The following is a 72,089-nucleotide window of genomic DNA, read 5'->3' as shown; positions in this document are numbered from 1 at the left end:
CATTTCACTTATTTTCAGTCCTCACGCAAAATCAGTGTGTGCGACTTTATGTTCGTTTTGAGGTGCACGGTCACAATTGTGGTTTTCCTGTTATCTCCTTTCCACTCATCCATTATTCCCGTTAATGACAGAATATCACGTTTTTGTCAATAAGTTAACTACCTTTACACGAGAAAAGAAATAAATAATGATTATAAGATTTCAATGTTGGCATTGTTTTTTAATTCTTCTTAAGTGCCGTTCATTCAATATTTTACGTGCAACCTAACAGGAGACTTGTGAAGCAACGTCACACTTGGTTCTATAACTCCCCATTAATGTTCACTTCTTTTATTAACATGGAGTTAATTTTCGCTTTCATCTCGCATCAGTCACGCCAGGGAGAGAAAGTAGTTGGCCATTTTATCATATCGCGTGATATGTGACAATCCGGGGGCTGTTTTTGTTTTTATGAATCTATCACGCGAAGGGAAGAAAGCTTGTGAGAGATTCTGTCAGTCTGATTTGTCTGAGGTGCGTATGCTTCACTTGGGCGCTGCATTTACCGACGCCATCTTGTTTGTCACTAATATTGGTTCAACACATTTTTCTCTGAGAGATCTTTTAGTCATTCCGCGGGATTTGATGTACTTCAACTAGAGATGAAGACCAAAGTCATGACTGTCAGTCTAAACAAGTGGATATTTGTGATGATCATGTTGTCTTTCCCTCCTTCACGTTTATCGGAACTCATAGGTAAGTAGTCTTTAGTGCCATTCCACATTCAAACCAACTCTTCCCATTGGTGTCTTCTAAGAATTCTAACAATTCCTACTGGAAGAAAATTAAATCAGCTAAGTACCTTTCAGCCCAGAAGGCAGGAGGAGAATTTTCGAATAACAATGTCTCTGTACAGACTTCGAAGTCCAACCGTAGTTCAGAGAATTCATCATAGATTCAATTGAGTGAACTTCAAAGAATACCAGAGTTTTCTGATAATCTGAATCTAAAATTGACGGATAAGTTCGTAGTTCAAATTAAAAGTCAATAGTTATAACCACTGGATTAAAATAGGAATCTTTCATTCGTGTTTCATGAGTTCACTGGAAAAAGATTTAAGATGGAGGAATCCCAGCGGATACAACCATAATTATGAACTCACTGAAATCTACTTAATCTGAAATACATCAGACAAGAGTTTACACAATTATTTAAAGCAAAAGGCACATACACATAGGCCTATTCATTCAATACAGAAAGCTGAAGACATATTTTTTTTTTTGGTCTCTTAATACCGATGCCTGTGTTGAAGCTACATACAATGTGTACAACAAATTGTATTCTCTATCAACCACAATCTACTAATATACGGTACGTCTGTCGCTTTGGTTCGTTTAACTGTCATGATGAATCATATTTTTGTGTTGTTTTATTTTTTTATAGTTTTATTCATGTCGTGTTTCTGCTTTTCTGATTTTAGGTCTTACTATCAACTGTTCGATGGATGTAACCTTCGAGATGCGAGTAGACGAAGAGAAAAGTTTGGCTACTAACATATGGGAAATACGAGCAAGCGGTGGCCAGAGGATTGTTTTACTGCTGCAGTCTTTAAACACACATTTCGTGAAATTATCCGTAAAGGATGAAGTCTTAAGAACCGAAAGTGAGATTCTGCTCATAGATAATGCCAAATATCCGCCCATCTTCTCACTTGGACATAAACTGAGACTTCAACTATACAGACCCAATCTCAAGATACAGATATATCCAGTGAGAGTCAAAGTCACCGCGTCATGTTTAAAAGGTAATTTGATTTTGAATCTTAAAGTAAACGACACTATAACATATTGATTTTCATAATGTGAATGAACATGCATGCCGTTTTATGACTTACTACCAGAAACAATTAATATCTTAACGGAGACCACCTATTTTTGTAAGCGTATACGCTGTGTAGTCATTTGATCGATAGCCTATTGTTGCAGGCATAGTCACATGTCATTGCAGAAACAATTACGAATTTTGTCATACTGATTAGGTTTGCGATTGCTCTGGTTTATGTTTATGTTAGAAGTAATTTGCCTCCGGGTATAGTAACAAGTCACATATAAAGTGTCCAGACTTACACAAGTAGGCGAATTACGAAGATTATTATGGGGGCCGTTAGATGCATTCATGAGCAAATGTCGCTAATATCGTATTAAGGGCCCCAAGAAATCCAAATGCATGTTGATTTGTGTTGATTTATGATACCCTTAACATCACTTTTGCGGTGAAACGAATATCTAGAAACATTACATTTTTTTTTCACGATATTTTCTTCTATTTTTCTTCAGATCACTTGGGAAAGCCCACAAATAATCCTTCCAAACTAATATTCCTCAGATGACCTCATCTGTCAATCATTGCTTAAGTACTGAAATGTTTAATAAAAGACATTGAAATGCACCTTCCCCTCGAGTCAGCATAACATGCATGTTCCCTTGCCATGTCTTTTGTTAGTCACATTGATATATATATATATATATATATATATACTGAATCAATACAAATTACATGTCATATGCGAGAACAGATGAATTTTCAGTAATGTTTTGAAGGAGTCTACTGTAGGAGCTTCACGGACGTGGATGAGTAAGTTGTTTCATAGTGTAGGTGCAATAACACTGAAGAAGGTTGCCATAATGGGTACGGATGCGTGGTGCCGATGTGAGTTGAAGGTGTGCAGTGGAGTGAGAACGAAGGCGTCTGGTTGTTGAGGAAGAATATATAGTCCGGAGGGAAACCAGATGATGAAGGGAAGGAAAGCTACTGGGGTTCATCCCACAAGCTCGACATCGAAAAACGTTGCTCTGTGTGACGTCATTCAACACAACACAACCAGCAGTTTGGAATGTTTCAACTCCATCTTGCCACGCGGTTGAACGTAAATGCTCGATCTCATCAGACCTTTTCTTCATTGACACTATTCGTGACAAGAAGGTGTCTTTCCATAAACATTTTGTTGTTGTTCAGCTCACTTTATGAATAAATAAATGTATTACCTGGCTACCTGGCCATTAAGAAAATGTTAAAATAGTCATACTAAGCCGACAATGAATTATTGACTAACGACTTTATATTTTCTTCAGAGCTCATTGCAATGATGACCACCGCCCTAGCTTACCAAAAGACATTGTTACCAAGTGAAATAAACTAAGCTCTGTTCTATTAGGAGAAAGTATTGGGAAGGGAGGCAGTTTGAATACATTATTATTAAAAAAAAAATTAAGAACTACAAAAGTTACGAAATGCCAACTCTAGAAAGCAAGGGAGACAACAATTAGCTAGGCGTTCCAATATGCATAGCAAAAGTATTTGTATATTGAATAATCCAACTCTATGATTGAAATCAAGTTAACATACTATGCCTATGAAAACACACAGAGAGAAATACATGAAAGAGAGAGAGAGAGAAAGAAAGAAACATTCAATTGTCCCTCTACGACTGACCTTCTTAACTCATGATAATGCCATCTCAATTTGTTCTGTCCTTTCCAGGAATTAAGGAGCAGACATGTAGTCACCCTGGTAACGCACCACACGGAAAATGGGACTCAAACGTCACGCTGCTTGGATCCATGGTAACGCTGGATTTTGAAGAAGGTTACACCCTAACTGGTAGTGCAACGTTGTTTTGTATGGCGTTATCTAACGATGGTCGATCGACACAGTCACCAGTTTGGAACGCATCAATCCCGTCATGCCAAACAGTCGAAAGTAAATTATCAATCTAACATCAAAATTCCTTATGTATCACCAAATGAACTATTCAGATTTTCTTATGCAGTATCATACAGAAGTCCAGTCGTATGCCAGCGTTAATCTTACCTAATTCGTCTGTAAGAGATTGATTTTCTATTTCTACGTGAGAGCTAAGGATGCAATAATCTTGTCCCAAAGAGAGCCTGACATTGTCTGCTCAAACTACAGGGGGACTTCGAAATGTCACGAGGAAGGAGTTAAATTCGAGACTGATAGCTGTTTAGTACTCTCCATAAATTACTACACTACACGTCCACAGTGTTTCCAGATGAATGACCAGGGCGCTATCACATAAAGCTCTCGTCTTACCATAAAAAAAGAAAAGTTTCTCTTATCGTCATCTTTTCACCCTCGATTGTAGCCTACCATTATTCTAAAATCCGTTGCATAAAAGCGATGATAAGAACAAAATGATTAAAATGACTTGAGTCTTTATATCAGTGGATATCTTACTAATCGAAGGGCACAACGACAATAGTTTCATCCATCATTTATCCATTGGGTTGCGGACTACAATGAAAGAGGACATTTTTCGATCAATATTTTTGGGAACACTTAAATGCAAATTTGTTTATTACTCAATTATGAGGATTATCGATAATCATGAAGTATTAATCGCTTTTGTGGTACACATTTCAATGTAACAGGAAGAATAATATTGGATATAATGCTTAAGATTTCTGCATGTTCTATTTATTTTAGGGGACTCGATAACGTGTGGTAAGAGGGATGGTTCGAATGGATCGATTTCCATTTGCCGCCTATCTTGCTACACTCGAAAACCACAACAAACACAGGCCTTCTAATAGAACTGTCCGTCTAGTAAGTAAATAATTATGGGCAACGAAGTGTGCGCGCATCTGTAACTTTAGACATTGAGATTAGCGCTAGTTATCGAGCTAGCCTTCCCATTGCATGGCATCCCTATGCTACCGGGTCTGTCCTAACATTCAAAATGATGCCATAATTATGTATTCTGCCATATTCGAGCTCATTATGTTTTAAAGTAGAACTTAGTCATGCTCCTCTCCTATCCGGAAAAACATTGTATACATGTATTTTGCGGCAAAATAAATAAATAAAACACCAGCAAAATATGAATCCTCTGCATTTGGCTATCACATTGATTATTTATGTCTCATACTTCCAATGATTATTCCCACCGTCCAGGTAACGTGCCGAAATGTGGTCACCCTGGTAACGTATTTCATGGAACGTGGGATATAAACACCACCATGCTGGGATCCATTGTAACACTTGATTGTGATGACGGTTACGTCCTCAACGGTAGTGGAACGTTGCTTTGTGTCATGTCGTCCGACGATGGTCAATCGACACACCCACTAGTTTGGAACGAATCAAGTCCATCTTGCCAAGCAGTTGAAGGTACATACTCAATCTTCTGCCTCCCTCTCTGAAGCTAATTGACACATGAATAGGAGTTTCTGTATAAATTATGCATTCATAATTGTTTCTTTTTTGCATTTTTCGTGTTTTAAGAGTATGAATATTTGCCCTTTCTTCTAAAGAAGGGTTGGAAAGACTCATCAGGCCAGTAATCACAGGGAAACAAACTCCGATTACATATTCATCATTTCATTCGTTTGATTGTACTCGATGTAATTAACCTAGAACAAATTACACTCAAAGATGCTTAAATTTCACGGACGTCCCGCTTCAATTTGGGTTTCTTCTCTCTATGTAAACAGTATTCGAATAATTAATCATGTTTTATAGTTTCAATATATAAAAATATTTACATCATTTCGTGCTGTTAACTACAGCTGTGACACCGAACAATTCATAATATAAGCTTTCATACCGAATATAACATGAAACATTTGATTGCAATCGGACCCCTGGAACGATGAGTGCATATGTCAGAATAAAACTGGGCACCTTTCTACACTTATGACTCTGCTATTTACTTGCAATCAATAAATAAGTTACATTCTACACCAGGATACACATAATACACAACGTCTAATGAATGTTGGTCATTACAGAAAATTGACTGTGTGACTGTGTTTTCGATGAGAAATGTCTATTTTTTTTTTTTTTTTTTTGCATTTGTGTGTTTTGTGCGCTAGGAAAACGACTACTCACATTCAAAACTCTAAATATGCCATCTTTATTGCAGGATCGGATGGATCCATGGAGGGAGAACTGTCAATGCGAAAAGCAACTATTACGTGCTCCATTGTCGTGGGACTTCTTCTTCTCTCAATGATTGGTACTGGTATTCTTCGAAAGTTCATCAAGAAACGCAGCACCAATATTCAAGTAAGAAATGCCTCCACTGACACTGTCACCAATATTATCGTTAAGTACAAACAAATTATCTTCCCGTCACTTATTGACAGTTGTTCTCATCCCTATTTTAAAAACAGAGAGCAATTACGACTTTGAAATTGGGAGCATTGCAGTTCTCTCTTTTTTCTGCATATTGTGGAAGTAAAGGCATTGGTTTGTAACCTAGACAGACGTTGCATATATAAAACCTTTCCTCTTTTAAAGCCATAATTCAAGCAATAATTGCGTCATATACACTTAGCAAAAAAAAAGAAAGAAAGTAAACACTTTTTCGAAGTCAATTTTTTCATAGAAGATTTTGATTAAAATCAATGTATTATATACCACGTTAAAGGTAATTTAATTGGTTATTAAGCTAATAGATCAATTAAAAAGAAAACTTTACGCATGAGTGAGTACATTCGCTTTCGTCCTCCAAGTCGCAAAATTAAAAATTGCAAAAATTGACATGTTTTCTTTCATTTCCAAATGCCCTTCAGAATAACATTGATAACAAAAGACCAGTTTTACACAATGAGAGACATGAATGAAATAGGAAAAATCAGTTTTTGTTCTCTTTATCTCTTTATAACCTCTAAGAAAAACAGTGGGAAAGTGGGAAATTAAAGGGGAAAATAAGAATTTTCTGTCAAGTCAAACTTCAAATGACATAGGGAATAATAAGCATAAAGATGATTAAATGAGCAGAATTTCTTTATTTATTTCTTTTAATCTAGTTACTTAAGAGTCTATGTGACAATTTCAAGAACCAAACATTATTTACAGTTTCTTAATTTGAAAAAAAAACCCCTCAAATTTCTATCATTTTTGTTAATTTTTACTTCTTCTCTTATTTCATTTGAATTTAGATTTTACATAAGATGCTTTATTTCCTTCATTATTATGATTATTTTTAGCCTTCATTGATCTTTTGGGCTTTAAAGATATCATAGAGATCAAAGGTTTATTTTTGCAACTTAATTTATGTTCATTTTTGTGTGAAATTTGTTGTTTGTTCTTATTGTTCCATGGAAGAGCACATACGCATGAATGACAACTTGTTCACTTTTGCAATTTTGCTTTTGTGCCTTGGAAGAGAAAAAACAATGGTGTTCACTCTTGCGTAAAGTTTCCCTTCTTGTTGACCTACCAGGTTGATAGCCAATCAAATTACCTTCAATATGATATATAACACAGTAGCTTTCAGCCAAATATTCGATGAGAAATCTAAACTTGAAAAAGCGTTTACTTTCTTTTTTTGCTGAGTGTATTTAGTTGCAAAGATTGATGTCAAATGTAATGACACCCTATTGTAACAAAATGGGGTCGTTGAGGTCATCGTCCGCGAGCAAAGATTCTACACGAATTAGTTTTATTTACTTGCATCTCCTGTTGTTTAAAGATCTTACAGTCGAACAATTGTGAATGCTTGTCTGATGTGTTTAAAAGTAACATTTGTTTATGTGTTCTTTTCATTTGGTATCTGCTCCCCTTTATCATGTTATCCATGTGGTCTAAATAAATATCCTTCTTCCATATTTCCCTGTGTCTGATTTTATCCTCGGACTGGCTCAACAAGCTTGTTTCTTCATACATAGGCCCGATCTTACTTCTCTTACTTTGGAAATAGTCCAGTACTACTGTATACAGACCTTTGTATTCAATAAGATATTTGTACTTTCAGGTGGAATTTTACTATTTTTTTCTATCAATTTTTAATCATATAATTGTAATCATTAGTGATTTTTTTATAAGAAAATAGATAGAAAATAGATTAAAAGTGTAAGATTGCATTTAAGATTGAAATTTGATACGAACTAGCAGCCAACCAGAAGCTCGGGGAAATAAGATATAATGAGGAAGTCAGGACCAAACCACTTTCGCCGTTAAAGCCGAAATCTCGTTATATCTGTCAACACAAACGCACTGCACAAATGATACAAAGTGTTACGTGTGAGTTTATGTACAACCTGCCAGCGCGGAAGCTTTGAAGTGAAACGCAAGCAAACTGCAAGACTGTTACTGTAAGGAATTGTTGATATGCAATAAGAGATATGCTGATGATGACGATTCACATCATTTGTATGACGCCATATACCTTAAAAAAAAACCAAAGGCACACACTCTTTCAAGTTAGTAATTAAAAGTCTGGTAAAAATGTTAGTCTTGAGTGAAGCTGTAAAGTGTTCCAAACCTTCCATCATTTCTCTTTGAAATGATGGAAGGGAGTTGTAGCAATGGAACGATAGTCGTAGCATTAGAGGACTTTGCCTGAGAGATAGAGAAAGGCGAGAAAAAAGGAGAGCTAAAGGGAGAGCGAAATGCATGTTTTCTGAGATTTCAGATGTTATCGTAGTCCGCGTGTTAGACAAGCAGCATCAAAAGAGAACAGAACAATTCTCTGGAAACTTACCATGCTGTACACCAACACTTAATTGTCAATACACACTTTTTCGGGTACCCTTGTCAACTGAACTGAAGTGACAGAGTCTCAAGGAATGGAGTCTTCCAGTAACAGGGTCTCAAGTGATTTACAGTCTGTAAATCACTTGAAAATGGGCCAATTGCCCAAAGATTTGTGTACTGAAAATAAACTTTCTGTGTAGATTATGTAGGTTTCCTGAGGAGCTCTTGTATTCTCCTCATATAAATAAAATCAGGATAAAGTGTTTTAATGCCATTTTAGGTTTTTATCACATAAATGTATTATTTTCTAACCGATTGTCCTTTTTTTATATACCTTTTTGCCATTTTCTCTAATGCTAAGAGTCACACACGGCCGGGTCACAAGACGGATTTGATTTTGGTGAAAATGAGCCGGATTATTCCCTGAATGGAGGGTAATATGCTACAGTCACACACGGCCGGATTTCGAACCATGTCCATTAGGAATTAAAACTGCATCGTGCCGGTTCGAGCCGTACACACCCGTATTGACCTGTATCGAACCGTATAAAAATCCGCTTTAAAATCCTTGTAAACTGAATCTTTTTGACTCCTATCGACCCGCGTCAAACCGCTTTGACCCGTACCGACCCGGATGTAAACCTTGTCATCATCCGTTGCATGAAGGCAATGCGGCATACGGCAAGGGTCCATACGGTTTTACGCTGCGGGTTGCAGCGGGTCGATGCGAGACAGTGCCGTTCGAACAGGATCAATTCGGATATCAATACGGAATTGTTTTTTTTTTCCCCGCGGTATCGTAGCCCCCGGAATCCATAAGGAATTGACACGGATCTTGATGCGGGTCAATGCGGGTCTCTATGGTTTGAACCGGGTCGAAACGGATTTAATTCCTTACAAACCCGGTACGAAATCAGGCCGTGTGTGACTCTAGCATAAAGAAATGCAAAACGTTCTCAAGTAGATAATACGGCTCGTGCCTCACATAGGAAGTGTACTGTAAAGGATTACTAAAAAATCAAATGTGAGATTCTGTACGTTTCAACAGTTTTTGTGAAAGCCGATCTAATTTAAAAGGTATAGCTCAAAGTACGAGACTTACATGGAAGGAAAATAGGGACAGCACCAAATTTCCTCGAAACACACATAAGTCTTCGTTCTAGCGAGAGTCTCCTGTATGCAATTTTCTCATTTTCTAATTTATTTTCAGTATTACCCTACAGTGGAGAAAGTAAGCAGCCTGGAAGATGCCTCACTTCCTGCAGAGATGGATATCACGTTTGCCCGGTCTACAAATATCGGTACAGATGAAAGTGAAGTTGATGCAGACGATTACCTGCATCCCAATACCAACTTGCCCAGATTCAATGAATGTCAACCTGAGGCAAGTCGTGAAGAGACAGTTGCTGATGGCATTTGTAAGGGAAGGTCTTTAACGTCCGACCAGTCGGCGAGCATCGAAAAAACGCATCACTCCGAATACAAGAATAGAGAAATGTCCGAGATGGACGAAAATGAAACGCAGGATAATCATACATATGCGAACATGAGTACAAATGTGAAACTTGACCATCTTTTCAATGACCTTAATGATCTATTATATTCTGCATCCATCTACTCTGGTAAAGCAAGAGAAATGCCCGAGTTTGATTCAAATGGCTATCTTGTTCGTGAAGCGAATCCCGACGAAACTACTCCTGACCAATCAACAGCAAAGCAAGAAACGTGTGATCATTCCGAGTATGCGAAACAAGACAATCTTGCACGTCATGTAAATGATCTATTATATTCTACATTATTTTACCCTGACAAACCAAGAGAAATGCCCGAGTTGGATGCTAATGGCTATCTTGTTTTCGAAGTAAATTCCGACGAAACTACTCCTGACAAATCAACAGCCAACAAAGAAACGCAGGATCATTCCGAGTATGTGAATATTCGTGGAAATGAAAAACGCAACAAAACTGCTCCCGACCAATCAGCAGCCAACCAAGAAACGCAGGATCATTCCGAGTATGCGAATATTCGAGGAAATGAAAAACACCACCAGCTTCCAACTTATCTAAATGATCCACCATATTCTACATCCATTTACCCTAACAAACCAAGAGAAATGCCCGAGTTGGATGAAAATAGCTACCTTGTTCTCGAAGCGAATCCCGACGAAACTACTCCCGACCAATCAACAGCAAAACAAGAAACGTGTGATAATTTCGAGTATGCTAATATTCGAGGAACTGCAAAACGCGACAATCTTGCACCTCATGCAAATGATCCGTTATATTCTACATCCATTTACCTTGAAAAACCAAGAGAAATGCCCGAGTTGGATGAAAATGGCTACCTTGTTCTCGAGGCAAATACCGACGAAACTACTCCCGACAAATCAACAGCCAACCAAGAAAAGCAGGATCATTCCGAATATGCGAATATTCGAGGAAATGCAAAACGCGACAATCTTGCACCTCATGTAATTGATCCGTCATATTCTACATCCATTTTCCCTGACAAACAAAGAGAAATGCCCGAGTTGGATGCAAATGGCTATCTTGTTCTCGAAGTAAATTCCGACGAAACTACTCCCGACCAATCAGCAGCCAACCAAGAAACGCAGGATCATTCCGAGTATGTGAATATTCGAGGAAATGAAAAACGCAACAAAATTGCTCCCGACCAATCAACAGCCAACCAAGAAACGCAGGATTATTCCGAGTATGTGAATACTCAAGGAAATGCAAAACGCGATAATCTTGCACCTCATGTAAATGATCCGTTATATTCTACATCCACTTGCCCTGACAAACAAAGAGAAATGCCCGAGTTGGATGCAAATGGCTATCTTATTCTCGAAGTAAATTCCGACGAAACTACTCCCGACCAATCAACTGCCAACCAAGAAAGCAGGATCATTCCGAGTATGCGAATATTCGAGGAAATGAAAAACGCGACCAGCTTGTAACTCATCTAAATGATCCACCATGTTCTACATCCCTTTATCCTGACAAACCAAGAGAAATGCCCGAGTTGGATGAAAATGGCTACCTTGTTCTCGAAGCAAATCCCAACAAAACTGCTCCCGACCAATCAGCAGCCACCCAAGAACCGCTGGATTATTCCGAGTATGCGAATATTCGAGGAAACGAAAAAAGCGGCCAGCTTGCAACTCATCTAAATGATCCGTTATATTCTACATCCATTTACCCTGACAAACAAAGAGAAATGCCCGAGTTGGATGCAAATGGCTATCTTGTTCTCGAGGCAAATCCCGACGAAACTACTCCTGACAAATCAACAGCCAACCGAGAAAAGCAGGATCATTCCGAGTATGCGAATATTCGAGGAACTGCAAAACGCGACAATCTTGCACCTCATCTAAATGATCCGATATATTGCACATCCATTAACCCTGACAAACCAAGAGAAATGCCCGAGTTGGATGAAAATGAAAAATACCTTGATCTCGAAGGAAATCCCAACAAAACTACTACCGACCAATCAACAGCCAACCAAGAAACACTGGATCATCTAAAGTATGAGAATATCCGAAGAAATGAAAAAATGTTAGATGGAGATGGACTACCTTGTTCTCGAAGCAAATCGAAGAACAACGAATCACACTGAGTATGCAAATGATCGAAGAAAAAAAATGTAAGACGCGACCCATTTGTGACTCCTTTGAGTGATCCAGTATTTCCTACATCAACCTACCCTAGCAAACTAATAGAAATGAGCGAGTTGGGATAAAACAGCTGTCTTGTTCCCGAAGAACGCAGATATCAGTAGAAATGACTTTGCGACTTGTCTGAATGATCCATTATAATCTGCATTCATCTATCAAGCTAACGAGGGGAAACACTAACGGTAGAAGCACGTGTCTATGTTGTTTTCGAAACAAGTACAGATGAACTCCCGACCAATTTGCGACGGACCACGTGACACAGGATCATCCCGAGTAAAGGAATATTGGCAGATATGAACAGCACGACCCTCTTATGATGGACCTGGAAATCAGTGATATCATCATCAGAAATAACTTTGGTAGCAAAAAACTTTTCGAAAGTTTGTCAAAAGTATAATTTCTTTATGAGTATATAGGAAAGCTTCATTTTGTCCTAAGGCCTATGGACTTCTGTGAGAATGATTTTTATTCCTCCGCCACGAAGTGGTGCCGGAGGCCCTCCTTCCGTCCGTCCGTAATGAATTTTGTGGACGGCGTAACTAAAAAACCTTTTTAGGTATCCTAATGAAACTTGGCATGTATGTGTATTAGGGGGTGAAGTTGTGCCTATCAACTTTTGGGTGCACATGCTCTAGGTCAAAGGTCAAAAAGTCAAGGTCAAATACATAAAATTTCACTATTTCCACCATATCTATGCAATGCTTGAAGACAGTTTCTTGAAACTTAGTGTATACATGTATTACCCAATTGAGATTGTCTGGTGAAAGTTTGGGGTCACGAAGCCAAAGGTCAAAGGTCAAAAGGTCAAGTAAAAATATTAAAATTTCACTTTTTTTCTCCGTACCTTTGAAATTGTTTAAGGTATCTTCATGGAACATAGTAAATATACATGTACTGACTGGCAGTGATTATCCAGAGAATTCAGGGTTCATGGGGTCAAAGGTCAGGGGTCAAAGGTCGAGGGCAACACTTCAAAATTTTACTATTTCCCTAATACAGTGTATTTATGCAATGCCAACAGGATTATTTTTCTTTTACACTTGGTGTATGCATGTATAACCTAATAGAGATTCTCTGGAAAGTTTCTTTTTTTTTTCTTTTTTCTTTTTTTGCCTCAAAGGTCAAAAGGTCAAAGATCAAGTGAAAGTGCTGAACTAACTTTTTCCTCCATATGTCGGAAGTGGCTCAAGTTATCTTGAAACCTACATATTTATGCATGTTCTGCCTGACAGTGATTATCTTATGATTTTTAGGGTCAAAGGCCAAATGAAAATGGTAACAATTTACTATTTAATGCAGAAATTGCACGTTTTCTCCATACCTTGAATATCACTCGATGCATAAACATATGAATGGGTCAGAGTCAAGTTAAAGTCCTTAAATCCCCAAATACATGCTCTCCTAGTTATCCAATTAAAGCTAGGTCAAGGAAGGTGAACATTCAACACATTTGTGACAAACTTGTTATTTTAATATTTTGCCAATTTTGTGAAAATGTAATCGCACATTGTCCACATGTACTATAGACCTATTAGGAGAATCATGCATTATGGCGGAGGCATACCAGTCGCCATAGCAACATTTCTAATTTCTGAAGATTATCGCAGACCGACATGAATGCACCCATGAAAAGGTAAATGTTTCGCACTGAATATTCTTTAATTAGGACATGTAAATGCATGTATAAGAAGATTGAATTTGAAAGTTCTAAGATGCACCACTCCTACAATGTATTGGCCAATGTTGCATTACACAGAATTTCGAAAGCAGAGAGACGCTTTATTTTGAATTGCAATACTTAATGACAAGTAATGACATGAGCTCTGTGCTAATGAATAACTTGCTAATATCATTGTGAGTAATAATATTTGGAGTTTCAGGCCATTATCTCCCAAACTATGACTCCCTTACCTATATCTTTCTATGATTTGTTACTACTCTTTCATCTACTACCAACTCTTTTATTTTTGCTGTTTCTCTTTCTTGTTTTACCGCCATTTTACTTTCATTTCTTAACTGGTGTACGTCATACTCTCTCTCTCTCTCTCTCTCTCTCTCTCTATTATACATAGATTATATTCTTTCCTCCCATGATACTATTCTAAATAATATCTGATTGTTTTGAGTATCAACGAATGTTTTAATGGTAATCAAGATTTTATTTTATTCTGTTATTATCTTATGCAATTGAAGGTTATTAATGATGGTTTAAAATTGTGGCAGTCAGAACAAGTTCAGGTTGGATAGAGTCTTGTATGTCGATACACATGTCGATCTGTATATTTGCAACTACGCAATATTCACAGTATCAGAAAATCCTTATCAAACAAAGTTGCAGCCTCTGTTATTCATTCGTATGTTTTGTCTCGTATTGATTATGGAAATGCATTATTGTTCAAGGCTTCATCTTACCAACTGGCCAAACTACAGCGTGCTCAGAACTCTGCTGCTCGGGTCCTCAGTGGAACATCTCGCTTCTCCAGCATTACCCCAGTTCTAAAAAATCTTCACTGGCTACCAGTATCCAAGAGGATAGAGTTTAAAATTCTTCTTCATACATGGAAAGCAGTACATTCTTCAGCTCCAAAATATTTGCAAAACCTTGTTTCAGAATACGTCCCTGGCAGAAATCTCCGTTCATGTAATAGTAAACAATTAACAGTTAAAAGAACAATCTCGACTCTCGGAGAAAACGCCTGTGTTTCTGCAGCTCCATCTCTCTGGAACGCTCTTCCACTAAGGATCCGATCAGCAGAGACCATTGAAACATTTAAAAAGCTTTTGAAATCACATATGTTTGTATCTTGTTTCGATTGAATTTTCAACGAATTGTTCATTGGCGTGTATATCTCTATAACCTATCTCTTTCTTCTTTTTCAACCTTCTTATGTACAATTATGACTATGATGTATGCTATTCTTTTCATAATTACGTCCCTCTGCGCCTCAGAATAGGATACTAGATCGAAGGCGCATTACAAATGCTGTACTTATTATTATTATTATTATTATTGTAGAGTTTAATAATACCGTTTCATGCTTTTTTTCTGAAGAAACATTTACACTACGTGACGCTTATTTTTTTTTTTCTGAATCTTTTTATTTTCTTATAAAAAGACCCAATATCACCATCTACTATCACCATCCTATCATGCTTTCCCTATATGAAAATGGGCCTCTAAAAATACCTGAAGACACACACAAAAAAAAATGGAGTGATGTTGAAACATTTAGAAAGACACAAAGAAACATTATTTTAATGATTCAGAACGAGATTGTAATACAATCGGTAACTTCGCATTATACAATAAAAGGAGAGTCAGATTCATAACACTGCAAATCACCAGGCACGTCTGTGCTATTGATACAAGTGAGATTGATTGGGTTTTGACTGTGTGTGTGTTTGTTTGTGTGTGTGTGTGTGTGCTTGTGCTTGTGTTTGTGTATTACATAAAAAAGATAGAAAATGAAACGATATACGACCTTGAGTGGTGGGATTTTATGATCATTAAAAAATGGTTGTGAACTCGGTGTGTGAATAAGTTATTTATGACAACTATAAAGTGCGATTAGGTTAATGATACTGAATAAGTTACTGCTGAAACATAGCGGTCATTATTACTAAACACCTCATGATATTATCTTACTCGTAAAAATATAAAAGGCAACTACACTGTAAGTCATAGAGTGTTTAATAGAGGAGAACTATGAGTGGCCTATTTGGCATATTAAAATCTCCTCACCATGTTAAATTTGTTTTCATTAAAAAAAATATATATAACTCTCTTTAATAGAAGATGAAGCAAAGCGCGATGTCACATGCAAGATGAATTACACACACATACAAACACACACAAACACACATTTCAAAGTAAAAGTTCATCATCAAATAGAGCAAAATTGACCCTTTCCAATAATACCTCACTTGTAACATAACAAGTGACATTTTTGAAGTCATGATAAAAAATATCCTGTATTTTCTTATTATTGTCTTTGTTTTAGCAGCTTTAATCACAAATATATCTCAATATCTCAACTTACCGAGAATGGAGTTAGCTCGTTTTGCAATAAAACTCATATATATATATATATATATATATACATATATACATATACAAAGAAGAAATAAACTGGTAATGCATTTCATTTTTTGCTGATAAAGAATGAGTTCATTCAACTCGAATTTTCAGCGGCCTCCGCCTTCTTCATTAGTATTGACAAGACTCCTGAAGAAGGCGGAGGCGGCTGAGAATTCGAGTCGAATAAACTCATTCTTTATTGGTAAAAAAAAAAAATGCATTACCATTATTTCTTCATTCTTTGTGGAGCCAATGCGTGAATTCTCAATATGTTGATATATATATACATATACACTCAGCAAAAAAAAGTAAGTTCCCCCCTAGCATTTGTGGATATATCTCAAAAAGTATTCAACCGATTTTCATAATTCAAACGGAAATGGATAAAGAATTTTATTAGTCATAACATGAGTGGCAAATCATTGCCACCAGATGTCATTATTGGTGTGAAAAAATGCATTTTATGTCAAAATGCATGGAAACAAAAGTTGCACTTTAGTGATTTGCAATGACTTTTACACAAATGATCAAACAATCACTCATGATTCTGAACATTTAAGCATGGGTTATTGCATATTTCTCTATCTCTTTCTTTTCATGAGCATATAGTGAAGTATTTGATAATTGATATGTCCACCACCCGCAATGACCAGCCGCCATCTCCTCCTCAAACTGTTAAGTAAAGTTTGTACTTGGCGCTGCTCAATGTTGGTCCATGCTCTCTGCAAGATGCGCTGAAATTCTTGCAGTGAAGTGTCATCTTTCAACTTCTTGCTCGCTTTCCACTTAATGACATCCCAAAGATTCTCTACTGGATTACAGTCAGGGGATCTTGCAGGCCACTCCATACGTTCGATGCCATTTCCCTCAGCAAACTGATCTACAACTTGAGGGCATGATGCAAAATGCCCACAGGCACATTAATGTGATCAACCTGAATTGGAATTACAAATCACATGGCTTCTACCAATATTTTCACATTGAGAAGGCCTATTGTTCAAAAAGTATGCATAACATCTGTTTAATAGGGAAGCACATTGTACCTGAAGAAATTCCTGAGAATTACACAATTTAAAAAAGATCATTTGATAACTTACATAGCAAATGTATACAATATGCTCTCTATGGCCTAAAGTGCAACATTTTTTCCCATGCATTTTGACATAAAATGCGATTTTTTACACCAATAATGATATCTGGTGGTAATGATATGCCATTCATGTCATGAGTAATGAAATTCCCTATCCATTCCCGTTCGAATTATGAACATCCGTAAATACTTTATGAGATATATCCAAAAATGTTAGGGGGGAACTTACTTTTTTTGCTGAGTGTATATATAATATATATATATACATATTGTGACGAACTCGCCTTCTCGTCGTGAAGTAAGAGAGTGTATTTGACTGTTTGTACAAATGTCTCCGCGAGCCGTGTCAGGATGGCCGAGTAGGCGGGGTTCGTTTTGTTGCAGTTTACAACGATCCCTTTAAATTATTAAAACTACTAGTCTTTATGCTACCATGTATTATGTTGTGTCAGGAGCAGCTCACCGACACAAGTGGCACACATACCAAATTCAGCATCACTTAAAGTATGTCACTCCCAAGCGTCACTTGTAGAGGATGTTAAATTGGTACACTTATTTTGTTACCAACTTTTGCTACCAACTCTTGCTACCAAGTTCTCCTACCAACTCTTGCTGCCAAGTTCTGCTACCAACTTTTGTTACCAACTCAGTCACGCTAACGTGGAACACCTTTCACAACCATATGGTGGGCACAGGTATCGTTGATGGCACGGGGTAAAGTGCTATATCGCACTGTTACCAACTTCCTCAGGCGACGACTGGAACTTGGATTGGGCACAGGGCATATGCGACAAGTCACATTACCACTATACCCGAAATCCAACGACGACGACTGGAACTTGGATTGGGCACGGACTATGCGACAAGTCACATTACCATTATACCCGAAATCCAATGATTTGCTAGTTGGTCTTCTCAGGAACGGCGCTCCAACTCAGGAATGTGTACCACCACCCTCCAAGCTGTTGAATTGCGGTAGAATCCTCAAGAAGACACAGTGAAGGCAGCAATTTAGGAGGAACCCATGTACAATTTATTATATATAGAAGAGAACATTAACAATACATTTGAAGTTAACATACACGGGCTACTTGTTGTGGACTATGTCGCACAACGGCCACTTTATATGCCTCTCCTCCTATCGCGGAATGAGGAGGCAATTCCGCACGGCCGACCGTAATATCTGGAAAATACCCGCATTAGTCCTTCAAATTATTTACAATGTTGGCGTGGTTACAAAATTCGTACAATGATTATACGTTTTAACAGTATCTCTTGTACATGGTTACTATAATTCGGCATGTATCATCGATCTAAACCGGAGTTGGTATTAAATAACCCAAACTTGCCCATGACAAACAAGTAACCACACATTTGATAATAAATGTTAAAACTCATAATAATGCATTACCAAATTAAAATGTTTGTCCAACATTCCAATAATCGCCCATTTCTATACTACAGGTACAATCGATTATGACAAATTATAATCGAACGGTTAAATCGAATTTCGTTACAATATATTATATACTAGGCCTAGTATATATTGTGACGAACTCGCCTTCTCGTCGTGAAGTAAGAGAGTGTATTTGACTGTTTGTACAAATGTCTCCGCGAGCCGTGTCAGATGGCCGAGTAGGCGGGATTCATTTTGTTGCAGTTTACAACGATCCCTTTAAATTATTAAAACTACTAGTCTTTATGCTACCATGTATTATGTTGTGTCAGAAGCAGCTCACCAACACAAGCGGCACACACAGGTCCTACATGAAAGAAAGAGAGGATGCTTCCAAAGAGCTTGCGCCAAGATCTTCTGCCACAGAATTGATAGGGCAAACGAGAGACACAGTGATGTGGAGGATGGCGATTGTAAGCAAAAGGGGGTTTCACTGGAGACTGATTCCCCACGTGGTATGCCACTCCCAAGCGTCACTTGTAGAGGATGTTGAATTGGTACACTTATTTTTGTTACCAACTTTTATTACCAACTCTTGCTACCAAGTTCTGCTACCAACTTTTGCTACCAACTCAGTCACGCTAACGTGGAACACCTTTCACAACCATATGGTGGCACAGGTATCATCGATGGCACGGGGTAAAGTGCTTTATAAAATGGGTTCAAGAATGTAGCCAATAGGAAGCGCTGAAATGAGACACACCTCCTTCCTTTACTTCAGTACAACTGCACTGCCTGTAATCCTATGGTAGATTGCCGATCGTCTGTGCGCGCGGCGGCTCCTTTGATGAATTGCATGCATACGCGCACGCGTACGCGCTGTCAATCCTGTAAACAACTTCTAGTTCGTCGGGCTGCCGGCCGGCCGGCCTGTCTTCCCTTGTGCATAACATATGTGGCGTACGTACGTATACTGTACTATACGTACACTTTGTACAGTACAGTAGACCAAGCGTTATGGGACCGGACGCGTACATGGAGTCACTTTGAAGAGCAAATCCAACGATTTAGCAGGTTAATTCTCACGCCGTTTTCAGAGTATGTTGTCTAGTAGGCCTATATGAGGAGTCTATATCAAGTCTTTAAGGTAAAGGGTGCATATTCTATGTAAAATAAGTAAGTTTTCATGCGGGTGTCCGGAAACCCAACCCCCCATTATACTTATACTGTATGTGCGGGACTTCCGCGAGTGCGACGTGCGTAAAAGTTTGGGACGAACATCTTCGGACGTCTTGACCCACAAAGGTACGTGAAAAACGCTGAAAAATAATGTTAGTTTTCGAATTTTCGACCCATTTTATAAAACAAATGATGCACAGGATTATTTCGTGGCGTTAGTGTAGGACTACGCCTACACTAACGCACTCTATCCTGTGCATCATTTGTATAGTATCGCACTGTTACCAACTTCCTCAGGCGACGACTTGAACTTGGATTGGGCACAGGGCATATGCGACAAGTCACATTACCACTATTCCCGAAATCCAACGGCGACGGCTGGAACTTGGATTGGGCACGGACTATGCGACAAGTCACATTACCATTATACCCGAAATCCAATGACTTGCTAGTTGGTCCTCTCAGGAAGGGCGCTCCAACTCAGGAGCATGTACCACCACTCTCCAAGCTGTTGAATTGCGGTAGAACCCTCAAGAAAACACAGTGAGGTCAGCAATTCAGGAACACATGTACAATTTATTTCATACAGAGTTCTGTGAATTGGAGTTTGAATGTTGGCAACTGGCAAGCTGCTCTTTCTAGGAGACTGTGAAAGTGAAGCCTGACCGTAAAAACCTCATGTACTTGTGATATTAATTTGGAGCATTTGACGGACTGAGCGCATTTTTATTTGTATAGTCCCATATACTCATTCTTGCGTTGGATACTTGAGTGACTTGTAACGGTAAGCCAATATTTTTTTTCTTTTTTCTTTTTTTTTTTTGGGGGGGGGGGGTTGTGCTCTCGTTTGTCAATTTAACCATGGCAACTGTTTCAAACCAGTTTGTAACTCTCCCCATCGAAGGTGATCATGAGATTTGTTTCAAGGACAGTGTGAATAACTCTATTTCTGCAGCTGTAGAGCGTGTTGTTGGTGATACGGATAGTAAGAAGACCGGCAAGATGAATCAGCCCAAGAGCTCTGTGCCATTGGTCAATGCGACTATGGAAGAGCTTGTATCTACTATGATCAAGGCGCTGCAGCCTGTCATCGTGCAGGCTGTTTCCGCTGCAGTGTCTGCAGCTTTGGATAGTGTAACCTCCGCTGTCACCGCAGCAATGGAGAAGCGTTTTCAGACGGTGGAGAGGGTCAAGTCTGAGGTGGTGAAAACCAAGTTCGCTCTAGACAAGCTGGAGCAATATGGAAGGAGAGAATCCATTCGGATCCATGGTCTGCCCATGGAAGTTGGCGACACAACCAATGCTGCAGTTGTTAAGCTGGCAGGTGCTGTTGGAGTCCCAATTACCCAGGCCGATATGAGTGTCAGTCATGTGCTGCCGAGCAGGAAGAAGGATGATGGTGCTGGGAGGACTGTCATAGCCAAGTTCGTACGCCACGACGTCAAGACCGCGATCATCAAGAACAAGAAGAAGTTGAAGCTGGTCGAAAATTACAAATCCACCTTTGTGAATGAGGATCTCACTCCACTTCGTAGTGCAATGCTGAGAGCTCTGCGAAACGATGACACCACCAAGTCGTGTTGGAGCTCGGAGGGGAAGATCCTCTGTAAGCTTGTAGTTGAGGGGGAGGAGGTGACCAAGACCTTGGAGTCACCAGACGACTTGTGGAAGGTCGGCTGGGATGAGGCCAGGGTCCTGATATCAGGCCTTTTCCCTAAATTTTAGGACAGGCACGGCCCCAGCACAACCGATAATACACTTGTTCTTAATCTCCTGTGTTTAAATGTGTGTGGCTTGAGAACCAAATCTCGTCTTGGCATCCTTGATAAATTTGTGAGCGACTATGATGTAATTGGTCTCTGTGAAACTAAATGTAATATCAGTGATATTTGTGTCATTCCTGATTTTCATCCTCTTGTCATGTCTTCGAAAATACCCAAGCACAAGTTCGGTGCAGCTCATGGCATCTGTGTTTATATAAGAGATGGCATTAATGCTAGTCTTGATGTGATTGAAAATACAAATTCTGAGTTTGTGTTTTGGCTCAAGGCAAGTTCGATTTCTAGACCGTTTATTATAGGTATGGTATATCTACCGTGTGAAGGTTCTCCATATCATCATAGTGATGTTTTCTGTCATATTTCTGAGGATTTGGCTAACTTTAGAAGTGATCATAATGATATTCCGATATTGTTGTTTGGAGATTTTAATTCTAGAACGGGATTATTGAGCGATTTTATTGAGCCCGATGATCTTGTTACTATTGAAGGCGGTTTTGAATTGTCATTTGAATCTGTTGTTGACAGTAAAGCTAATATTAACAAGGCTGGGATAGGGTCAGAGCGTTATAGTAAAGACCATAGCGTTAATGATAATGGTCTTAATCTAATAGAGTTATGTAAGAACTTTGACATTAAAATAGTTAATGGTAGGTTTGGTAGTGACTTGGGGATAGGGGAATTTACATGCCAAAATGCGAAAGGCTCTAGTGTGGTTGATTATGTACTTGTTTCTTCCCTATTAATGCCGACGATTACCGATTTCCATGTATACCCCTTAGATAAGTGCTTGTCTGATGGTCATGGAGCTATTTCTGTTCAACTCACTTTTGATGCTGTTCATCCAAGTGATGCACGCCATGACAGGCTTCCTCCTATGGAAATTTTTTGTTCTATTGATGATGATGGTATATATGAACCTTTGAAAATGTCATGGAAAAAAAAAGTTGACACTGCTTATCTTAATGCTTTCGATACTGATGCAATTAATGATGTGAATAATAAGACTGCTTCTTTGGATGCTGAAGCAATTTCTCAGTGTGATATGGATGATATGTCTAATGATTTAAATAGATTGTTAATTGATCCTGCTAAGTCAATTGGGATTTGTAAGAAAGCACGTTCGGTTATTAATGTTTGGAGACGCAATACTCATTTAAGTACAACTGATAAGCCTTGGTTTGATAAAGCTTGTGAAACTCGTAGAAAGGAATATTTTAAAGAAAAGCACAGGCTGCAAAAGTTGAACTCTGTGGATGCAAAGTTAGAACGTAGGAAGTTAGCAAAAACTTACAAACGTTTTATTAGGGCAAAATCAAGGGCGTATAATAAAGAGTTTCATAAATCACTGCGAAATTTGAAAAATTCCAATCCCAAGAAATATTGGAAACTGTTAGATGATGCTTGTAAATCGCCAGAGAAAGGTAGTAACATTCCTTTAAATGCATTTATGACGCATTTTAAGAATTTGAGTACGAAACTAGAAGACTTGAATTCAGATGAAATTGATTTTGATCCTTCTGTTGTAGATCATTCCATAAATGAGGCTATCAATAAAGACTTTACCTATGAAGAGGTCATTCTTGTTATTCGAAAATTAAGGAATAATAAGGCTAGTGGGATTGATAATGTTATTAATGAACAACTGAAAAATTGTCCTGGTTCTTTCGTGAGTTTGTTGGTTAGAGTTTTTAATATTGTCCTTTATTCAGCAGTTGTACCCTCTGTTTGGTGTCTAGGTATGATTAAGCCCCTATATAAAAAGAAAGGTTCTGCTGATGATCCGGACAATTATAGAGGAATCACCCTTTTGAGCTTTGTTGGTAAATTGTTTACAGCGTGAATTAATGTTCGGCTTTCACTTTACCTAGAGTGTGCAGGTATTTTAGGAAGCGAACAGGCTGGTTTTAGAGAAGGACATAGTACACTTGATCATATCTTTACTTTGCATGGTCTAATTGAGTTGTATTTAAACCGTAGAAAAAGAATTTACTGTGCTTTTGTTGACTATAAGAAGGCCTTTGACCTTGTAGATAGGTCTAGTTTATGGTCAAAATTGATATCATCAGGGATCAATGGGAAAATCATCAATGTTGTTTATAATATGTATAAGAATGCAAAATCCTGTGTAAAACTCGGTAATAACTTGTCTGAGTTTTTTGTTTGTAACATCGGTGTACGCCAAGGAGAAAATTTATCTCCCCTTTTGTTTGCACTTTATCTTAATGATTTTGAATATTTTGTTAGTAGACATTATAAAGGGCTAGATATGTGCTCCTCTGCAATAAGGGAACATTTAAGTGATGAGGATGTTGAGGTCTTTTTGCGTCTGTATGTATTATTATACGCTCATGACTCTGTAATATTTGTTAAGTCTGCTGAGGAGCTCCAGTGTGCTTTATCAGCTGTTCACCAATACTGTGATTTATGGAAACTCACTGGGTGATTTCAAGTTCGGTGGTAGTGCTAGTGCTAGTGCTAGCCCCCGAATAACAGCGTTAAATCGAGCTCCAACACCGACGGTCAGATTAACGAGGCGATACCGATCAAAAGTATCGATCACCAGCACTAGGTGTTGGAATCACAGCACCGCGAGCTCCGCGGGAATTGCGCGACGAAAAAAGTGATTGCGCGTGATTACAGTCAAATATTAAAAGATGTAGCGAAAATTGCTTAGTTTTAGGGACATACTGGGGAAGAAATATTTAAATGCCACAAATTTCATCCACTCCCCAAAATACAACTATCTTAATTTTGCTCCCAGGCTCAGATTTATGAAGCCATGTCGAGTGTTCGTGTACGTTACGTGGACGACCACTGCATTAGCATAGACTTTGCACGTAAAACGTGAATCTATTATGGACGTGAATATGAGTCTCGCACGGTAACGCTAACACCAGCACCGAACTTGAAATGACGAAAATGTTAATCCCTAGGGGCTAGTGTTAGTCAATGGCGAAAAAGCACGTAAATCGCTAACACAATCGGCGGAGCTCGGTTCAGCAGACGACATTCAACACCGAGCCCAGCACCAGCAACCGGAAATACGTCATAATTTTGAGGTCAACTCCCAACACCGACGTGATTTCAAGTTCGGTTTTATCGCCGGTGCTAGTGCTGAGATAGCACTAGCACTAGCACTAGCACCAAACTTGAAATCACCCACTGTAAACACAAGTAAAACCAAAGTGGTTATTTTTTCCAGAGGTCGTGTTCGTAAGTTTCCTCAGTTTATGTTTGGGCAAAGTTCTCTTGACGTTGTATATGATTACACTTACCTTGGGGTTATTTTTTATTATAATGGCTCTTTCAATAAAGCAATGAAAAAGCAGATTAATCAAGCACGTAGAGCTATGTTCCATTTGAAAAGCAAAGCCAGGAAACTATCCTTGCCAGTTGATGTGCAATGTGAGCTGTTTGATGTCCTTGTTGCTCCAATTTTACTGTATGGAAGTGAGGTTTGGGGTCATGAAAATTTAGAATGTATCGAAATGTTTTATAAGAAATTTCTTAAGAGTCTTTTAGGTTTGATGCGTGGAACAGCTAACTGTATGGCGTTTGGTGAGCTCGGGAGGGTAAGCCTGACTTACAACATTGAGAAGCGCATGGTGAACTTTTGGCTTAGATTAAATGGAAATGTAAATTGGAGATCAAAACTGTCTTGTATTATTTATAACCTTTTACGTCAATTGCACGATTAAGAAATTTTTAGGTCTAAGTGGATAGTAAAGGTGAAAGATATTCTCGACAAATGCGGTATGTCTAATATTTGGTCTGATCGAGCCATTATCCTCAATCTAAAATGGGTTGAATCAGCCGTCAGTCTTCGTTTAAATGATATTGGTCAGCAGAACTGGTGTGCGGAAGTAAATAGAAACCGCCTTTGCACTAACTATAGGATATTTAAAGAAAGCTACATTTTTGAGAAATATTATTTTGATTAAACTTGATTATTTGGAACGGTTAGCATTATGTAGATTTAGATGTGGAAATCACAGATTACCTGTTAGTGAAGGACGTTATCTCCCTAATCAACAAGTTAAATCCTGCACCTTGTGTAAAATGAATGATCCAGGTGACGAGTTTCATTTTTTGTTTAAATGTCCATTCTTTGAAACGGATCGCAAAGTTTTAATTAAGACCTATTATGCTCGCCGACCGAATGTTTTGAAAATGAAGCAGCTGTTTAATTCCAAGAACATAAGAGTTTTAAAGAAATTGTCACGTTTCTGTCAGAATGGCCAGATTTTGATGTCTCGTCATTACTTTCCTTTTACAATGTACATGTATATATTGTAAGATACTACTGCCACTGTTTGCCATTAAGTGCCGATTGTCTTACTTATTCGATCGTTTTTGTTTTTTTGTTAAGTTTGCTTTATGAAGTTCATTATATGTACATGGTATATATATGCTTTCTGTATTACATCTTTATTTATGGCTTTGGTTAGCCATAAAACATTTACTTGTTTGTTATTATTCCATGCCCACTGGCGGGGTCGTTCAAGAATGAAATGCATTGTCATTGTCATACACGGGCTATTTGTTGCGGACTATGTCACACAACGGTTACCTTATATGCCTCTCCTCGCATCGCGGAAAGAGGAGGCAATCCCGCGCGGCCGTGAGCATTCTGGAAGATACCCGCAGAAGTCGTTCAAATTATTTACAATGTTGGCGTGGTTACAAAATTCGTACAATGATTATACGTTTTAACAGTATTTCTTGTACATGGTTACTATAATTCGGCATGTATCATCGATCTAAACCGGAGTTGGTATTCAAATAATCCATACTTGCCCATGACAAACAAGTAACCACATATTAGATAATAAATGTTTAAACTCATAATGATGCTCTACCACCTTGAAACGTTTGTCCAACGTTTCGATATTGTGCCCCTTTCTATGTTATAGACACTATCGATCATAACAAATACTAATCGAACAGTTAAATCGAATCGGTTCCACCGAATTTCGTTACAATATATATATGGGTGAAAACGTTGAACGATGTACAATTGGCCATTTTCGGGTTTTGCGATTTTCAAACCCCTGTAAAATTGTCACCTGGGGGAGTTTTTCATAGTTTTAGGTATCATTTGGCAGGGGAAGGTTGTGCCTTTTAGAAAATATATACTTTGTACTGCTGTTACAGCATTTCCAGAAAATATAATGCCTTAAAGCTGAAAAATTTGCCAAAAATTCATATTTTACGAAAAAATCCCAAAATCACACATCGCAATTTTTGTTCTAACCCAGTTCTAGAGCTTTGTCTTTCCTTGTGAGTAAGCCCACACACTTAAACTATTAAATCAAACACTTCTGCCATGAACGTGCGTATTATTTATTTTATCAGGAAATGTCAAATTCAGTAATGTCTGGAAAAGAACGTCTCTTACTGAATTGTCTTTTCATTAACGCAAAAAAATTCAGGATTAATATGAAAACATGCAAGGTCACATTTAGTTAGCGTCTTATCCATACTACCATTCCATCAAAATTTGTGAGTGAGCTGTATGAAGTAATCGAGTGGTGGCTCATGAAAGAAAATTATACTGAATAACCATCAGAGATGTTCAATTGGTTAATGGTGTCATTAATATAAGTGGATTATGCTTGAGATAAAAACTGGTGATCAGTATGTCAGTGTGATCCAGGCGACTATAATGACTGGCAACTTCAGTAGCATACTGTCCACAAAAATAAGTTCTGGCTGAAAACCTAAATAGGCGAATGTCTCTGATCAAAACGAATGTCCCTGACTGAAAATCTCTAAAGGGACATTCCCTCATCTGACACTTACGCACTGCATGATACTTTATTTGCGTGCTTATTCTACGCACTGACGTGCCATCCTGGAATAGAGTCAGCACAGTTCAATGACGGAAATGCCCACAAATCCTGAAAATGTGAGTAATAACAAAATCTTTCCTGGTGTTTGTGCCGATTTATAAGAGCTATTATTCCACAGATATGCCAATCAGTATCAATTGTGAAATTATGTATATTAATCTTTAGATTAGAGGTAAATTAAAAAAGGATAGACAGTAAATATGTAAGAATCTGCACAGATATCAAAGATCGCATGTCTCTGAGCAAAATGGAAAACGTCTCTGACAATTACTGTTTCATGAAATAAAGGCATCCACTATACAAATTATGAGAACATTAAAGTAAAATTAGCTCTGGATGGTTACGGTTAGTATAACAGGAACAAGTAGAACAAAGTTTACACAGGCGTGTCATAATATTAAGAAAATTGAAGCTTTCTGAAAGATGTTGAAAATATGAAGAAAAATTTCAAATTTAAGTTTTTCTGTTGATTGGGCAAGTGTAAACACTTTGCCAGGACAGAAACTATGTTTTATGACTAGTAATAGGTCAATAGACTATGATTATAATGTAGTAGTTAATTGGGTTCACATATGTTTTGTGAGAGAAACAGAAATGTAAGAAAAACAGGTTTAGGTCAGGGACGTTCTCTGAACAAATAGGATCCGTACTCAAACCAATATCAATGACCCATCGTGGCGAACTGGTGCCTATTTTTGTAGCACATACGTCCCTCAATCCAAATATAATGCCAATATCTTATAAAAATCAAACCCATTGAATACTGATAAGGAAAGATGTTTACGTCAGAGACGTTACACGAGACGTTTTACATATTTTCAACAAGTACAATTAGGAGTAGATCTTTCATTATTCCACAGTAGATGGCTCTCGTGTACATACATTGTTCTAGATAATTTGCGCAATCTAAAAGCAATGTTGATTTTATAATTTTGATCAGAGACGTTCATTTGTGCGAACATTGTTCTTTCAGCGCATGGCAACTTAATTTAGATATCCTTTTAACTCTTTTTTTTTTTCTTACAGCAAGATGGGTAGACCGGATGGACTTTAAACGCTCCAAATGTTAGAATTTCTTCCTGTTCAGGATCATTAGGTTCAGTCATGTTCATGGAGCCTATAAGTTCCAGACCACGCCTATGGTACTGGCAAGACTTGGCGGACATCTTCGAGGTGCCATCTGTTTACAAAATAATGATTATCCCAACCCTGGTTCCAGGTAGCAAGCGACACAGTCACTACCATGCACTGATTGAGGACATTGAATACCAAGTGGAGGAAAAATTCAGTTCAATGTTATAATGCGCACTCTGTTTTTAATGCACATACTACATTTGCTTTTGAGCCTGCAAAATTTCAGGTTTACACACTAAAAAATAAAGGTTCAAATTTGCACCCAATTTGAAACAATAACAGCACACCTGCGGTGCACACTTGCATCCTTAATTGTGCTTAGTTGCACCCTTAATAATAAACTGCCTTTTTGAAGTTTTGCTAATTTCTGAAACAAGTTCTCGTACAGTGGAAGAAAATATGCAAATGAGTGAGCTAACCATGTCATAACCCTCAATTTTCCATTGATCGTTTCCAAAAAAAAAAGATAATGAAAATTCAATGTTTCTGTCTTTGAATTCTGAAACATGATGCTATTCCTGGTTGATTACCTTCAGAATAGTGATCAGTATAGATATACCCGGATTTAAGCCTAGGGCCTAATTATGTTTGAATGACAAACTTGAAATTTCAAAATGTTTATATACATACGTTATGGCAATTTGTGAGGGGATGACATGCTCACTTTGCCATTTGCAGATTCATAATAACTGCTAAAACCTGTTTCCTGAAAAATTAGCAAACTTCATAATGTCATAACTTAATTTTTGTTGAGCCCGTAAAATTGTATTCTTTCTTGTCAGCGACTAACTTATATTTGGGCTGAATTTCCCCTTTGATGAAGCTTTTTCCTTTAGAAGTAAGGCAAGATATTCTAGTGATATTTTTTAGGCTTGTAAGCCAAATACACTAGAAAAGGAAATGTCTATTATAAATGTCCCATACTTAGTTTCCTCTACAACACTACCTATTTTGTTTGAAGGAAGAAAGCTTAATAATCCCATACCGATGTGACAGGTAAAATGTGATATCTTAATGTTATCATTGTCAACCTCTTGAAAGAGGTTTTCACTTAACTTTTGGTCAACAAATAGTTGCTATACCACACCGTTGGTGTTGTGGCAATTGCATTACATTGTTTACAATTTATATCTGTCATAGTATACAAAAAAGCGCATTTCATGCTTCTAGGATGAGTAAAAGTTAAGTACAGCTTTCTGAGACGACATAACAGTGGCCTAGGTACGGTCCCTAATAAAAATCAGAATTGGCCTGACATACACATACAATCATATTTTATGCACAGTGGTCAAATCAAATTAGTATTTTTTTAAAATAAATTCATGTTCACCTTTGTTATAGATTTGGAATACATTTCAAAGCAAACGTAATATTGATAGCGTGTGCGCACACCTGCGTATAAACCAGAAGGTGAAATACGAAGTGGTGGTCATCATAAACAAAAAACATTTCTTGACACATAGACCTAGGTACCTGTAAATGATTCCTCAATGAATGCTGAATGTTATGTTTAATAGGAGCATCTTTTAAAATAGGGAGTTTGATGTTCAATTCTAGTGATAACTTACAGCCGTAACGTCCCTGATGAAAAAGAAAATGTCTCTGATATAAACGAGTGATTAGATAAAGTGGTCGAAATTGCAAATATTTTATGTAATTTTGTTGTCTGTCATTCAAAAGTGTTATAAGATCTGAATAATATAACAAGAACAGGTTTGTGCTTGATTTTTGGTGTAGAAATCGAAATTCCTCTTACAATTTAGAGGTTTGTAGTTACAATCGGTTAGTATGAAAAGTTATTTAAGTTGAAATTACCATTCTGAACTGTTTTCAAAAGATTAACATGTGTTTAATAAAAGAATAATGTTGTTTGTTCACAAAACTCTTAATCATGGATCAAAGGACATCGTTTTTATTGCCTTTGTCTGAGGAACGTCTATGAGTGAAACCTGAACGTCTCTGATCAAAACATGGCTTCCTTTCATCATCATATAAAGGGCTTTTATGGTGATTTGATCAAACGAAAAGCGCTAAAATCATTATTATTATCAACTGAACATTAACATTTAAACAAATGAGACCCCTCCTATATGTTTTGTTCAAATGAGATGAAAGTGAAGATAAGAATATGAAAATCTCTGCTTAAACGACAAAAAACTCCACTTTTTCTGTAACTTCCGTGTGTATTAGCTTTTGTAAACTTCACAGGAGGCAAACAATATTTTAGGAACAAGTTAACACAGTCTTCGAACAGATAAACCAGATGAAAATATCTTAATTGGAGTGTCTTTCCAATTTTCATTGAATTTTCACTATAACAATAATTATTTTAGTCAGAGACGTTCGCCAATATGTCACAGTTCTATTTAACCTTGAATAAAAACAACACCCTTGGAGATAACCCAGTATAATCGGGTGTGCAAGAAAGCTGACATCAATGACATATCACAGGGATATATTTAAATCAGTGAGTCACATGTTTTAATTTTGACCCCTGGTTTACCCAACTGTACATCGTTCAACGTTTTCACCCATATATATATATATATATATATATATATATATATATATCAGGTTTTAACGTACATTGAAAATGGGGAAAGTTAAAACTAATTTTATTCCCGGGACAAGACTACTACATGGATTAGCATGTCTGGGCCGACCGCCGAGGCGAGGGCTGGGCTTACCCGCGGAAGTATGTGGTACTTATCCCTTCGTGAGAGGGATATCGTGATGCCACATACTGTTGTGATTCTTATCCCGCTCATGACGCTAGCGGCCATGGTTTGCACAGGCGGAGGGATATCGTGTAATCACTGATAGTTGAAGTAGTGGTACTTATCCCTTCGTGCGGAGGGATATCGTGATGCCACAGTTTGTATGTGATTCTTATCCCGTGCATGATGCTAGCAGCCATGGTTCGCACGGCGAAGGGGTATCGTGTAATCACTGGTTGTGTTTGTCTCGTTCGTGCAGCCATAGTCGCACTGGCGGAGAGACAAAATAAGAGAGGCTGGCGCAGCCTGCTAATTTTTCAAGCCTAGAGGGTCATAAAAGTTTTTCTTCCAAAATATTACAGTTCCTAGCAGACCGCATTCCCTGTTCTAATCTTATACACTGTATGTATAAAGAATGGTTGGTTTATTACCTTGCTATCAATACACCAGTTTTTAATCGACAATTTATGGAATTTGGTTTTGGGCAACCTGCTGTGAAATACAAATGTTTTCCTTTATTAAAGACCACGGAAAACGCAATTAAGAGTCTCTTGCCCTTTTGTTGTCTTGGAGTGGGAATAAATAGATAAATAAATATATATATATATATATATATATATATATATATATATATATTCACAACAGTAGGTCAACATAAAAACTCCGTTAGAGACGTAAATTTGACGAATTTTCGCCCATAGGGCTCTGTCAAGTCAATACATTGACAAAATGTATTGACTTGACAGAGCCCTGTGGGCGAAAATTTGTCAAATTTAAGTCTCTAACGGAGTTTTTATATTGACCTACTGTTGTGAATCTATACTTTCTTAGGACTCCGAGCAGAAACTAATTATTGCTGTTATACATACATATATATATATATATATATATGTATAATTATCATTATTATATATATATATATATATATATATATATATATATATATATATGTTCATATATAATATGGGCCGTGACGCGAGAAAAGGGCCCTTAGCGCCGTTGCGCGGAAACACCTGAAAACGGCGCGGAAGTTTGACAAACAATACGCTCAAAATAGATCAACTATAGATAACGACGCGCAAATGCATCGACACATTAACAAGTGACAGGATTTGGACTAAACATGTTGTTTTGAATGTCATGATTGGGGCATTTAGGAGTGGAATTTCAGAAAAAGGTTTGCATATTTAAATACTTCAGAGTTCCTTGTAAAATGTGGAGGTGAAAAATCATTTTCGGTATCTAGTGCCCTAAGGGCCCTTTTCTTGCGTCACGGCCCATATATATATATATATATATATAATACATGTATATGATTATATACAATAAATATGTGTGTATATATATATATATATATATGTGTGTGTGTGTATACATATATATATATATATATATATATATATATATATATAGGCGTACCTGTGTTTTGGTGCCTTGTCTGCTACCGGCGGTTTCACGCTGTCGCGTGATCCTCAATCCTCAACAAACTACAATGTACATATTCCCGACGGATATATACCAAACGGATATATATATATATATATATATATATAATACATATATATACATGGTGATTTTTTTCCATCAAAATGATCACAGAACTATTTTCAATTCAAGTGCATTTAATCTTAAAGTTATAATCTTACTAACAATTCAACAGACCTAATAGGACATTCTCCTGGTAAAAGTTCTTAAACCACTTGACTACAATCACACCAATTTCCACCGAGTTGCCCAATTTCACACACAAAGTGACGAGAGATTTCTGTCAGATCAACTATCAAGACGAATATCAATAAATCTAGCTTTACCCGGAGCATTGAGTGTCAATTCCACTGTCTGCACTTTTACCGTTTGGAAAGGATTTTTTTTCCAGGACAAAAGGGGCAGTTTTCTCCATTGAGAATTGTCTTAATTGTTTTTTAATGCCTACCTATGTCACATATCGTTTCTCACGATTCTTAATTGCATTATAATGGGTTTCGTGTACGTGGTTTTCATGAGACGTATTGTCAATGCAGCGCTTAAGAGGTAGAAAGTTTAGTTTCCTGAACCCTTGACTAAACGGCGACCATTGAGCTCAAAATCTTTTTCTTTTCTTTTCTCTTTTTTTTATTTCCTGCTTGTGTTTTCACCTGGAATATTAGCTATTCGTCTCAGTAGATCCCTGGAGTTTCAATTTCTGCAATCAAAGAGCCCCATTATGAAAAGTATCAACTCTGCAGATAACAGATAATGTACATTGTAAGTATGGTTGTGTAATGAATTATTACAAGACTGTATATCTCTTTTACCACGACAGAAAGATCCCACTGAATCTCACAGTTGCTAAAACTTGTCACTGTACAATAGTGATATTTTTCTATTCTTTTGAATTAACCTGCGATTTTCTCTCATTAAAAAAAAAAATCACAAAGCCAGCAATGGGCAAATGAGAAGTGAAAAAACAAACCTTCAAATTTTACATATTACAGTGAGGACTCTGACAATCACATCAATTGAAACTAATTGTGATTTTGCTGTCATCTTCTTTCCACTCATCCATTATTCCTTGCTTAAATATGATATCGTATCACGTTTTTATCAATATGGTGACTACCTTGACAAGTGAAAAGAAGTCGATAATGTAAGAGTGCCGTCCATTCAAGATTTTACGTGCAACCTAATGGGAGACTTGTAAAGCAACGTCATTCTTGGTTCTATAACTTCCCCATTAATGTTCACTTTCTATTGTGTATATATACCACTTGAGCACGGAGTTAATTTTCGCTTTCATCTCGCATCGGACACGCCAGGGAGAGAGAGATAGTTGGCCATTGTCTCATATCGCGTGATACGTGACAATCCAGGGGCTGTTATGTTTTATTATTATTATTATTAATCTATCACGCGAAGGGAAGGAAGCTTGTGAGAGATTCTGTCACTCTGATTTGTCTGAGGTGCGTAAGCTTCACTTGGGCGCTGCATTTACTGACGCCATTTTGTTTGTCACTAATATTGGTGCAACACATGTTTCTCTGAGAGATCTTTTAGCCATTCCGCGGTATTTTATATACTTCAACTAGAGATGAAGACCAAAGTCATGACTGTCACTCTAAACAAGTGGATATTGGTGATAATCATGTTGTCTTTTCCTCCTTTACGCTTATCGGAACTCATAGGTAAGTAGTCTTAAGTGTCATTCCTTGTTCAAACAAAATCTTCCCCCTATTTTCTTCTAAGATGTCTAACAATTCCTACTAGAAGAAAAAAAAAATTGTACCTGTTAGCCCGGAAGGCAGGGGGAGAATTTTCGAATAACTGTGTCTCTGTACAGACTTCGAAGTCCAACCGTAGTTCAGAGAATTCATCATTGATTCAATTGAATGAACTTCAAAAAATACCAGAGTTTTCTGATAATCTGATTATAAAATGACGGATAAGTTCGTCGTTCAAATTAAAAGTCAATAGTTCTAACTATTGGAATATTGAAAATAGCCATCTTTATTTCATTCGTGTTTCATGAGTTCACTTGGAAAAAAGATTTAAGATGGAGGAATCCCAACGGATACTATCATAATTATGGACCCATTGAAATCTACTTAGTCTAAAATATATTAGGCAAGAGTTTACACAATTATTGTCACTTTAATACCAAGGACTGTGTTGAAGTTACATACAATGTGTACAAAAAATTGTATTCTGTATCAACCACTTTCTGTACAGTACGTCTATCGTCTACTGATGGGTTACTTTAAAAGTCATGATGAATCATGTTATTGTTTTGTTTTATTTTAAATTTACTTGTGTTGTGTTTCTGCTTTTCTGATTTTAGGTCTTACCATCAACTGTTCGATGTATGTAACCACCGAGTTGAGAGTAGACGAACAGAACAGTTCCGCTGCTAACACGTGGGAAATACGAGCATACGAGGGCCAGAGGATTGTTCTATTGCTGCAATCGTTAAACAATCATTTTGTGAAATTATCCGCAGAGGATGAAATAGCAAGCACCAAAAGTGTGATTCTGCTTACAAATAATGAAAAATCTCCGCCCATCTTCTCATTTGGACACAAGCTGAGACTTCAACTATATAAAAACAATCTCAAGGTACATATATCCAGTGCGAGTCAACGTCACCGCCTCATGTTTAAAAGGTATTTTGATTTTAGTTCTTAAAGTAATTGACACTATGACATATTGGTTTTCATAATGTGAATGGATATGCATGCCGTTTACGACTTACTGCCATAAACAATTACTATCTTTTCAATTCAATTCAATTCAATTCAATTCAAATCAATCTTAACCGAGGCCACGTATAGTCATTTGATCGATAGCCTAACCTGTTGCAGGTATATTGACATGTCATTGCAGAAATAATGATGAATTATGTCATACTGATTAGGTTTGTGATTGCTCTGGTTTTATGTTTATGTCAGAAGTAATTTGACTTCAGTATAATACTAACAAGTCAAATACATGTGCAAAGTGTGCAGACTTCAGGTGAATTACGCGGATTATTATGGTGACCGTTAGATGCATTCATGAGCAAATGTCGCTAATATCTTCTTACTTAAGGGAAGGATAGCTATTTATAGTTCATCCCACAAGCTCGACGTCGAAAAAAAAGGTCCGTGAGTCAGACATTCTATAGTGCCAACGAGGTCAACATTAGGCAAACAGGTCTATGATATAACGAGACCGACATTGCGTACATAAAGGCCAGTGCTGGAATGTGGTCGTGTCGAGCTCATGGGCCTCATTTGTCGAGATGGTGGACCGTATAGCTCGTGGGCCTATTTTCATTGATGTCGAGCTCACGGGCCTTGTGCACTTAGCGTCTAACTCGTGAGTTGTTATGACTCGTAAGCTGTATGACTCTTAGGCTATTATGACTAGTGGGTTGCATAACTCGTGGGAGTCCAAATTTATGACATGTACCTTATACATGCATGGACAGTACATTGTATAGGACTTGGCATAATGTATGACTGAATGTTGTGATTGAATATTCACAAAGCAATGGTGAGGTTTCAGAAGTAATTGTGTGAGGATTTTTGGCTTTTATTGTTAAAAAAGGTTGATTTAAAGCGTTTTTGTTTTCAGTGCTTACAGCATTTACAGTGTGTAAATCATGAGTGTTTCCAAGTCATTATTTAAACAACAGTTTGGAGCTCTATGTGAATTCTATTTCTGCTAAGATCAGTCACGAAGGGAATACCCCATGGTTATAGCAATTCAATTAAGTGTAGATAAGTAGCTCTAAAACTTCTTTGGACATCAGAAAAGGAGAAAAATTATAAGGAGAAAACGAAATGATTAAAGACCAATTTCATGAGTAACAAATCTATGCGAATATATATGTTTTATTACCATGCACTTATTAACATTTAGTGTTTTGTTAGGGATTTATGTAGTCAGGCTGTAAAATCGAGCAGTGAATTTAATTGCTGTATGATTTGAACATATTTCCATTTTGTTTTGTTTTTTATTTCAAATGTAACACAAAGAAGTAATCGATGAAACAAATAGTCACGAATTCAAATTAAATGTGTAACGATTTCAGCACAAGATACGAAATAAAAACACCACTATAAAAAGCCATGAATAGGATAATGCAAAGGGGCCGTAGAATGGAAGATACATAAAAAAGTAGCATGCATTACACATGTGAATACGCAACCATTAGCAGACTTTCTGAATACGCGGAATAGAACGTGATTTTTTTTTTTTAGTTAAAACATGATGCTTCAGAGAAATTCCAAAGTTAAGGCCGAATGGCTGTTGAAAAAGCTGTTTGCAAACAGTACCCTTCTTACGGATAAGAGAAATGAGTTCCATCGTTTAAAAGGAGTGTACTTATGTATCTTTCTTTTCTTCATGAACATATCTAGAACATAGAAATTATATTGGATGCTATTGCCTTACACTGAATTTGTCCATGAGTCTATGTTAGACTCAGCTTCCTATGTTAAAATCAAATTCTATTCTATATTATGTTTATTTCAAAACAAGGTGAACCGGCCATGAAACTGATTGGGGGACAATCTCCTCTCGGCGGTTTTGTAGTTTTGAGATCAGCTACGGACAACTTTGTTTGCAGAGACGGCTTCACTGACCGCATGGCACATTCCATCTGTGGAGAGCTCGGATTCCCAGCATTTCATACCTTTTCTGCCTCAGTTGTACCTTCTCATCTTAATGCAACAAACTGGATCAAGGTCGAAGATTGTTCGCCATGTAAGTGACCCATTTTACAGTACCTGTAGTTTTAACTGAGTGCAATGCAAAATATGAATATTGTTTCGTTTTAAAAAAAGAGAGAATACCCTTTAATACCTTATCCTAAACTTATAATCACCGCTTCTTTGTAAATTTAGAGAAAACATTTGGCGTTTGTTTCTGTTTCTTTTGTACTATTATGCTTCAATCGACAACAGCAAATAATGCCTTGAACATAATTATTTGGTTATCACCAATTCAATTTCACTATTCATAGATTCGGAAAGGATATCCTGTTTCTGTACCCATAAAAAACTATCAAAATAAAAGTAGAAGATAATATTCATGTTCATTTTAAAACAGAAAAAACAAACAAACAAGCCATAATTTTGCGACTTCCCGTTATCAATAGTAATTCAACAATAACATGACAAAAACAGATATATTGTATAGTGCGTTCTTACTGGCAGAAATTGCCGTATATAATCATATAGTTCCCTATCCCGCCCATAGCTCTAAAAATCTGTCGTGCACGCATCAAACTATATAACATGGATTAGTGACTACAGTCATGCACGTGTCATACAATCTAAATGAAGTTAAAAAATATGCAATTGGTGAGCTAATGATGAATGTTGCCTGTTTTACATCCACGTACGGAAAATCTTTATTTGCATCATGTATGTTCATTGTTCCACTCTGATAACTAGCGATATCGGACACGCATACACACAACATCTGGCAAAATGTATCGTCCTTTCTAAAATTGTATACGAAAAAAGAAATATAGCTGATTGCACGCTGGAGAGACTTTTATTTTCCCTTGCCATGTACGCTGGAATATGCGAGGCCTGAAAGTGATTGAAGGGAAAAGCAACACATATAGGTCATCACCTTGTTTCTCTCACCAGGCAGTAGGCCTATACATTACGAAAGAAAATGTCACAGATAATGTTTTTATTCAGTAAATCGATGCAAGGCATTGATGGGAGGCTTTTTTGCGTTTCTTGAGGTAGAAGTATAAAATGGAATGAAAAAAATGATGAAAAACACGAGGTCATATAAAAGTAAAAAGACATCTATTGAAATCAATATATAATGGAACCTGATTTCTTTATTCCTTATGTAAATACGTAATATTATGTAATGTAATGTAATGAGGTAAATTTAAAGTTGAATAAGGAAAAAATCCCAAAATAGTGAGATGACTTTATTATAGTCATCTCACTATTTGGGATTTTTTTTCCTTATTCAACTTTGAATTCACCTCAACATTCCAGCGTAAATAATAAATGAGGAGGCTTTTTTACGCTTATTGTTGAAATCAAACTAAAATCTAAGTTTATGATGTATAGGAAGTCTATTTATGTCCACTAAAATGACAGGCTATCTAAGTCTACAAACTCTCCAATAGACTAGTGATATAATTTTTTTTTTAATGTTCTCGCAGTTTCGATGACAAAACTTCTCTTGTTACTTTGTAAACAGATACAAATTGTATGGTGGGCATTTAATGTTTATAAATAAAAATGACTTCGTATTGATTCCTGAGTCCTCTCAATTTTCTTTCCTGTTTCAAGACTAATTTTCGATACTAAACTTTGTGAGTACATTATCAGTTGATCATCATGATATTACACGAATGTGGCATAACATTTTGCCGAGATACATTTCATAGTTTTGCCATAAATCAGAATTAAGGAAATAAGAATAGCAATGCAAAACTATAAAGAATGATATGTTTGAACAACTGTAACTAGATTTAAAAAAAAACACCTCTCATAGTCTACATAACACATTTCAAATGCCTCTTGTAATCAGTTTTTCGAAAGTGACAATGTACTGACATGGTCTGATTTACGTCCATTCAAATCGCGGCATTATAGTAAGATATCTATAAACTGCTTTGTAAATGGGCTGTCTCGTTTAAAAATATTTTCAGCAGCACGTCACATCTATTCAGGAGCCATAGTATCTTTGGAAAGAAAATGGTCCCTGTTCCAGCACAGTCTATTAATCTCGCTAATTTGGATTTTCTTTTAATTGTTCAATACTGATTTTGAAAATTGATAGATGTCACATCAATATCATAAAAAGTCAAATTTTTCTGTTTTTGACACCGGAATATCAACTGTACAATAATTGCATTCTAGGATGTTTAGACTTCCTAATACGGTGCTTCTGCTGATGCTATCGTAATGCACTTCACATATCATGAAAGTCGGGAAGAGTATTGCCCATTGTTACCCTGGGAAAAGCAGTTTGAGCTTAATCAATTCAATATCTAGTATAATGTTCATTCTTGATGATTGATAAAATTCATCGAGATGCATTTGAATTTTCGTATCACAGATTCGCGAAGTATGATGAGCTGTTCTTGGACAAATGCCGAATGTAATTCTGGTACAACAGTAAAGCTAAAGTGCCAAGGTAAGGAAACAAGTGGTCGTACCCATGCTGCCTTTTGGGAAGATGAATTAAGAGACCATTAACTTTCTCGTAGAACTAGGAACATTTTCACATGAAAATCAGTTGATGTTTGTGGACACAATGCAAATCATACACCAGTCTTCATAAGATCGGTGTCAGTAATGAAATCAAAAAGATTGTTTAAGAGATTACACTGGTACGTATGTGTGCTGGTTAGCATGTTTAGGCTCTCGAATGAATGCAGTGAAAAGGCCAGTTTGAATAAACAATCTGATGGAGGAAATAATAGCGTCATATAGTCATAGTCATTCATCAGCATGGCGAAAGCATGATTCATATTCAGGGGGTGTATCATGGAGTATTTATCTATTTCTTATCGCAGAACCAGGTTTTCTTGGATGCTACGTGAAATCACCCGCCTTGCAAAACTACAGTCTTCTTTGGGGTTTGCCAAATCGAACCGTGGAGACCGAAAAAGAATGCGTCTCCACATGCCGACAACAAGGAGAGGTCGCTGATGTTATCGCAGTTATCCATCGAGGCGTATGTGTGTGCGTTCCATCAGAGATATTTGCTGTTATATCCTCTTCTGAATCTTATCGTCACGAATGGTCATGTTCAAGCATCACTGAACCTAAGAACAGTAATGATTTGAATAGTGCATTTAATGGTGAGTGTTGCGGAAAAATGCAAGGATAATAACTACGTATGTACGTTTCTGAATGAATCACTTAAGCTACATTGTTTGCGGTTAACTTGTGGGGAAGCTATAAAGCAACCTGAGAACATATACTTCAAAGTCAATTAATAATTCTTCTAGTCAATCATAACAATCAAATCAATTCCACCAAAATGTTAACAGTTTGTCTTGCATTTCATCAGAAAATTTGGCTTACACGTGTAGTTTTCACAACCCGTCGCTGAAACCAAAGACGATTTCATGCCTAACTCCGTGATTCATCAACTTTTAAAATCTCTTCAAACTCTGAAGCCGTGGTCACAACTCGCCGTACTTGCAAGTGCGTGCTGTCTACTTACAAAAACGTGGGCAAAATTTGGGGATCCGTACGTAGTAAGTACCGCCTCCGCACGAATTTTCGAGCACGCAGACACGCCGTAGCACTTTTAGGACCCGAGGAACTTTCGCTGCGTTCGGGCTACGGATTCACCCTAAGTGCGGGCAACGTACGTGCACTCTACAGCGAACGTGCGTACAACGCACTGACTCCGTGCGTTTTTTTAAATTTTCCCACCGTCACTTGTTCGGCTGACGGCACACGTAGCACGTACGTGTTGAGCACGTAATAAGTGCGCAGCCCGTGCTTATTCGACACTTCCCTGAGTTCAACTGTTCAATAGAGCACGCAGACTGTACCGAACTTGCCGAATAAGCACCTGCTCCGCACTTAAAACGTAAGTTGTGCGCAGTGATCTCTGCAAGGTACACGAACCGAGCCGACAGACGAGTATCATCATTTTCGTCTCCAAGATGTCATGATGATGGCAATCATATATTCATACTGTTCTATTTCACCTACCGGGCAGAAATTCCCTGTAAGGATTATAGGATCGAAAAAATCGCATACACAGTAAAATGATTGTTATATCACTTGAAAGGGCTTTCAAAACTCTTTCGAATTGTGTCACAAATCGAAATTATTATGTTATAGGACCCTTCTGCCTGGTAGGCGATTAGTAATATATTTATATATATGTATATACACACACTTGTATACACTTGTACCATATTTTGTGGCACATAAGACAAAGTAAAAAACTTCTTGAAGAAGCAAAACATATAGAAATCTTGAGCTCTGAATGGTCAATGCATGAAGTGACAGGATTTTTGGAGTTTAAAAAAAATGTTACATTTAAGATCTGCACAAGCGTGTTTAAAGGCATTGATCATCATTGTATATGCAGAACAGTGATAAAGTCAGTACCATTCTCTGAAATTGAGAATGTGTATATTTTGAAATTAAGCAAGGAAGAATTTTCTATGACAGTATTACCTTTTTAGGGCCTTAATTGCAAACGTGACACCTTTAGTCTCAGATGAAACTGCAAACTCATAGGCCTACATTCATTGTTTTATTGATATGCTGATAAATCTAGCTAAAAAATGCCTCCATGTCTGAAATGCCACCACCTCTGAAACTGGGTATAAAGATGGCAGACTTAATAACAGCAAATTATACGCATCTTACCTCAAGTGCCAATGTGTTAGGATGTTTTAATCCAAATAATGTTATACAATGTCATTGTATACCTGATATTGACATTAGCATATAAGCCTACATCAGGTATACAATGTCATTTTATACGTGATGTAACCTAGGTCCTATACATAGAGCTGTACAGCTCTATGGTCCTATACCTGATAGCCTATTAACCCTTTCTCTGTCAATGAGTCAAATATGCACACATTTCACATATTTCACTTAGTTTATTTATTTCAATCTCATTTCTTTCAACAGAATATATAAAAACCTATAGACATGAAATGAATATGACACACAGAAGGTTAAACTACCATATACATCCATGGAGAAGAAGTATGATTATACATTTGAAGAACCTTGGAAGGTGGTCCTATAATTAGGCTTACCCCTAGTAGCATCTGACGGGAAGAAAAAAAATCATCGCACTTGCACGCACTTACAACATGCGACAGAGTAGGGATACCTTACGTGAGCAGCACGTGTAATTACAGCCTCCGCAAGAGAACGTAGCAATCTCACGCAGATTGTAAGTTGTAAGCACGTACAACTCACTTACCACGTGCACAACGTACGATGCACGTAACCCCTCATTGCCAGGCGTGGCGCGCGGGCCACGTACTTACATCCTGCGCAACCGTGCGAGTGTCGTGCGTTGACGTACTTCCTCCCTACGCTAGTCACTTCCTCCCCACGTTTTTAGAAAAAACGTGAACGCCGTGGCCTCCGCCAAGAACGTACGGGCGAAAAGCACGCACGGCGAGTTGTGACCAGGGCTTACAGGATAATTTTTTTGACTCAGGGAAAAAAATGTATAGAAGACACCTTTCCGGTCAAGAATACGCAAACATTTGTTGGATGCAGTATTTATTCAACTCCGGCTATCAGAAGTTCAGTGCCTCTTCAAATTTTACCGTTAAACGTATGAAACATTAACATTTCTTTAATTTCTAATTACGTACGGTTGACATGAATCCTCTACCATTTTTTTTTATTTGGTCTATATTCGATAATCAAGATGTACATGGTGTGGAATCTAATTGCTAATGCCATCATCTTTTAACACTATATCTTAAGGTCATTAACGACTTTGTTTCATAGATCTGGTATTCAGCTCATTACTCACGTCACCAGGCAATCTTAACCAATGATTTTAATATATCACTGCGAGGAACACGTATGATTGTGAAGATATGCCTGTGACTGAAACAAAATAATGTGATAACTTTTCTTGAAATTCAGATGTCATCATCGCAGTCATCATCGATGAAAACTAGAGTCTGCGGACATCGATGTCCATTGTGTGTCTGCACGTACGTATGTGTGTGTGTGCATGTGTGTGTGTGTTTCTGCTTGTGGGTATGTGTGACGTGTGACGTGTGGCTGTGTAACGTCTTATGAGCGCAAGTAAAATTGACTCTTTTTTTTACTTCCAATCTTTTTAGTTTCCTATGGTTTTTGCGACAAACTTGACATTGTCCCAAATGGAAAATGGGATTCCAACGTCACGTGGTTTGGTTCCATGGTAACTCTCACCTGTGAGGAAGGTTACGTTATGAAAGGTGGCGCCACACTCCAGTGCGTGGCGCTGCCTGGCCGGTCGACGTACTTCCCAGTTTGGAACTCGTCGGTGCCATCTTGCTGTAAGATCTCAGTTTCAGAGTACTCTTCCCCTAAACGCTTACGTTCTCCTGGATCTAAATCCTTTATTGATTTTTAAAAAGGTCGCAATTTCACTTTAGTCTCATGGAGAAGTTTTCGCAACCATGTTTTTGTCTATATTGGAAGCCTATTCTATAAAATATGCATACATAATTTGTATATAAATGACATTTTAGGACACCACAAAGACTGTGATACCCGGATCATCAAAAGGCATCGTGATAATATACATTGTCATCTGTTATTAGCACCGTCCAGCTTGAGGCATATATTTAATATAAAGATGTTGAGGATATTTGAAATCGCTCTCATAGACAATACCACACATTATTGTAGAGATTCTATTTAGACCAGGAAGCACATGGGATTTGGTTTATTCATTCTCCGTATTGCAACATTTACATTTTTTTCAACATAATCAAACATAATGATATACAAATATGAAACTCATTATAGCTAGTTTCAACAATTTCAACAATTTTGATTACAAATGCATTTAAGACAACATTACAATACATGTGTTACGAATTACCATACAGAACGGTCGCCAATAATAAGCTATAAGCTTGACCCTTTGGCAACCGATAATACAATACGTTAATGCAATAAAAGAAAGGGGTCCAACATGATGCTCGCGGGTTAGGGGGATGATAGGAGAGACAGAAAGAGCAGGAAAAAGAGGGTGATAGAAACCTTCCGATACCAGGCTTGCCAGATCAAACTCACAGTAAATACGTACAGGTGTACATATGATTATAGATTACAGTGATGTATTCACATTTCACGCACACATAGACATGATACTGTGTTGCTATTGTCAAATAAATGGGACAAAACAAAATCTGTGGATATTCAAGGCTTTTAAGGAAATCTTTATAGATTTTCTTCCAACCTTCAGTCCTTCAATGAGTGTATTGATATTCTTATTTCTTTGAATCCATACATACATTATGCTCGAGGAACTTAATTCCCTTTATATCAAACAACTGTCATGCGTAACTCGAGGAGAAAAGCTGACGTAAGAGTGAAAAAGACTCCATGCAATAGAGTAGTTCTTGCCGCAGAACAATTTTAGAACCGAAAGTTATGTCATCTAAACCATAAAATCACTACGTGACTTTTCGCACACTTCGGTTGTCTCGGAACAATCGATGACATCTGATACTATAATAAAGAAATAAAAGACGGACAGACACGCAGCGATATGGTGATGCTCAGAAAACACTTATGTTACTGTCCATAAAAAGCATGGGATAATAGAGCAGTTTACCTCATAGCAACCTAACTTCTAGCGGTCAGAATTTTCACACTAGTTTACTAATCTCCTTTTATCTCTTTAAATCGACGAAGATGTCTCTCGCATTTATTGGTGCCATCCTATCTGATCAATCGAAGAGGTATTGCTTTTAATGATTTTTGTGTGGACAAAAGAAAAAGAATATCGCTGCCTCATACTCTTTGTGAATGGTCTTATTTAGTTAATTCAGTTAAATTTCTTATGTAACGCAGTTGCTTTCTCTCATCTACATCACTTCCCATTTCACAGCCTCTTCGATGTTTTGTGATCAGCCTGGTAACGTATCTAACGGAGAATGGAACTCGACCGTGACGTCACTGGGATCTTCAGTAACTCTCAGTTGCGTTGATAGTTACGTCATCAAGGGCAGTGCCACATTGCAATGTGTGAGATCTCCTGACGCCAATCTACCTGCATGGAATGCACCAGTTCCAACTTGCGTTGCTGGCCCGACCAAATCTCAGGGTATTTGCCGCTTCTTTTAATTACATATTGTATGATGCACACATTGCGATGTTCTGTGAAACTTTTCATTTCATTTCATTTCATTTTATTTCATTCTTCTCCTTTTTTCCAACAGAACACAACACAGTATAAATTAGGAATCATATCACAATCGTATACATAGAACTTGCAAATGATATCAAATGATAAAGTTACATATATATGCATGTATACGCAAAATAATACAAGGTTATGTTTCAGTTGAAAAAAAAAGAACTGAGAGGTCCACTAAAAAAACAAGCTTTTAGATTGCGAACCACTCAAGAAAAATCTAACGAAATACTTATTTGCGTATGCTTAGCACAAGTATAATTTAAGACAAGACGGAACAAAATAGGAGACACACAGCAACATAACATTCACAGTCTAATAAAAATATAGTTTTAAAAGAGGGCTTATTTGAAGTAGGCCTACCAACTCGAACTTTGCACAAGTCAGTCACTGCAGGTTGTTCACCGGTCTATATTGTCGTTAGGGTGACAAGACGTAGTAAAATCACTTTCTTTTATCTTTTGTCAGGTAATTACTGGTAGTTAAGAGATGTCCTATCGCGATTTAGATTAGCTGTCTTACCAGCGAAAATGGAGTCACCGCTTCACGCAAAAGGAAGTAAATCCTTTTATTACTCTGCATTGGTTGCCATTTTTTTTTCTCTCCTAAACATGCGACATTTTGGGGATACAGGGTATTCCCCCTCCCTCCCCCCTCCCCAAAAAAAGCATTACAAGTATTTATTTGTTATTACTATTATTTCTATTATTATCTTGTAGGCCATCCTATCTCGATTTGATATTAATATCCTTTGTAATCATTCCGTCTTTTCTAGTTAACGAGCCGAAATGTAGTTACCCTGGTAATGTAACGCACGGTGTATGGAATTTCAGTACCATGAAGCTTGGATCGACGGTAACACTGACTTGTGATAAAGAATACGCCCCCAATAGTAGTGCGACGTTGCTCTGTGTGACGACATCAGATATAACACGACCACCAGTTTGGAACGCTTCAGCTCCATCTTGCCTACCGGTTAAACGTAAATGCTCAATCTCATTAGCACTTTTCGTGATAAGAAGGTGTCTTTCCATAGATATTTTGTTGTTGTTGTTGTTGTTGTTACTGTCGTTTTTTATAGCAAATATAACGATATTACCTTGCCACTAAGAAAATATTGAAATTATCATATCAGCCGGCAATGAAATGACCGACGGCTTTACATTTTACCCAAAGGTCATGGCAATGATGATGAACGCCATTGCCTATGAAAGGACATTGTTGCCAAGTGAATTGAATCGAGCACTGTATCATAACGAAGAAAAGATTAGGAGGGGACTAAATTCAAGACATTTATAGAAATCATGGACTAAAAAGCGCCAACTATACAATGCAAGGGAGAGAATACTTCTCTTGTTGTTCCTATCTACGTAGCAAAGGTATATCTATATTGAACTCATGTTTACAAAGTGGCCTAGTGTGTTTATGCAGCCAGATGTGGACAGAAAGATAGAAATATCGACAAACATTGCTTACAAATACATTCACGTTTGTTAAAAAAAAAACAGATAGTGGCAACATGTGCTCGTAAATGTTTTACTACAACCACGATGATATTGTAATGCCATTCTTGGTATTGATACAAATTTCAAATTACGATCATCCTTCATTCTATCCACGATGTGACTCCCTATAAAGTAAGGATAGTTGTAGGAATATTGTATAGAGCGCATGAAAATTTCGAGCTTGATATGATAAGTAATGTAAGTTTCGTCCTGAGAACACAAAATCAGTACAAATTTGTAATCAAGGAAAATACTATGAATACAACTACAAAAACTGTATGTCTTGACACATACAAAATCAAAATCTGTGGACAATTAACCAGACTGATATAAGACAGAGCTTGTTGTCTCTTCTTTAAAGTGAGTAATAACTAATTGCTAGACCAACAATAGTAGGCAAAATCCCTTTAAAAAGACCCCCCCCCCAAAAAAAAGGAAAGGAAATGCGCAAACAAATTGTTGTTATCCTTACTACAGTAAGTATTCAAGTTAATCCACGTGGACACGTACAGTGTAGGCCCTACTCTTGTGTCTCAAACGGCTGACCGTCCTGTCTAATGATAACACCATCTACTTCCGTTCTGTCTCTTCCAGGTAACAAGATGACATGTGGTCAACCCGGTAACGTTTCGCACGGAAAATGGGATTCAAACATCACTCGGCTTGGCTCCATAGTTACCCTGAACTGTGATGAAGGTTACACCATTAATGGTAGTGCAACGTTGTTTTGTATGACGTCATCTAACGATGGTCAAATGCCACAGCCACCAGTTTGGAACGCATCAACCCCATCGTGCCAAGCGGTCAATGGTAAATCCTCAATTTAACATCTTTGATCATATTGTAACATCAAAGGAACTCGTCGGATTTCCATTGTGCACTGAATTGTACAGAATTTACGCCGGCGTTTATTTGTCTCAAGGACAGTATTTGTACTTCAACGTAGCACTGAAAAGCAATAATCTATCCCAACGACAGCATGAAAGTTTCTTCTCTCAAATTACTGGGGAGTTTTAAAAAAAAAATCACTGGGAAGTAGTCAGAACTTCCTCTAAACAGGCAGCCTCAATACCAACAGCTATAAGTACTCTCCGTTTAATAATACAGTATAATGCTACAATATACGTCCGCGGTATTCCCTTCATGAATAACCTGGAATGACGATAGTGTTGAATTCCAAATGGAGCCACTGCTGCACTTAGGGTAATAGAAGTCCACAACTAGGTCACAGAAGCTCATCCGTTGGGTTTACTACAAATATCTGGAGCTAAATTCCAGGGAAATATACGATTTTTTTCTGTGGTATATATTGGTGTGTTCATTACATGGGCGTATTACTTAGTACTTAGTAAGTATTCCCGAGATCCATGGACAATCGACGTCCCTCAGCCCTCTCTGCCCTTATGTTAGCAATGTCCTGCGTGTCGGAAGTATTGCCCCTGGTGTAAGTTTGCCGCGCTCTCCCATTAAGTGGCTCCCAGAGCAAAACCGAGTGCAGTGTAACTCAAGGTGTCCTTGAACATCCCCAGCAAGCCTGATAAGGTGCTGCTTTGGAGCTTACTTATGGCAAATCCCGTGAAGTTCTGAAGAAATGATCCTTATTATGTACAGGCTGATGTACAGAGTCATAGTGAGCAACCTCATGAAGAAACCATCTAGACGCATTTGTGCATAACACAAGTTTGACACATACACACCAACAAAAAGAAAATACATTAATGTCTTTACTCTTTGCTACACAAAACTAAGGATTATGGAATTGGATCACTTAATGGAATCTTAAATTTTCAATTTGTCTATCGTTTTACCCTAGGCTCTACTGAATATCATTGTCATCATTGTCATCATATTGTCAATTGTTATCATTTCCTATCCGCTTTAGGCAAATTTCCTCTTCTGATTGTGCTGACGTTTTCATATGTGACTGTCTTCACACTTCTTGCCCTCATCTCCAGGGCTTGGTGCTTATATCAAAGAAAAAGGTGAGTCTTTGCTGAAACCTCGAATTTCGTTTATGTCACTTCCCGTTTCCTAATTAAGTGGTTCTTAAAGAGCATTGACCAAAAATTGCCACCATGGAACTACATTTTCTGAAGCGTTATAAGTGTAATTGGGACCCTTCAAATATATGACATATATAAAGTCATTCATGTTTTCGTATTGTTGTTCGGATAACAAACAATTTCTTGTTCCTGAAAGAGGTGGCGCCTCATTCCATTCATTTTCCATTCGCTTTTGCCCTCCCACCTACCACCCCCCCCCCCAAAAAAAAAAGCAAAAACATTTGGTTATTAAACAAGAAACGTTTATTTCTTCGATATTCTGCATTATCTTTTCGAGACTATCTCGGAAATCTAAAGGGAAAAAGCATTCACAGCGTGTGATTCTTTTCTTTTTTTATTTTGTTATAATTCATGTACACATTTTTGCAAAATTTACTTCATTAAGAAATCTTATTTTTAGTCTGGGTGAAATTACGCAGTTATATTTATAGAATTAATTAGGCCTTTGAAACTTATATGGATTTTTAGTTCACTGAAATGGGAATTATGTGGAGCTGAAGGGCTGTGTCTTCCTGCTCATTGCAGATTTAAACCGTCGCCATCTCCAACTCGGAACGACGGTGACATAAGTGGCCTGCAACCTTCAAACCAACAGACAGTTCCTGATAATCAAGCTGCGGATGCTGCTTTCCCACTCTGTACCTTGAGGCCTTCCGTTGACCATGCTATGTTTCCTGGCGGACACCCTGCCCCTACAAGGATTGAAGACTCTGCTTATGATCAAGATAATATTTACCAAAATGCTGAATACGTACGCAGAAATGTTGACAACATGCAGAGGATCTCGGAAGGAGTCGTTTCGGAAGAAGACCATGGGAAGCATTGGTCGTCCACCTGTGAGCAACCAGTTGGTGTTAAGTGTTTTGGGGGAAAATCACATCAGAAGCCATCGAGAAATGTTAAAGAATATGAAAGTGACAAGTTCGTTTCAACGGGCATCGGCAGTGTCACAACTGGCGAGGAAACTAAGATGCCGCAAGTTCGTCTGTTTGATGAAACAGAGTACAACTCGCTTGAATTTGCGAGGGGTCATGCAATCGGTCGTATGGGCAAACACGCAGAGCCCAGCAGCTGTATCCGGCAGGCTTACGCAGCAGATGAAGAAAGGGCAAAGAATTTCCCTTCTGGTGGACGATCTGTGGAAACTATTGACTGGGATTATTCTAACAAAGACAATGAATACGACGACATCGATGCAACGGTTGGGCTTCCAGTGGGATCCGTTTTCATTGACAGACACCAAGTCACAACAAAAGATAAAGATTACGCCGAAGAACTCTCTGAGCTCTATGCCAAGGTGGATAAGAGAAGAGGAAGTTCTTCACGTGAGAATAGCTCTGTTTCAGCACAGAACATCGAGGAACTGTACGCCAAAGTAGACAAGCGTAGAGATGGACCCTCAAAGGTACATGATTCCATTGGCAGGCTAAAAGAGATCACACAAGACGAAAGTGGCGTCGAGACAACACCTCTAGAACTCTATGTTAATATGGATGATAGGAGAGGGAGAAATTTCCCCGAACAGGATAGTTTTTTGTCAGTATGTAGTGGCGATGAACTGTATGCCAACGTGAATAAGCAGGGAGATGGATGTTCACAGGGGATAAGTTACAATAACGGGCATCAAGACATCACAAAAGGAAAAGATGGCATCGAAACTGCCTCTGTTGAACTCTATGCACAGGTGGATAAAGGAATGATTTTCCGTAAGGAGGTTGGTGATACGCCAGCATTGAGACATGAGGAGCTGTATGCCAAAGTGGATAAGCATCTTTGATCATGTTGATGGGAAACAGTTTAATTGAAGGGTAAAGAGTTAACACAGAAGGTGAATTTTTAGGCAAAATCTGTGCCTGTGGAACTCTGTGAAAGGGTGGATAAGAGAAAGAGATTTTTTTCTTTTTTTAATGAGGATATATATATGAGGATGGTATACTAATATTAGGTGTTTCAAAAAACATTTCCCACTTTTGATCATTAATAATTCTAAAACTGTTCATCCGATAAAACTGTCATTAATATGAGTAATAGCTGAATAGTGTACAATTTTTTTTGAAGGTAATTTGAATGTGAAAGCATAAATCAGTTTCATAAAATCTGAGATTGATTTTGAAGTAAGGTTTCAGATTTTGGTCAAATTTTAACCCTCTGTACAAAAATTGAACCTTGCACAGGAACCAATGATGTGTATGTGAGTGTGTGCTGACAATGGCCCTGAACAATGGACATGCCTGAACCACTTGTTGACTAGGCGTCAGTCTCGCGCTCCCTGGCACATGAATGCTTAATCAATAATTCATGTTGATTGCCCTGGGCACTGCTAGTCTGAATTCATGCACGGTAAAGGGTAAAATGCATGCACATGGAAAAAGTAAGCACATGTTTCCATGTGTTTGCAAACACCACATTTCATTCTAGCTGGCAATCATTTTCAAATTTTGCTTCACATGTCACTAAATTTGGGATATAATTAAGCATAGATGATCTAAAGTTCCTCATTTTTATACAACTGTCTACTAATTAAATAGTCTGACAAATTTTTGCTTTTTCGATAAAAAGAGATCACTTTTGGTAAAGAGTTCAGCAGCATTTATCATTGGGGCGATTTGTTTCACAGTAGATTTGTTTAAGGCTCCATATACACAAGTATATACTCTAATTGGTTTTCTTTGCTTCCTGTCACCATGTTTAAGATAGAACAGACGGTATTCATTGTAATTTCGTTCTTCAAAAGTAGGGAGAGGACTGTCGCGACTCAAAGGCAGTATCGCAAGGTGTTTGACTTTACACAGATACTGCCAGAGGCTGAATAAAGACTAGTTGTGACAGTGGAATTTCTCATGAATGAATAATGAAGCATTCAAACCCTGGCCATTGTTCAGGACCATTGTCAGGGTGTTAACCACACACTCCTATACACACCCATTGACCCCTGTGCAAAGTGAAATTTTGTACAGAGGGTTGAAAATAGAGCAGAATCTGGAACCTGACTGTGAAATTAATCATGGATTTCATGAAACTGATTTATGCTTTCATAATTTCATTATTTAAACCACCTTCAACCAAATTGTACAGTATTCAGCTATCACTCATATCATTGACAGTATTATTTGATATATAGTTTATGAATTATTAAGAACCAAAAGTGGGAAATGTTTTTTTGAAACACCTAGTATGAGTAAAGATATAAGGGTGCATCTACAAGTATAATTTGTCCAAAGCACCACAGAAGACCAACATGTTGAAGTCTATTCACAGATGGATAGAAAAGGAGGACTGTACACGAGTGTGAGCAAGCATTACAGAGAGGAGGTTCAATTCAAGAGGGATTGGTCCCAAACTAGGCCGGTGCCACGTTTTGGGGGAAAAAAGGGGACGGGGCAGTTTATTTCTGGTACTCCTTCCGGGCTTATCAGCTCACAAGCAAAAAAAAGAAAGAAAGAAAGAACAAAAGGCCTTCAGCGCAACTTTCTGCTGCCACTTGGTTCATGCGTGTGATCATTAGCAAGCACATTTTTTTTTATAAAATGAGTAGCAATGCCTTGTTTAAGACTATCGTTGAATCAATGAAAGAATCCTAAACTGACTAACATGAGCAAGAGAGGGAGAGAAAGAGAGAGCGAGGCACAATAACAATAAACGTTGAAATGAAATCATTGTACAGAAAATTATGTGTTCATAAATGCATGCATAGTTATTCTATAACTGCGTGTGACATCACGTACAGAATTCGGAAGACGTCACTCAAATGCCTCGTTGATATCATCGCTGAGTCTGTAACTATCTTATAACGTGATTAGAGAGGAACGGATAGAAGGAGGGAGAAAGTAGCAACTGAATGTAGACCTGGAATATCTCTATAGAAAACGGAGCATCACGTCACTGCATCTCTATATTTGAATAGGAAACAGAGACTCCTTTGGTACAGTGTATTAAAGGACCTTTTCACCATATTAAAACTAAGTCAACGTGGCAATAATCATAAATAGCACACATCAGTGAAATTTGAGGAAAATCGGCTAATAGTTCAAAAGTTATCAATTTCTAATTTAGATATCACCGTCGCTAGATAAGAAGACTATACATAACATGCAATTTGTAAAGATTGATGGTATGTTCAATCATTTCATTGTAGTCTGTAACGAAATATAACAAATAAGTGTCGAACATGTAATTTCAGTATCGAAGTATTGGAAGGTGATTTTCCTATTGTTGGATGTGATTCGTTTAATGACCACTGGAGGTTTGACAATGTGATTGGTGATCCTGCCCATTTGAATTTGATACACGTACCATCAACGAAACTTTGCCAACTTTGTTGATGCTTATGGTGTTGGTTATCAAAATATCAGATTATGTAGTATCGGTACTAAGTCATCCTCAAACAGGTTTGTAACTCCCGTCGATCTTTACGTGTAGGACGTTTGACTGGGGCAGTTTGTTCGTTCTTGTTTTGTTGTTATTTGTTCTTTTTTTGCAATTTCATTGAAGAATATAATGCAGCGTATTAAAAGAGAGACAAGGATACAAGTTTTATAACTGCATAAAGTGTATATGACTTTCCGTATTCTACATTATGTGGCACAGTTAAGTCTGTGACCCAATCACCAAATGGATTATTTTTGAATGTGATATTCAGACTAATTATTAAACTGGAATTAGTTGATGTAGGATAAATCCACTGCTGAATTATCTAAAGAAAATCGGCAACGTACATGTATATACAGTAAGCAAAAAAAAATAAAAATAAAAGATAGTTAACACACTTTACAAGTTCTTATTTCGTATAGATTATTTGACTAATATTAATATTTTGAATGAAATGTTAAAGGCGTTTTAAAGACACTATTTAGCATTTGAAAATGAAACAAAAGCCTAGCTTTAGTGCTTCAAAATAGTTCTAAAATGTTATTATTAGAAACAACATTGTAAAAATTTAGCCAGTATAATCAATGAAAAGCATGGTTGCATATATCAAAAATGTGAACAATAGTTATATGGACACATTTTTAGAATACACCATCCACAGTTACGATCTGTTGAGAGAAATAATGATATCTCCTTATATTTTAGGCTTGATTGAAAAATTCATATGGTAGGATGTTTTGTGATACAACTGACCTACACATATGCATCAGATATGAAAACGCAACCATCTCTGCTGCAAATGGTAAACAATACCTTTAATTGGCTGTTAGCCTTCTGGGTCAATAACAGGGGAAAATTTACACATGAGGGTACACATACTTTTTTCTCTTTCAAGGCACTAAAAGTAAAAAATTGCAAGAATGGACAGGTTGTCATTTTATGCGCATTTGCTCTTCGTTAACAAATGCGAACAAGAGCCAAATTTGACACGGTTTAAAAAAAAATTAACTTGCAAAAAACCAACTGACGATCTGTATAATGTATTTATAGCCACCAAAGGTAAACAAAGACAAAAAAGGGACGAAAATCCAAATTCCTATTATATTAGAGAAGAAGCAATGATAACAAAGAAAATGTAGAATTTGAAATGTTATTTGAAATTAAGAAACTTGAAAACAATATTTGGTTCTTGAATTTGTTTCATAAATTCAATCATTCTTAAATCAAAAGGGAAATCAAAAAGAAATTAAAGAAATGAAATGGAGAAATTGTGCCCACTTTAATCACCTTTCCGGCTTACTCTCTTTATCATTTAAAGTTTGAGTTCAGAAAATTCTTATTTTTCCCTTTTTAGTTTCCCCACTTTGTTTTTGTTTGATGGAGAAAGAGATACAAGAGAACAAAAGGACATTTGCAACATGAATGACGGAATGTATATTTCTACAATTTTTGCTTTTGTGCCTTGGAGGTCAAAACGAATGTGTTAACTCATACATAAAACTTCCCTTTGTATTAACCTACAAAGTTGATAGCCAAAAGATAAACTGTAATTTGGTATATGGCACAATAATGTTTAGCAAACATTTTAATGAAAAATATGAACGAAAAAAGTGCTCAATTTCTTTTTTTTTCTTCCTTTTGTGTTTACTGAGTGTATCATTTATTAATTGATTAATTTTGTGTAGGTTGATGATGATAAGATAAGCACGTTATGGTAATATGAATAATCCAGTCTTACCACGCTTACAAAGAACAACAATCAAAACACTCAGATTCATCAGAAAAGTACCTATCGCACACTAGTCTTGTTCATAATTTACAGTCGCATGCAATGTAAAGCTGGCAATATGCATGGATATCGTATCAGAGCAATTACCCCCAAGGATATTTATCCCCCGGATAAATACTGCATGGTTAGTGACAATGTTAGAGTAAAGATTAGGGTTGGGGTTGGGTCTAGGGTTAGAGTGTGGGTTAGGATTAGAATTAGGTTCAGAATTAGGATTAGGGGTTAGGGTCAGGGGAAGGGTTTTGGGTAATTGACCAGGGGGTAAATGCACTAGACCCATGGAAGCATTATTAAGGAATCCACAATTTCGTGTTTGATTTTAACTACTGTAGGACCTGGTAAAGTAAAGTTATTGAGCTCACAGTTTTGTTAACATATTGCACGTATATAGTACTCTCATATTTGACATGTTATAGCAGTACTGTAAGTTACTAGAATTCACCCAAGCATTCTTCAGATAACTGCATGTGTCCATTTGCTATGTGCTTTTCTCCAATAAACACTGCTTCAAACGTGCACCCAGGCATTTGTGTCGTCATTGAAAGTACAGCAATCTACGCACCGTTTCAATCAAATTGTGTAATAGGGCCGCTTACTTCCCTTGCTGAAAAGAATTGATCTTTTCTTTGCTTTGTTAAAGTATATTTGTGTGTTGTTGTTTTTTGCGGTTAGGACAATAATAGATTAAACATTTTGGTATGGATTGCAAAACTGAATAAAACATGGCACTGAAAAACAGAATTCAAACACGTTTAATACGTTTTCATGTGTGTTTACTTTGTATTTCGAAATTAAAAACATATTCACAAAATATAGCAGCTGTGGTGTATGCAATACAACAGTGAGCATTGTATGTTAAAAATTTTGTTAAGATACGAAGCATGGTCATAAGAACACTTTCTGCCAAGTAATCATATCACAACCATTCTGTGCTTATTAACATTATTCCTGTACACATACCATAAACATCCGGCTTAATAGTGCAATTGCCCCTGTAGAAGCATGATTTGTTTTGCCAAAAGATAAGACGTGCAGATCACAAAAGCTCCTTTCACTGATTGAAAGAAAAAAGGATGATTCATATATAATGCCCATCAATTCAATATTGGTAGCCAAAGCAATCATTCATAATGACGACTTTTGAAGGGGGTTTTATTGGCGTGTAATCATTGAAACAAAAACAAAAAACCCCACACAAACATTCTAGCTATTAACGTGTAGGAAAGATGTTACTCATAAGACATCATTGCCCAACATATACTGCTAGCTCATCCATGATTATGTTCCATAGCGTCATTTATAACAGGGCATCGTTTAAATTGCACGCACAATATTGACTGATATTTTTGAATATATTCCTTGCTTCTTCACCAGGTGTGACGAAACATAAACGTTCTTATTCGCTGACTTTAATTTAATCATTGTAACTTTGAACCTTCACGCATTTCTTCGATATGAATGCATCCTGGTGTTCATAAATTGTGATAAATGTAATCCCAATAAATGAATGTGATATCTTATTTTGAGTTGATAAACCTAAAAATGTGATATCTATTCATCCATTTTGATTTACATCGACTTTTGTATTGTTGAGTCTTTGTTTGTGTTTTTGTATGATTATGTTGTTCTTTCGCTTTGACAAAAAAAAGCCACTTTTCCTGCACGATAGTACTCAGCGAAGCTGACAGGAGACGCTCGAGGAAAGATGACATCGTGAAAACTGGACTGTAATATCATTTGCTTTCTCCTATATACTCCATCGGATTGTACCGTCTGCTTTGACTGCGTTTGCTTGATTAACTTTCATGTAGTTAACGTAGCTGTCGAAAACGTTCTCACGAGTGTTCTTCATTGATTTTTTTTCTTCAATATCAAGGGTGGCTAATTTGTAAGTGAATTGAATTGAATTGAATTGAATTGAATAACTGAAACTGCACCGGTCTTACACTCGAGACACAGTAGACAGTTCCAGCATATTTTTTTTTTCATATTTCACTTGAGATACATTTCATCGAAATACATTAAAAAGAATACAAACCAAGCAGATACAAAATATGTTATAAATCGGGTCGTGGACAGAAAGTGTGTCAGCGTATGTAATGTACATAAGACAATTCTCTATAACTTGTGAAATATGATGGAACCGCAAAAGCAAAGCTTGTGAACGCAGGTTCCAAGAAAATATACCAGTGTAAATTTGATATGCATTCAATGGAGATAGGACACAAAGTAATAATGACGAAACTATATGAAAACTTAATTATCAAGGTACAAAGGAAAAAGAAAATAAAAGAGATGAAAAAGAAAAAGGGGAAAAAAGAACCTAAGGAATAAGAACAGGGTAAAAAAATTTAATATAGCAATAGCATACATATGCACAAGTATATACACACATATCAAGAACCCCGAGTGACACCACTCGGGGTGAAATAATTTACGTCATTGCATTACATTCGTGAGTTCTCATTAAAATAATTATCTGTAGGGATACAGAGGTATCTACTCTTTACACTTTGGTTTTTAAAAGATATGTTCAACTCCTACATCTTTTAAATGTTCATATCGCTTTGTAAGACCTATTCAAATTTTCCCTGATATTGTTAGTGTTATCATAGTATTAGAACAAAAGATAAATTGAACATTAACTAGGTATTTGCTCATGGAAATCACCTCTCACATTGTCACTAAATGTAAAGAGAGAGATAGAGAGAGAAATGTAAGAAATCGAGGAGTTCTTTTTTGACCTGTTATTACATGTGAGGACTTATTCAAGATTCGAGCGTACTCTACAGTTGTTGGTCACCATGAATAATTCTCGTACAGCATCAAATTAAAATCAGCTTTTCGACTTTGTCCCTTTGGAAGGTTTGTTTCAGGAGATATATCAAGTTCATAATGAGATAGGCCTATTTCTCTCAGGGGCAAATTGATATACTTGTCATCGAAAATTTCACCTGTTTTTGCTTCATTCTTCGTTTGTTGTTCTCTTGGTTTATTAGAGCAAGTAGATGGAGAATGAAATGTGTTATTAAGGCCAGCCGAAAGACAGACACGATTTTTACTGTTACTGATATTCGTGCACTCGGAACGAGACAGTGCATTTGATGTGCATTGGTCGGAAGTTATTTCTTCGTACATGAATGACTGCAGATCTTTGTATCTAGGAGAGTACTGTTCAGCTTTGGATTGACTGGATCGACCTTCTCTGGTGGTGTTATGACAGGATGGGGTTTTCATATTGTCACCAGTCTTGGTCGTTTTACGAGCTCCCTGAAGTTTACCTCCTGTAACTCTGCGCACTCCGACACTGGGAATCAGGTAGTCTCCCTCTACATCAATACTATTTTCATCCACAATTGTTTCTGTAGAGTGAGCAAAGATGACACCCTCGGGATCGGGACCCGACTTGTCTACGGAGAGCTTTTTCGTCTCAGTGGCAACATTTTCGCAATCTTGTTTCTTGACGTCCTGAAGAGATCGTGAACTATTGTCAGCTGAGTTTCGAGTAATCCCCTCGCTACTTGTCTCCGCGTTAGGAGCGCAGTCCTGTAAACATGAATAAGGAATAAAAGAAAAAATGGACACTTTATATTGTCGCTTAAGTTCTATTATGGCTCAGAGCACACACGAAAGCAAGGAGATATTTATATCACGTGCATGCTTGTTAACAATGACTTCATCATCCCCAGTTTATAAGGGGAAAATAGAATTGATACAAATGTATCAGGGCTATTAGTCCTCGAGGACTACCCCCCCCCCCCCCCCCGCTAAATACTTGTTAGTGATAAGGTTACAGTAAAGATTAGGGTTATGGTTGACTTTAGGGTTAGAGTTTGGGTCATGGTTAGGATTAGGTTCAGGATTAGGGTTAGAGTCAGGGGAAAGGTCGAGGGTAATTGACCATGGGGCTGATGCAACTCTACAACCGATAAAAATATTTACAAACAGGCCTAAATTTCTGCAAAAAATTCACTCTATCGTTATTACTCATTATATCCGTCAGTTTAAAACCATAGTCATGCATACGACGTCGACTAGTATTGACAGCGCATAATTTTGAATTTAGCAACCTGCATGCTAAGGGGCACCTTCTTCTTTTCCTTTTTTTTTCAATTCAGCTTAATTGAACCTGAAAGATGTAGATTTTGATTCAGAAAAAAACCCAATCCAGATTAAATAGAGAGACTATAATTGAGTATATGAATATAAGAACGACCCAAGTCCAATTTTTGGCCAAATTCAGTTTGACATGGGAAATTGTAGCTTATGCATGGACTCATCTTGTGTATAAATGATAAATCCTAATTACCCCCGGAAGTGCCTGAAATAAATGAGTTAAATCTTATATGAATGTAAGAATGAAGGACTTGGGTCATTCTTACATTCATATTATAGCGCCCTCTCTCGTCCTTCTCTCATCTCTATAGCAGAATATCATGTATATGAATCAAAGAACGACCCAAGTCCATATGAATCAAAGAACGACCAAAGTCCATCACACAAAATGGCCTCTCCACAATTAATGTTAATGTTAATTGTCATAATAATATATATTCTAATTTGTATATACAATGTTGCCATCCCATCACAGTTAAATAGAATATTACTGGACAAACAAAAAAGATATGAAGTTTTTTTTTAGTTTACTCGAAATAGTCTTCCATGGACTTGGGTCGTTCTTATATTCATATACTCAATTACTTTTGTATTCTTAGCACGTTTCTTCATGCACCGTCGAAGGAAACAAATAGCCAACATCTTGAGAAGAAGAATTCCCATCGCCAGCGAGGAGGCCGTGATAGCTGCTGTTTCTTGGATTCCCGATGACGTTGTCGTGGGTCTATTACCTTCTGCAATATAAGTTGAACATCATCAGAGAATTGAATTAAAAATCAATTGTATGAGTACGAGTGCAGTCCACATGGTCCAACAGATTCCTTTAAACCTCTGTGTTGATAACAGTAATAAGAGCTACACTAGAAGAGAATTTTTTTTTTCTTATACACTCTGTGTATCACCACATTTTCGCATTGCTCATCATGGTCCTTAGCGTTTGTGCCTCTCTTCAAGTAAGGAAAAGAAGGATGTTTTGTTATAGTTAAGTGGATGGAAAGAGAACAACAGCATATCACAGAGCCTGTGATCCTATAGATAAAGTGGCATACGCTTGTTGTACGGTCTCAAAGCATACGATACTTATCAGTGCATTTGGTTAGCTTTGGATTTGATATTAATAGATTGCTTTGTTTGGGTTACAATTTGGAGACCTTCCTTCCTTAGTGGAATATTTCTTGTTTGGCGTTCTTTTTCATCTTTTTTTCATTTCTATTATATAATCTTTTAGGACTTCTTTATATCTTTATCAGGTTGTCAAAAGAACACGTATACTTTTAGAATTTCAACGACACATCCAACTCTTCCATTCAAAACAAGGAATACTAGTACTGCACTGTAAACAATAGACTAACATTTCATTAAAAAAAGGACCACAGCTATTTTGATTTAAACAAATCACACTAAGGAGTTCAATTTGTTCATTTTTCACGTAACTCTCAGGCAAATTACGTGACAGTTTTCTTTTTTGATGTAAATTTTTGTTTACACCAGCATATCTAGAGAACTTTGTTGTGTTACTTTCTTTTTGTCTTATACATTACTGTTTTATTTCCTGTTTCCGCTTTGGAGACAAAACCCCTCCATTCACATTTTTCACACAATTTCAGCGTTCGGGTGCTCTGTATTGTGTCGAATCACCTATCGACAACGTACATTCGAAGTGATAAATTGTTACTTATACCCTCAATGGAATGAAAGTAAAAGCCTAATTTCTTTGTTGACTTCTGTTGATACAGTGGTAATCCCAGAAGAAGAAGATGAACTAAGAAAAAGGCAGAAGAAGGTACATTTCATCATACTTGAAATATGCCAACACCAATCCTGTCAAGAAAGCAGACCTATCAGGCCGCGTATTGTTCCCTTTGTCTTGGTCACTTTGCCGCCAGCCGGTTGATAAACTTGATTTGATTGAATTGAATTGGAAATTGATTGAATTGAATTGAATTGAATTGAATTGAATTGAACTGAACTGAATTGAATTGAAAATGGTGTTTTATTGATCAATATCTTTCGCAGTCCGGAGGCTGAATTACAGACATTGTTAACAAATGGCCATGTATACATTAAAAATACTCACAAAAAAAAAAAAAAATTGGCATTACTGAAAGACTGAGATAGTATTGATGCTTCATCGCATTTTTTTTAAACTCTGCTTTATTATCTAATTTTCAAAAGAAGTATTGGTGTAAATATGGCGACATATCATTTACCTCAACACCTGCAATATTTCAACTCCGATGATCAGTATGCTCCTACCAGCAGGACCACACAATATTCCAATAATTATGCTAAAAAGCATTTTTTTACATGATTGATTTTAACAACAGCGTGATTGTTCCGAGTTTATTAATGTCACTAAAGTCAGATTTTGTATACTTCCTATTAAATGAAATTAATATTTTAGTTTGTGCAATCTCCATCCAAACCTTGGGTGATCTCTAGCCCAATCCCGTCACTATTTCTTGTCTATAATCATGTATAAAGCTTGTAGTTCATGTTTATTTCTTGTTATTCATAAAGTTAATAAGTAATTTTTTTTTACCAAACTCTTATATGTTAGAATGTCTGATTTTCTTTTAGCCTGGTCACTTGTTTAAAACGAACCTACATCATGTTTATGTTTGTTAATGAAAAGATCATTTTGTAACCCCACTCAACAAGATCTGGCCTGCCCCTAGATTCAGTTTTGAGACAGCTATTGTTACCCGTTTTTGTTAATGACCGCCACTAAACTACGACAAAAGAAAATGTGTTTCTACGTATTGTTGGCGCAGCAATTATGTCACTGAAGAACGAATTTTGATTTGAATGAGCCAGTAACAATGAACATACGAGGACAAGCAAAATCTATTATCGTGAAAGTCAATATGGCAGGTGACGGTAATGATCAATTGAAAACAAAGATAACAAAAGGTGGTACCTATTCATTACACAAAATGCCGGATAACAATTCTTTCGAAATTGTTTCGGAGCATCAATGTAAAATAGTAAAAGATCGTTATTCCTTTTTTTCCCTTGTTACGTTGGTGAGACACCCCGCCCTTGCAAATGAAACAGAGACTTTTCAGATGCTGAAGCAAATTATTACACTTTACCAGGAATGCATTTTCCCTGCATGGTGCTGCAGTAAAGTGCAGTTGAATACATTTGAAAATGATCAGGAAGCAAGATTTAGTCATGCATGTATCTCGACCAACGCCTCTTTCAATCTCTCTAACTGTATTACAGAGCAGAACTGTAGATCCAACCTCCCTGTATAGAATATTTTATATCAAACATTGGTATCTTTACACGCACGACTAAAGTGTGTGCGTAGACTTATTCCGTCTTTGTTGCCTTGTGTTCTAGACAGTGTGGTATAGACAAAAGGGCACACGTTGTCGAAATTAGGTGAAGCTGAAGAGCTCTTGACGTCAAAACAAGGCAGATGCATTATACAAATCTATCATACGGTTTCGGAGTGACTTACGTTAAGAAACGCATTCTGTCGAAAGCACTGCAGTACCGATCATAGCTTACGAAAGACCTTTGCTAGGTCTTATCACGGTTATCGATACTATTGTCACATTTTTCATGTAACCTGTTACTGATATGTGAAAACCCCTTAGTGTTTGATTATGTCGAACCACAAATTTCATATTTGTCGAGTGACAACTTCAAGTCTAGTGTACGGCCATTGTTCATGTTGTACTTCTCACAAACCACTTATATACGTCCACCCAATAGCTTTCCTGACACATTGTACCATCGTATGTGTTAGTATTTTTCAATCTTAGCGTGCCCACTGAACTGTATGTTGAAATATTTCCATTTTATAGGTACTACGTTCATGCGTACATGTAGTGTCTATTCCATTCGTGTGTTCGTTTTGCTTAGATTGCAGCGAGTACATCAAAATTACTTTAAAAGTCTCCCCAGTTTCAAAACAAATAAACGCAACATTATTGCCCGCTCTGTTAAACGCAGAAAGACTTGCCTCTTAATGAGAATTCATTATATATGTATATATATATATATATATATATATATATATATATGTATATATGTGTGTGTGTGTGTGTGGTGGGGTGTGTGTGTGTGTGTGTGTGTTACAAACCATGTGTTGTTTGGACTGCCCGGCACGACGGGACTGAAGGGTTCCAAACCGGGAAGTACGTTGACAGGCCAGGTTATCCCACACATTGGAGTGTCGCACTGCCGTTGATGACGTATCCTTGCTCACAAATGAGAGTTACCATGGAACCAAACCACGTGCTACTGGAATCCCATTTTCCGTTTTGGACATCATCGACGTGGTCACAGAATCCATAGGAAACTACAAAATAGAGTAAACCGTTGAGAAGCAAAAGTTTAAAAGCGTTGCTTTTTATAATCATCAAGCTGCAGTAACGAACACTGGCCTAAAAATCAATTTGTTTTGTCGCGGCTCACAACACACCTCAACCACATAGATCTTTATAATTCAACATTGTGGAGAACAGGATAACGGTGTGTATATTAATATTGTGCAATCTATCCTGTCTGTTTTAGATTTACTTTACTGTAAGTTTCTCATTGAAGTAGCATCGTTGTGGCATCCTGTTATAGCTGCTAAATTATCTATCAGACAATGTAGGTACTTATGTATGATTTGCTACAGTGGTATTGATCTGATTGGTAGCCTATTAGGTCAACTGCCATTATATTTTATGCAATGTAACATTTTTATAAGCTATTGAAAACTATCTGTAAGACACATACATAGAAAGAAAAAAATCAATTGACACATTAATAGTCACCATTAAATGCATAATACAGATCAGGTCTGTGTTTCAGTTCCGCCATGCTCGGACATGACCACTCGTGAAGATTAGTTTGAGAAGAGGACATAATAGCAAATGTGTCTGATGGGACGCACACGCATGCGCCTTGGTGTATGACAGCTATATCGGCGTCTTCTTCCCACTCTTCACAAATGGAGACGCACTGTAAATTTGACTGCACGTCATGTCTAGTGAGATTTTGAATGAATGACTTGTCTGGAGAGCTTGGCCGCCTCGTGTAGCATCCAAGATACCCTGGTTCTGTGACGAAAGATATATAGAGAGCAAGGGTAAACATCTAGATCAAGTCAAATCATCTCTCCCCTTGGGAAATGATGACTATTTTAAGCAAGCTAAGAGTTTGTATACTTCGTATTCCATTGATTTAAGAAATTGATACGTTTGTGGAGAGATTAACGAAAAGAAAACCTGAGAAACATGACGAAAATGAGAGTACTGATTTTCTTCACGATATGATCCTTCGATATTGTCACAAGGCGAGGAACGTTTGCAAAATTCCAAACATGGCGTCTATTAGAGGTAAAATAACACATAGGTTAAGTCTTCATGATGGCTGTCATGGTGACTGTGACGTCATTATGTCTGTAATATTCATGTTTTTGCATGTCTGTGAGAGTATGAATATTTACTGTATGGCTGATAACTCCATCACGTTACTAGTATAATCCTCTATTGGCTTTATTAGTCGATAATGATTGGCGCATTACATTACACGCTGAATAAACTTGTGCATGCAACATGAGGAGAGTACAATTTCTTCAAATGAAGCATAGGTAAGATCAATAATAATAATTTATAGGAGTTACACACCTCGGCATCTTAGCTGCACAACTTTTCTAGAAAGACATTCGGCAGTTGTCCATGAACAGTACATCAAATTTTGCGAATCTGTGCAACGAAATTAAAAGAGAGCAACTTCACGCCAGATTAGGCAGTCGTTAAATTTAAGATATTTCCTTACTTTCTACAGGGAACAAGCAACAATGAAAAAAAGTCTTTAAAAAGAATTCGATAGAGATAATATCGGTTGTGCTTTGGAGTATAACGATATATTTGCGATAAAAACGCAAAACTTCGAAAAGAAATTCCATTTGCAGTACCTTGATGCATGATATCGATGCTTCCAACAGTGACATAAACATTAGCACATATTATTTTCTATTATAACCCCTTTGCATCCTGAACGATTTCAACACAGATGAGAATTATCCCTACTGTGAAAAACAAAGAAGAAACTGAATGTTTAAAATTAAAGAAATGGACGAACAATATTTGATATTTTGAAACATGTCTAAGGACAATAATCGGTGTCTTACCAAAGAATAACATCGCTCCTTTCTCTTGAATGGTTTTCTCTCCTTGTTGTCTGATTGCGTATCATGCAAAGCTTTTGGCCATTTTCAGTTAATGTTCAACAAAATATAGATAGCAGAATTTCTTCTTTTTTTCCATTTTTTCATATATATATATATATATATAGATACATAGATATATTTCCGTTACCCACCCCCACCCGCAGGGGAAAAAAATGTGTTTTTTCTTCTCAAGAAAAAAAAAATATACCTTATTTGCCTCTTGCCCTTACAACTTTAACATATATCTTGTAACCATTTTTTCCCCCTCAATGCTCGATCTCTATTCCTGTTGTACATACGTAGGACCTAATAAGTTCTTAATATTTCGTAAAATGGAAAAAAAAATCTTCGGCTTATTGCATTTCATTTACCATTTAACTTCGGATACATTTTAAAATTAATTTTGTTTTACATTCCTTTAACTTGTAACGTTGAAGAACTCAAACGGGTTATTAATGTATAACATATTCACTTACGCTGGGGACATCTTTCAGCTTTGATCCACTTTGTTGCGTTGAAATCCCGGTTGAAATAGGGTGGTAAACTAATGCTAGAAATCCCTTGAAATGTCGGGAAACCAAGCTCTCCACAGATCGAATCAGCAGCCTCATCAGTGAAGCCATCACTGCAAACAAAGCTGTTCGTAGATGATCTCAACGCCACGATGCCTTCTAGTGGGGAACGTCCTCCGATGAGCTCAACGACCGGCTCATCTGATGAACCACAACGGAAAAATGTCAAAATAACTACACATTCAATCTTTCCAAGCATACGTGTTCAGTTTAAAATAATAATGATAAAAAAAAACATCTGTCTGAAATGAATCCAGAATATACAAACGTTATGATAATAAGCTTATAAAATAAGATTAAAACCTAAAATAAATTTCATGAAATATTCATTTCAAAATTGCTATTGATTATTCTATCACACTACGCATGAAAGACGCAGTATTACTCAAACATCAGGAGGACAACAGAAACGCGTACAGGCCCGTATATAAGTCATTCTTGCATCTGTTCGATCTCATTAAGCTAAACGTTTTAAGGTTTTATTGCTGAGTTTATTTCCCTTTTATTTTTCCAGTCATCTTTCGTTGTAGCATCTAGAGATTGATAAAAAAAAAGTCATGCATATATAAAACTTGGTTATTTAGACAAGCTTTTTTGTAAACATTTCCTTCATTCCTTTTCTCATACCTCCTTTTCACTGGTTTTTTTCTCTCTGCCTCTCTTTCTTGCGCCATGAGCATCTTTTCATGATGGATACCGGCGCATTACAAGTGTTCATACTATTATTATTATTATTATTTATGAGTGACTGTCTCACTACCAACGGGGTGCGACCCTAGAGGGCCGTGTAATAACCTTTGGAAAGTTACAGTAGCTATCTCGGAAGAAAATAAATGTTAGCAATCCATCAATCTTTAGACTGATAACACCCAACATCACTTCCTGCACAGCTATTACACATAAGATTCTTGTCATCTCTTATTCTATCGACACAGAGTAATAGTTCTGTTTATTCATATGGTGCTCTCTTAATTCTTTGTATGCATTTTCATTTTCTCTATTTTTTTTTTTTGGGGGGGGGGGTTGCCTACAATGTGAGCGAAATTCCACCAGTCTCAGCAAATAATACAAAGATTAAAAAACGCATAATATACCTGAGATGGACTTTTTTCCATGATGAAACAAAATGGATCATCGAACGGATATTCTTGTATTTACCAATTGCGTATATCTGTCATGCTAATATCTACATTTCAAGCAAGATTTGTCTTCCATAAAATTGTCGATGCTTTGATCAGTTGATATATTGATAAAGCATTCTATCCTGAGTGTTGTCTGTCTCAAAGAACTAAATCCACTGTACTTAAGTGTTTCGAAATAGCGGTCTTCCTATGGTGTTAACTTTATCTTGATGTTATCACTCCTAAATCTTAAGACATGCTATACTAAACAACAATAAGAGCGAATGTGTGCGGCCTTGCCCGTAGTGAAAGAATTGTAAAATTATTACACCTGAACCAGGCATGGTATACACACATGGTGTACTGTATGCTTTGGGCACTCTTCCGAATATGCATGACCTAATCAAAACAAACTGGATATTACAAAATTGAGCAATCTCAACGGAGAGTACTGATGGACTGAATTTTTAACTAAAACCTTTTGGTGGTTTTACAATGATTCGTATGTTTTGCTCTCTTACCTTTTAAACATGACGCGGTGATGTTGACTTTCACTGGGTACAGAATATTTCCGAATCGGCTGTAAATCCGCAGGCGAAGTTTGAGCTTACTCCCGAGTGAGAAGATGGATGAAGATTTCGTGTAATTCAAAAGTACAACTTCACTTTTGGTGGTTGATGTCTTATCTTCGATAGTGACTTTCATGTACTGATTGTTGATCGACTGAAGCCGTAGAACAATTCTTTGACCCTTGGGTGCTTGTATTTGCCACCTGTCATTAACTACACGTATAGCGCTATCTGCCTGGATCGTAATGGATGTTAGGCTCTTCGAACAGTCCAGAGTGTCACCTGAAATAAGGCAGCAGGGAAGAAAAAACAACAACAAACAAACGTGGAATATGACCGACGAATAATTCCTCTCAAGTTCTTCCCAACGCATTTGCAGAATGTTAGAAACTTTGTCTAGATGTATAAAGCAACCTAAATCAGGGTCTGACGAGTAGGTGTATAGCTTTTTTTTTTTCCAAAAACTTTTTTGAATCACGGTAAAAAAACAAATAAACAAACAAACAAACAAAAACTTGTATGACCCCCTTTCAGATTGGGCACATTTCTGTTGCGTATCGGAGTGCATCTGTATAAATGTTTGTCTGAAATTTCTCTTTTGGATATTAAAAAAAAATGGGGGGGGGGGAAACACACCAGCATAGGATTCCAGAGAGTTGTAAGGGTACCAGTCAACACAGAGGCAACTTAGAACAATTAATTTTGCAGAATCATCGGGAGTCAACAAGAAACCAACGAACAACATCTTTTTTTTTTCTGAATGAGGTACAAAACTTTAAAATAGTATTACTTACTTATCAAGCTTGAAATATTTGAGACAGGGAGAGAGAGTATGATCACAAATATCCATTTGTTGAAAAAGACGCCATTGCCGTAAGTCCCCATGTTTGATTCACTAGCCGGACTTCATCAAAGCATCAACTAGGGAAGAATGAACAGCTCCTATCTTCCAGCAAAACTCTTAGGCCTACAATAATCATTCATAACACTGTAGTAAAAGACAGCATGGCGCAACTCGTCACGGTGAATCAAACTGGGTCGTTTAGAGAGCACACACCCTATACAAATCACTCTGTCGCAGGGTATCAGGAAAACACAGACCTTTATGATATCACTTAATGTAATCCACGAGGTTCATCAAAGGGATTCTGTCAAAAACAGTTTCACTTTAACAGTTCAAGAGTCCAGTTGTCAAAGGATATCTTTTCTCAGAATGAAACTAGAACCAGATCATCTATCAGACTCGTTAACACGAATGTCATTCTCATTATACATGTGCTTAAGCGAAAACCTCATAAATCAGGTGGAATGAAAGCTTCAATTCATATGGACTGATAAACGTGTTGTCACATTCTATTGTCTGTTTAATGATTTACAGATATCATTCTAAAAACTCTTCTGATAACTGAGCCCGTTTGTTCTGTAAAAGATCCTACCACGAAAAGAAAACTTTCCACGACGTCCAGGGTGTCAGTTACACGCACCGCAGAAGAACGCTGATAAATCAGCTCATACAAGGTCGACCACTTACAGCAGCACTAGGCAATGACTAGTCCATAACGGTATTGTGCTCAGTAATTGCACAGTGACTATCAGTTTTACAGTAAAAATAAAGTGTAAGAGCGTTCAGAAGTTTGAAGTTTGCCTGTTACAACTTCATATGTATCTTTGAAGTTGGAGTTGAATGATATACATTGATGAACAATTTTGCAATTATTCAACATGTTGATGGTCTACAGGTAGTCAAATGTGGCTTGATCTGTGTCAGTGTATAGCCGTATTCACATATTTTCTTAATTTACCTAAGGGATAGGTAATAATTATGATATTGACTGGCCTTTCTTTCGGGAGGTACCAGATAAATATTGCCCGCACTGAAAACATATTGCCCTCGTCTTCGACTCGGGCAATATGCTTTCAGTTTGGGCAATATTTTCTGGTACCTCCCTCAGGGCCAGTCAATATTATATAAATATCTCAACTTACCGAGAATGGAGTTAGCTCGTTTTGCAATAAAACTCATATAATTCATATATATATATATATATATATATATACATATACAAAGAACAAATAAACTGGTAATGCATTTTATTTTTTGCTGATAAAGAATGAGTTCATTCAAGTCGAATTTTCAGCGGCCTCCGCCTTCTTCATTAGTATTGACAAGACTCCTGAAGAAGGCGGAGGCGGCTGAGAATTCGAGTCGAATAAACTCATTCTTTATTGGCAAAAAAAAAATGCATTACCAGTTTATTTCTTCATTCTTTGTGGAGCCAATACGTGAATTCTCAATATGTTGATATATATATATATATATATATATATATATATATACACACACATATATATATATATATATATATATATATATATATATATATATGTATATATATACATCAGTTTTAACGTACATTGAAAATGGGGAAAGTTAAAACAATTTATTCCCGGGACAAGACTACTGCATGGATAAGCATGTCTGGGCCGACCGCCGAGGCGAGGGCTGGGCTTACCCGCGGAAGTAGTGGTACTTATCCCTTCGTGAGAGGGATATCGTGATGCCACATACTGTTGTGATTCTTATCCCGCTCATGACGCTAGCGGCCATGGTTTGCACAGGCGGAGGGATATCGTGTAATCACTGATAGTTGAAGTAGTGGTACTTATCCCTTCGTGCGGAGGGATATCGTGATGCCACAGTTTGTATGTGATTCTTATCCCGTGCATGATGCTAGCAGCCATGGTTCGCACGGCGAAGGGGTATCGTGTAATCACTGGTTGTGTTTGTCTCGTTCGTGCAGCCATAGTCGCACTGGCGGAGAGACAAAATAAGAGAGGCTGGACGCAGCCTGCTAATTTTTCAAGCCTAGAGGGTCATAAAAGTTTTTCTTCCAAAATATTACAGTTCCTAGCAGACCGCATTCCCTGTTCTAATCTTATACACTGTATGTATAAAGAATGGTTGGTTTATTACCTTGCTATCAATACACCTGTTTTCAATCGACAATTTATGGAATTTGGTTTTGGGCAACCTGCTGTGAAATACAAATGTTTTCCTTTATTAAAGACCACGGAAAACGCAAATTAAGAGTCTCTTGCCCTTTTGTTGTCTTGGAGTGGGAATATATATATATATATATATATATATATATATATATATATATTCACAACAGTAGGTCAACATAAAAACTCCGTTAGAGACGTAAATGTGACGAATTTTCGCCCATAGGGCTCTGTCAAGTCAATACATTAACAAAATGTATTGACTTGACAGAGCCCTGTGGGCGAAAATTTGTCAAATTTAAGTCTCTAACGGAGTTTTTATATTGACCTACTGTTGTGAATTTATACTTTCTTAGGACTCCGAGCAGAAACTAATTATTGCTGTTATATATATATATATATATATATATATATATATATATATATATTTAATATGTATATGATTATCTATAATGTGTATATATATATATGTGTGTATAAATATATATATATATATATATGATACATATATATACATGGTGATTTTTTTTTTCATCAAAATGATCACAGAACTATTTTCAATTTAAGTGCATTTAGTCTTAAAGTTATAATCTTACTAAGAATTCAACAGACCTAATAGGACATTCTCCTGGTAAAAGTTCTTAAACCACTTGACTACAATCACACCAATTTCCACCGAGTTGCCCAATTTCACACACAAAATGACGAGAGATTTCTGTCAGATCAACTATTAAGACGAATATCAATAAATCTAGCTTTACCCGGAGCATTGAGTTTCAATTCCACTGTCTGCACTTTTACCGTTTGGAAAGGATTTTTTTTTTCCAGGACAAAAGGTGCAGTTTGCTCCATTGAGAATTGTCTTAATTTTTTTTTTAGTGCCTACCTATGTCATATATCGTTTCTCACGATTCTTAATTGCATTATAATGGGTTTCGTGTATGTGGTTTTCATGAGACGTATTGTCAATGCAGCGCTTAAGAGGTAGAAAGTTTAGTTTCCTGAACCCTTGACTAAACGGCGACCATTGAGCTCAAAATCTTTTTCTTTT

General features: G+C 37.1%; 3 long non-coding RNA genes across 3 annotated transcripts; 2 read left to right on the top strand and 1 right to left on the bottom strand.

Annotated features, from left to right (window-relative positions):
• Positions 1 to 34,264: 34,264 nt before the first annotated feature.
• Positions 34,265 to 40,545, top strand: LOC139720762 (uncharacterized). Its single transcript, XR_011710183.1, has 5 exons — positions 34,265 to 34,548; positions 35,202 to 35,523; positions 37,385 to 37,609; positions 39,944 to 40,021; positions 40,404 to 40,545. It is a non-coding gene; the product is annotated as an uncharacterized lncRNA (long non-coding RNA).
• Positions 40,546 to 40,584: 39 nt separating this feature from the next.
• LOC139720761 (uncharacterized) lies at positions 40,585 to 45,579 on the top strand. Its single transcript, XR_011710182.1, has 3 exons — positions 40,585 to 40,691; positions 43,686 to 43,883; positions 45,449 to 45,579. It is a non-coding gene; the product is annotated as an uncharacterized lncRNA (long non-coding RNA).
• An 18,814-nt stretch (positions 45,580 to 64,393) lies between these two features.
• Positions 64,394 to 66,379, bottom strand: LOC139720760 (uncharacterized). The gene is made up of 3 exons (XR_011710181.1): positions 66,250 to 66,379; positions 65,229 to 65,306; positions 64,394 to 64,658 (listed from the first exon to the last, which is right to left on the bottom strand). It is a non-coding gene; the product is annotated as an uncharacterized lncRNA (long non-coding RNA).
• Between the last annotated feature and the right edge of the window lie 5,710 nt (positions 66,380 to 72,089).

Source organism: Diadema antillarum, unplaced genomic scaffold (assembly GCF_040938485.1).
Source record: "Diadema antillarum isolate AM-2024a unplaced genomic scaffold, OU_Dant_1.0 scf00000133, whole genome shotgun sequence".
Lineage (NCBI taxonomy): Eukaryota > Metazoa > Echinodermata > Echinoidea > Diadematoida > Diadematidae > Diadema > Diadema antillarum.
Note: the sequence above shows the minus strand (reverse complement) of the source record. Positions and strands in the feature narration are given on the sequence as shown.